Raw genomic sequence first — 72,089 nt, 5'->3', positions numbered from 1 at the left:
CAAATCCCCATTTTGTTTGTTGTCTTTTTGTATGTATTTGTCTTTGTGGTTTGTTCTCTTCAGCAGTCTGGTCTTCTTATTTGGCGTCTGGAGGCTTGGCGTGGTTCTTGGAGGCGTTATGCAGAGCGTCACGGTCTTTGGGGAGGGCTTCTGGCCTGAGTGTAGGAAAGAAACCCTAGGGTTTCTGTTCTAAAATTCCTGGGCCATTAGGGCCAATGTAATTTTGGGTCTTGGGTTAAATTGGGGATTGGGTATTGGTTTAGGGTTTTAATTTGGGTCAAAGCCTGTAAATAGACCGTTATAAGATTTAAGTTTTGGTCTTGTAATTAGTTTGGGCTTTGATTGGTTATTAGCCCGTGGACTATTGTAATTATTTGGACTTTGGACTGTTAATATTTATATTTAATTTTTATTTATTTATTTTTGGGTTTCAAGGGGGGCCGGGCAAATTGGCCTATTTACATTACTTATATATTATTTCACAATTATCACGATTAATGACATTCATATACCGTAATATACTATGACATGTATGAAATTTACCTACCAAAATATTGAATTTAGCCATATGAACTTACCTAGGCTAATTTGCAAAAAGTCGTAAAAATTTAGGGACTATTCTTGCAATTTCTCCTTTCCACGATTCACTTTATTTTCTTAATCTATAATTATAAAATCATTTCTTTATTAGCATCTATTTCAATTCTATTCTACTTCACAATTTATGCCCTTTAATTTTTAAATTACACTATTACCCTAAACTTTTCAATTTTTACAATTTAGTCTTTACTCAATTTATTCATAAATTAAGTTAGTTCTTCTCAAATAACATTTTATCAAGATATTATAAACTACTTCAAAGAATTTAACATTCAAAATTTCAACACAAAACCCTAATTCCAACAACTTTCACAATTAGATCCTAAAAATCAATTCTTATAAAATCTCTTCATAAAATCATCATATAATAAACTTAGAACCCCAATTACATACTAAATCATCATAAAATTTCAGCTCTTACTCATGGAAACTTTCTAAATCATTCATAAAAGCAAAAACTAATGAATTAGATAATAAGACCTAGTTGTAAAAGTCTCAAAATCACAAAAATTGTAAGAAATAATCAAGAATTGAGCTTACATGTAGTAAAATATGAGAAACTAACGTTAAGAATTCTTTAATGGCTGTTTTTGGCTGGAGAAGATGAAGAAAAATATTTAGATTTTTCAATTACATCATTTTTAACTACTAACCTTTATGCAATTTCCAATTTTGCCCCTTGTTCACATTGTTTTCTTGTTTATTTCATGCCCAAACCATCCAGCCATTATCCTTCGAGTCTAATTGCTCTTTAAGCCCCTCTTATTTATTATTTAAGCTATTTAATCACTTCCATCAGTTTTACATCTTATTCAATTTAGTCCTTTTTATTCAATTGACTACTGAAATGTTAAAATTTCTTAACAAAACTTTAATAGTAACTTAATAACATTCCATAAATATTTATAAAAATATTTATGACTCGGTTTTGGAATTAGAGGTCTCGATACCTCGTTTTTATCTTATTTTATCTAAAAATTTCCTTTAATTCACAATTTCACTAATTCAAAAACATTTCTAAAATCACACTTAACTTTTACTTACTAATATCTAAACTCACATGTTGGATTTAGTGATCTCACATCAGTATTTCGACACCACTGAAATTTGGGCCTTTACATAGGAAGTGTTAAATGTTCAATGAACTATTTGTTTATATGTGAGTACATTGATATGGATGAAATGTTCTCTATGGAATTGATAAGTTATTTTATAATAGAATTATCACGGTATATTTTGATATGTGAATAAGAACTAATGTGTTTTGTGAATGTGTTTGATTATCAGGAATTGTAAATTATCTATTTATATTTTGATGTCAAGTAAGGTAAGTTAGTTTGATGTTTCAAACTATGAACAAAGCTTTATTAGCTTAATTGTTTCATTTTTAGTTCTTTTGTAGTTACCAAATTTGTCGACTGATCGAATGGATCGGTAGGAAGCTCACACTATCCAACCATTTTGGTAGCTTTTGTTTTTTGTTTTGGAATGTGGCATGTATATAGGTGTTTTGTTGTGAATATGTAAATGTTATGTTATAATGGCATATTTAGTGAAATGGTTGATTTAAATGTGTATGGCTGATGTGTTTTGGTATGGTATTCTTAATGTTAAGAATAAGGTTACAATGCTTGGATCGGTATTTGGATGTGTGTGTTCATATTTGGTCATTTTGGTTGAAGATTGAGTATGAATTGTTGAACAATGATATGTACCTTTATAGTTGAATAGTTGGTTTGAATAATTATTAAATGTGGTGCCTTTGAATGGCATATTGGTTAGGTCTTATAGGTGGATTGAAATGGTATGTTTTGACCAGGATGTTATGTGGTTTTGGTATGTTAATACTTATGGAAGTAAGATGTCTTGGTATCACTACAGCAAAACAGGTTTTTAGCGGCGTTTTTAGCAGCGTTTGAATGAAAAAAGCCACTAAAGAATGAGCATTAGTGGCGCTTTTTAAAAACGCCGCTATATGTACACCTTTGGCGGCGTTTTTCAAAAAACGCTGCAAAAAAATTAACACAGCGCTGCAGTTTTGTATTGAGCCTTTGGTGGCTTTAGTGGCGCTTTTTTAAAAACGCCACTATATGTACACCTTTAGCGACGCTTTTTAGAAAACGCCGCTAATGCTTGATCTTTAGTGGCGTTTTTTTAAAACGCCGCAAAATAATTTTGTAAAACACCATCATTTTGTACTGAGATTTTAGTGGCTTTAGCGGCGCTTTTTTAAGAAACACTGCTATAAGTACACCTTTAGCGGTGCTTTTTAAAAAAACGTCGCTAATGCTCGATCTTTAGCGACGTTTTTTAAAAAATGCCACAAAAAATGAAAAAAATTATATGACTAATTGTTTTTTAATTTATATGTTGAATATTTTCTTATATAATTGTAAAAGAGATAGTATTAATTTTAAAATATTGAATTAATTATCATTATAGTTTAGAGTTTACAGTACATGGTTAAGGGTTTAATGTTTATGAGTTACTATTGTAAGGTTTATGGATTATGGGTTTAGGGATTATGGTTTATGGTTTATGGGTTAAGGGTTAGGGTTTAAGTTTTAAGGGGTTGGGGTTTAAGTTTTAAGGGATTAAGGGTTAAGGGTTTATGTTTTATAGTTTAAGGTTTAGGGGTTAGAGGTTAGAGGTTAGGGATTTAGGGTTTAGATTAATTAGTGTTTTTAATTTATATATTAAATAATTTCTTATATACTTGTAAAAAGATAATATTAATTTTAATATATTTAAATTAGGATTATAGTTTAAATTATTTAAGAGATAATAGATAAACTTTATATATATTAAAATGGTTTAGAATTTAAGGTTTACTTAAGATTTGTTAAATGATGAATTTTTTACAATCAATTAATACTTTTATATTTAAAATATTTAATCTAAACCATTTGATATATTTAAATATTAGATTTAAAAAACATTGATAAATAAATAAATAAATAAGTAATGATCATTGATATGGATAGGTAACTATCTATTTTGGATAGGACGATTATAACAAATAAAAATAAAATACAAAAACTAAAATCATTCCACATCGAATTCTAGCAAAATAGTTATATTTTAGTTAGGAAGAAATATCTCTAATGAAATGGAGATTAGATCGGAAAAGAATAATATAAAATCATGATTAACGTCTCAATCTTTGATAGAAATTTGATATGTGAGAGATTGATTGCTTACATTAGATAATTTTAACTTTATAATTAATTACAACCATTTAATTATTTGTTTTCTTATTAAAATACACGATATTTATTTTCAAAGTACTTGATTTTTATTTATAAAACCAATATATAAAAATAGTAATAATAAATATTTTATAAAATTATTTAACTAATATTTTTAGTAGATAAAATAAAAAACTTTTAGCAGAGTAAAACAGTGTCGTTTTATTTAAAATGAAATGATTTTTTGCAGCGTTTTTTATAAAAACGCCACAAAAAATCATCTAAAAAAGGCATGGTTTTATCCCCAAATTTTCCCCCTCTAAAACCCCTAACTTCTCCCCCTAAAATCAATATCCTCAAAACACCCCCAATCTCACCCCTCCTTTGCTCTTTTCAATCAAGAAACTCTCCAGCAACAGTCTTGATTTGGTTTCCAGTTAGACTCTGAGATAGAAGAGATGGCAGTGAACCAGACGGCGGCGTTGAAGGTGAGGTTGTGTCTATTGGCATTTCATGGAAGGATTAGTAGCCTTCAACCACACTTCCAACACTTGCCCACTTGCCTTTGCGATTGCTCTTCTCAGCCTCTTCTCACAATCCCTGAAGGTATTCCCAGATCTGGCTCGATCTCATCTCCTCCTTTCTTGTTTCCGTTTCATATATATTGGATTTGATCAGTTTCACAAAGCTCAAAATCATGTTGTAGTAGTAAACTATAATCTGAAATGAGTGCTTTATGCGCTTCCTGCCCAATTTATTTACACTTGGAGAATGGCGATCCTCATAGAAAAAAGTTACCAGAGCTTGTATTCTTATAAATTTCCCAGGCCACTGGAATGATGTTACATTATATCAATGGAAAACCAGAAAAAAAAGATGCATCATTTGGCTCAAATGTTATACATGTTCACAGCTCGTGTATTGAATGGTATTTTATTGGAAACTTTGAATTGTATAATGTTTAAGTGAAAGGGAAATTATGGGTTTTTGTTGGGAAAGATGGTACTTTCAGTGTAACTTGTTTATATATTATGGTAATGTTTTATTTTGACACGGTTAGCCTTTTCTTTTTGTTGTAGCTTTCTTGCTGCTAGAAATATACTTATATTGTCTTCAAATGCAGGGCACCTCAAGTGTATTTTGTTGGTGACAATGTTAAGAACCTTAAACCGAATCGGCAAGGGTACAAAGTGAAGTCAGCGCAGATGTGGACTAAAGGGTCTTTGCACTTGGTCATTATGTGAAGTCTTGCCGCAGAAGCTATCATTTCCCTTGTGCAAAAGAGATTCTAAAATGTCGATGGGACTATGTAATTCTGCTGTACCATATTTTATATGAGATATGCTTTGATTCTTTGATGTTCGCTTTTCCTTTTGTATGCTTTGCAATTTCAATTTTTGCTTACAAATTTTTCCTCTCTTATAGGAGGACTTTCTTGTGCTTTGTCCCGCCCATTCTTCATCAAGTTTCCAAGTGAGAAGTCTAGAAAGGCCCATTCTGCAGCCAAGTTCCCAAATGAGAAGCACGAAACTGTCTATCTGGCGATGATAAAGTGCCAACTGAAAGGTAATTGATCAATTAAGATATCTTAGGCGTCTTACGCAGTGTATAACTCCATTGCATGCTTTTGAGGATTTAATAATTATATTTTTACTTGCATATGTGTTTTATTGTGCTAAAAGGTAAACTCAGATATCTTGATGATATTTTTGCAAGTCTTGAAATTTCTCTTTAATTGATTCTTTTTGGTGTTAAAAGTTTCATGATTGATGAAATGGATACGCAAAATTTAATTTGGAAATTCTTCGATTGATAGAATACCCTTAATGGGCTTTTCTTTTCATAGCAATTTACTCTCATGTGGTATTTATTTAGTTATTTATTGTTTTATTTTATTACAGTTTCTTCTGGTCAAGTTTGCAAAAATGATTAGTGTAACTGTATCCAAGTTTTGGAGGCCGGATGTCACTCATGTGATTGCCTCTATAGATGAGAATGGTGCATACACTAGGACACTTAAAGTTCTTATGGCCATTTCAAACGGGAAGTGGGTTCTTAAATTAAATTGTGAGTTCGTTGTTCTTTTCTTGTTTTAGAAGGTAGAACTTGCTCTTTCTTTGTATATCTGTATTGTAATAGTCATATGAGCTCTTTTGAGTTTGGTAGCAACTAATTGAACTTGGATAGGGCATTTTCATCATTACATGAGCAAAGTTATTTTTTGACTTGTACAATACCATTATAACAGCCATGAACTGGAATTACATGTGATATTAGTAACTTGTACCAGCCCTTAAGGCTTCGACTTTACTTAAAATAGGAATTACATGTGATCTTTGGCAATTTTGCCTATCAGAATTAAGCTAATTTTATGGTTTTATCTTTAATTAATGTAGGACTGGGCAATGCTTCCTTTACAGGTCAGTTTCCTGTTTCTTTGTCATGGATAGATGTATTTATTGGAATATGAGACTAAATAACTTAATACAAAGAAATTTTACATTTGTTTTTCTATGCCTTTTAGATCACCTCTAATTTTATTATACAAAGAATTAGTAACTTAATACAAAGAATTTGTGGAAGTTTTAGTCGGTGTTGGTTACGCTTTCGTATCAAGGATCCATTTAAGAGAGCCAAGGTGATAATGCTATAAGTTTCTTATATTTGATTGCTAAGGCAGACATGTAGTCATTAATTGTTGGGCATATGATAATAATTAGGGAATGGATAAAATCTTTGCAGATGGTTAGGCCACCTATAAATCGACTTCTTTGTATTTTACGTGTTATTTTTTGATGTTATAAGTCTGATTCTTTTTATTTTATTTACATATACTTGGTTGTGCTATGTACTTTGTGTAATTTGTTGAGAAATTCTTATCTTTTGCGGTAAATAAACCATCAGTTATATTCATTGATGAAATTGATGCTTTACCAACTAGGTATGATAATCTTGTTGCTACTCCTATCCCTTCTTTTTTTAATGCAAGAATTTGTTGAAACCACACCATTTGTTGACATATGAATGGGAAATGCTTTAGAGATATAGTTTGCAACTAAGCATTAATATTTTGCATCTGAATTAAATCAAGTGATTGGTAATGGAAATATAGTTGCCTTGGTTATCTTTTATGGTATTTTATAAGACACTGAGAATGGGCTACATTCGGTACCTTTTACAAGCCAATTACCATTGCAATTATGAGTAGGAAGATAACTATAGATGAATTTAGTGGAGAGGAGAAAAACATAGTTGTCTTTAAGATCATATGTAAATGATTTTCTCTCTTTCTTTCTATCGATCGACGTCGAGGATTTTCAAGGAAACAACAGGCCACCAGATAATGCGACCACTCGGAGCGGAAACTACTTTGAATCAGCTACTAATAGAGCTTGATGGGTTTGATACTGGCAAAAGTGTTATATTTTCGGCTGCTACAAATCATAGAGATTTGTTAGATCCTGCACTTCTCAGGCAAGGTCGATTTGATCGCGAGGTTAATTTCCACCACTTGAATAGTAGATCTAATTAGTTAATATATCTCATCAATACAAAAATATATTCAAATCACTTTATCACCCATCACTTGATCTAATTAGTTAATAGCAGATCTAATTAGTTAATTTCCATCACTTGAATAGCAAATTTTATTGTATTACATTTTTAGTATTAAATTTTTCATAAAATTATAATAATTTAATAAAATCATTTTTACCCATCGATTATCATAATGTATTTAGTTAAACAATCAATAAATATTAAAATGATAACAAGTGGGAGTCGACATATTATCTTTTAGTGTAAAATATGCATATGTACAATTAATAAACACTTCTCTATTTAATTAAAAAATAAAAATAGTGGCCAAATAAAATACTATAAGGTAATACTCATGACTCTTAAAATATGTGAAAATAGAAGAAATTATCTTAAAAAGGCTATAGCCATCGCACAAATAATTTATTGATTCAATATATTGAATATGATTGATAATTTTGAATTAAGAAATCGGTAGATTATACAAATTTTAAACACTCAAAATTATAATTACTAATTTGAAACTTTTCTTTGTAGAGAAAATGAACATATTAAACTTGGCAATCTATTTAATCACAACTTTAAACTTTTAATCCATTAATATAAAAAGCTGTACTAATTATAGTTAAAATACCAATACGGCATTTGTCATGTAATTTCATTATTTGATTTCGAGGGACAAAAGATATTCTAGATTCCTATTTTACCTTTTTGGCCTTTGTGCTAAATTTGTACCACCAGCCTTAATGGTCTCTCCCTTTCTTTACCATTTCTATTCTTACTACTTAATTATCAAAAATGGGTGCACCAACAGACTCAGCCCTCGATCTCGATGAATAAATCTCGCAATGATGCAATGTAAGCCACTTTGAGCAAAGCGGTACTTTTTTTTCCATGATCTGTTTGTTTCTCAAGAAAGTATGGAAATTTTGAGACTTAATTTAATTGTATAATTATTTTAATAGATTAGGCTATATTTGGCTGCGAAATGAATACCAAAACGATTTTGAATTGAATTTGTTTTAAGATATTATTCCAATAGCATTAGTTTCTATCACTGTGTGAACTTTTAGTTGTAATTAATGAAAAAAAATCAGCTTTTTTTCTCTCTTTCATTTAAAACATTTATATATTCTTTTGATTTATTTGATGTAGTTGATTTCGAAAGAACTTGGTGTATTTGCACGAGAACTTTTGTGTGTTCGTTGCAAGACTTTTCTACGTTTTACTGGTATTGTTTTGTTCTCAGGTTGATCAATAAAAGTCTTCGTTTTTCTTCCCTGTTTCATCTGGATTATAATTGGTTGTAACTCTGTTTTTGTGTTATCTTGTTTAGGTCAGAGCATTATGCGACAAGGCATAAAATATGCATCTCAAAGACTAGATACATTTGCATTTGTTAGGTATAGAAAAAGGTGTTTCCATTTTGGTGTTAAGATTTTATGCGATGTAGTTGCTTCTTGTCTTACACTATGTTGTCCTTTAGGCAAAATGGTTGAACAAGCAATTGAGCAAATTATGGCCTTTTGTTGCGAGGTAAGATACTTGTTCTTATATATATTTTACTATAAGATTCATAGTAGTTCTTGGTTATTTATTTCAAAAAAGTGAGAGAAGCTTTTGTGTCTTGAGGTTTTCCACCTTAACAGATGAAATTTAGGCAGGTTGTTCAACTCTTTTGGTGCTTTCAAGTAGAAATAATTGAAATTGTTCTCTATGTTACTTACAATTTAGTATTTTTTTTTCATAGTAGATAAACTAGTATTAGATTATTGTGTTGGTTGTCCGCAATATTAAGCATTCGAGCATCAATATATTTAGATATTTTGAGGTTTAAAATTGAACTCGGGGAAGAAATAAAGATAAAACAACTAACATAGTGGACCGGAAAATGCTTTGCCATGAGTCGCTTTCATTTGACTTGTTTACATATCTAAATAATAGATTGTTTGAGGATAGGCCATGGATTTGGTGATATTTTTATTTAAACTATGTAGGTTTTAGATGCAATGCCTGTACATGCAAAGGCACATGATTAATAACATGATCAATGACTTTTGTCGAAACAAATTCTAATTCTTGCATTATGGTGGTATTATTAAAAATTTATCTTTTCATATCATAATTCAAAGAGATCAAATAATGTGCTTTAACATATGTGGCTTTGAGGGTCGTATAAGTGATTTCCTTATTGGCCTGACTTTGGCTTACAAGTGCATACTTTGGCTTTCTGTTTCGGTGTTTTGGATTCTCTGGCGGTTGAATTGAAAGTATCAAAGGACTTATCTAAGTTATATGCAGGCATTGCAATACTTTGGCTTCACATAAGCTTGAACCAGCCCTCTATTGTATATTGTTTCTTCTTCTTTTTTGATCTTTTTCCTTTGATTAATGAGAGGTGATGATGAATTGGCATTCTTTTCTCACGAGGATGAATTTTGTTTTAGAAATTGTAACACTTTGTGTGTTTGTGTGTGTTATTTTTTATGTATTAAATTACATATTAAAGCAATGTTTATGTATTAAATTTAAATTCATTAATTTTTATATTTAGTTTTGAAGTTTAAATTTTAATGGAAAATTTAATTTAATTAATACTTTTTATTTATCCTTAAAAGTATATAGTTTAAATTTCAAATTTCAAAATTAAACATAATATAATATTTAATATAGATATAAATATTATTTAATTAAAATAAAATAAATTTTTAAAAGGTAATGATTTTTAGTGGCATTTTTGGGAAAAGCGCCGCTAAGTCATGTTTTTTAACGGCGTTTGTGGGAAAAGCGCCGCTAAAGGTCATGACCTTTAACGGCGTTTTTGGTAAAAACGCTGCTAAAGATCATGACTTTTAGCAGCGTTTTTTTCATAAACGCCACAAAATGTTAGCGGCGTTTTTTGCTGCGTTTGTAAAAGCGCCGCAAATAGTTTTAGCGGCACTTATAGCCCAAAAAAACGCCGCTAAAAACTTGTTTTGCTGTGTTGTATGCAAGGGTTGGATTTGTTTTAGCCTGTTTTAGTGGTAGCTATATATGCACACGGCCTGGGACACGGGCTATCACACAACCATGTGCCACATATGGTCACCGCACATATCCGTGTGTATTTATTGATTTTAGATATAGTATCCACATGGTCTAACACACAACCTGGGACATGGCCATGTGAGCTAAAATAGTTTGTCAAACGAGTTGACACACGATCGTGTGACCCAACTTCGAATACACACACGATCTGGGACATGGTCTGCGGCACGGCAGTGTGGCCCTATTTCAAATATTCAAACGAGTGGGTACACGGGCTGGTACATGGCCATGTGTCCATATTTCAAATGCCTACACGGTCTGCGCGATGTCACACGGCCATGTGACCCCTGTTTTGCAAATTTTAAAGTTCTTTTGAAATTTTTTGTTTTGATTTGATTTGACCTTGGATTGTTCCAACATTATTTTTAAGGTGTCCGTAAGCCTGATTTAAGGCCCATAAGTGTATTTATACCATGAATTGAATTTGTTTGATACATGTTTATAAATTATTTGTTCAACTGTTTTGAAATGAAGTGAAATGTCATGTTTTGCTTAATAACATTTTGTAACCCTAATTTGGTAACATAAACAGGTTAGGGGTATTACATTTAATGGTATCAAAGCTACAATTTAATCGATTCTAGGACTAACGTAGCATGTAATGAGTCTAGAATTTACATGTCACATATACCTTGTGATAGTGTGATGCTTTTGATCCATTCTAACATTGTATTTTCTTATAGATAAAAGATATCAGCCGAATCAAACCAAGCTGTAGTTAATGAAGCTGAGAGTAATGTTCAAGCTTCCAACTTGGAAGCAAGTCAAAGTGTGTCAGTTCCGCAATCATTTGGTGATGAGATGAAAAGCGTATTTTTCGGTATGATGAACTAATGGTTCAATAAGTTTAAACGAGCCAATCCTATGAGTCCACAACCTCCACCCCTATTGTGCCTTTTTCGGCACCTCCATGTCCTTAAAATCCTATGACTACCACTGTTATTCTCCCTTAGTGGATAAGATTCGAAAATTTAGAGTTGAGGAATTCAGAAGTAAGGTTTACAATGATCCTACAAAAGCAGAGTACTGGTTAGTGAATACGAAGAGAGTCTTTATAGAATTGATGTATACACCTAAAGATTGTCTAAGATGTGCAATTTCATTGTTGAAAGACAAAGTATATACTTGGGGTGGGATACTTTAACTACAATTACATCCAATGATCGTATTAACTGGGACTTCTTTCAGACAGAATTTAGGAAGAAATATGTTAGCTAGTAGTATCTCGACAAGAAAAAGAAAGAGTTTCTTGAATTGAAACAGAGAAATAGATCAATAGCTAAGTATGAACAGGAATTCTTACAGTTGAGCAAGTATGCCTGTAATATCGTATCAAATAAAGAATAGATGTGCATTAGATTCGAAAATGGTTTGAATGATGAAATTTAAATGTCTCTTGTAGCATTAAAATTACGTGAATTTATTAAACTCTCAGAATGAGCTCAAAAAGTTGAAGAAATCTACAAGATTAAACGGTAATCTGATTTGAGATCTCGAGATTTCAACAAAAGAGGATCATCTAAACCAGCTCAGACTTTTCCATCAAAAAAGCTCAAAAATGATACAAATTGATCGGCTGCTCCTTTAGAGTTTACTGGCAGAGATAAACCGAGGCAAAGTAACTTAAAGTCTATTAATTATTCGGCGGCTAGTGTTGGTAGTGTGAGAAATGTTGAGAATACTATTTTGTGATGAATGTGGAAAAAGGCATTTCGACGAATGTCGGTCTAAGTTAGGAATTTGGTTTCAATGTAGATCTCTTGACCATTTTCTCCGAGATTGTCCAAAATGACATAGTGATTTGGAAAAATTGTTTGCAAATGATGTACGAAATATTTGGATGACATCATCAGGAGATTAGCTAAATAAAATGGAAAATTGAAGGAAATGTCTAGTGAGATAGGCTATGTGAGTTAGGAGAGGTAGATAGGGTCAAAAGGGGCACTTGATGAATAAACTGCAAGGTTTGTTGGATAAGGATAGAGATGACGATAATTAGGCTAAAATTATTGATACTAAGTTATAGTTGAATCTTGAGATTGAAAAGGATGAACGGCACGGGAACAGAGGGCTCATGTGAATTGGTTGAAGTTGGGAGATAGAAATATTACTTTTTTTCCCAGTCAAGCATCTCAACCTAAAGAGGCAACTTTATAAGTAGGTTGAAGTATGAGGATGGAAGGGAAACGAGTGTGAGGGCAAAATGGAGGAAATATCTCAATCTTATTTTCAGAAACTGTTTTCATCAGAAAGTATGGGAAATTATGAGCATCTCCTGTTGGGCATTAAAAGGTGTGGTTCAAACGAAGACAATCAAAGGTTAACAAAGAGATATATGAAAGAATAGGTGAGAGTGGCGCTTAATGAGATGAGGCCTACTATGGCTCCCGGTGATAATAGATTTTCGACTCTGTTTTTCCAAAAATGTTGGCCCATAGTTGGATGAGATGTCACATCTTTTTTTTTAGTATTTTAAACGAATGTATGAATTTTGATTAGCTAAATATTACCAATATTGTGCTAATTCCGAAGATTGCCCATCTTTCGATTATAGGAAATTTCAAGCCTATTAGCTTATGCAATGTGCTTTATAAATTGATAGCTAAAGTGATAGCAAATCATTTTAGAGAAGTTTTAGAAGTTTGTATTGATAGTGCGCAAAGCGCTTTTGTTCCTGGAAGGTTGATTTCGAATAATGTGCTAATGGCTTATGAAATAATGCATACATTTAGACAAAAAAGGGTGGGGGAAAAAAGGTTTTATGGTGATGAAACTTGACATGAGTAAAGCTTACAATAGGGTCAAATAGAATTTTTTTAAAGGAAATGATGTTACAGATGGGATTTGATTTGGGCCGGGTTTCATTTATAATGAAGTGTGTTACTACTGTCAGATATTCGGTGATCATAAATGGAAAGGCTGGTGAAGTTTTTCAACCATCTAGAGGATTTAGACAAGGTGACCCTTTAAGCCTATTTTTATTTTTGATTTGCAGTGAGGGACTTTCTGCTCTTATGATACTAGCAATGAAGGATGGTTTATTAAGAGAGGCTAAAACAAGCAGAAATAGCCCACAAGTTTCTCATTTATTATTGGTTGATAATTGTGTCCTTTTTATAGAGGTTACTGCTAGACTACCAGAGGGGCCCACACTTTGGGAACGATTCTAAGGAAGTATGAGAATTGTTCAGGTCAGTGTGTTAATTATGATAAATTAATCATCTATTTTAGCTCTAATACATTAAAGGGGCTCTAATACATTAAAGGGGGAGAGACAGGTTGTTTCTGATATTCCAGGTGTACAAAGCTCTAGTGATCCCAAAAGGTACTTTGGTCTTCCAAACATGGTGGGGAGAAATAAAAGAGCATCTTTTCATGTTTTGAAGGATAGATTTAAGAGGCACATCGACAATTGGAGTGTTAGGCTTTTATCTTAATGAGGAAATGAAATTTTTATTAAGGTTATTCTTTAAGCCATCTCGATTTACACAATGGCATGTTTTTTACTCCTTAAGTCTTTTTGCGATGAATTAGAAAGCAAAATTGCTAATTCTTGGTGGCAAAAGGGATATGGTAAAAGGGGCATTCATTGGTGCATGTGGAAGCATTTGTGTGACCTTAAAGAGAATAGGGATTTGGGTTTTAGGAGCCTTGATAAATTTAATGTTGCTTTGTTAGCCAAACAAGGGTGGCGACCCATTAATTATCCAGATTCTTTATTAGCTTGTGTGTTGAAAGCAAAGTATTATTTGAATTCAGATTTTTTAAATGCAGAGTTAGGAAATATACCTTCGTATACCTAGAAGAGTGTGTGGGTAGCAAAGGGTCTCTTGAAAATGGATTGTGTTAGAAAGTGGGGTCGGGAGAAAGGATCTCTAGTTGGGGAGACTTGTGGATTTCGGGGGTCTGTGGAAGATAGGTTGAGTAACACCAAAAATAATGATAACACTTGATTAGTCTCATATTTAATTGATGCAACAAATAGAACATGGAAGGCAGATTTAATTAACAATACCTTTAGTGTGGATGTCGCAAGGAAAATTTTACAGATTCCCTTGGCGATGGCCAGTCACGAAAATATCCAAATCTAGAGAGGTGAGTCTTCCAGAGAATTTACAATTAGAAGCACCTATAAACTATTACAATAGGGTAATTTTGCTTCTAATAATAACTTTATACAAATCGGGCTAAAGGAATTTTACAGGAAATTATGGAATCTAAAAATTCCCCCGAAAATTAAAATTATAGTGTGGAAGATTTCCTAGAATTACATTCCTACATTAACTAATCTCAGATACAGGAGAATCGCAGTGGCAGTATCTTACCCTAGATGTCACGGGCCAGAGGAGAATAAGAACCATATTTTTCGAAACTGTCTTACAATAAAAGAGGTGGGGAACTTTTTAAATCTATCTTGGATCTTAAATAATATGGACCAGGGTGTTTAGGATTGGCTTACCTGGGTTTTTAAATCGGGGACTAGTGAGCAGTGTAGGCTGTTCTGCTGTGGATTATGGGTGCTCTGGACATCAAGATACCAGTTAGTGCATGAAAGCAGAAACACGTCTGGAAATGAGATTTTGAAATGGATTCTTAGTTATGTAAAAGAATTTGATGGTTTGGAGGCGAGAAAACTTACCAATATAGTTGTAGAAGAGCACTGGAAACCCCTACCTAGTACGAATTTGAAAATAAACTTCGATACATCTTTCGACAGTCATTGGTCCAGATCTGGTTCTAGGTTGGTAGTACAGGATGTGGGGGTGGGACTTTGGCTTCGAAAACTGTACTTCATCAAGCAGTGCCCTCTCCGTTCGCAACAGAAGCACATGCATGTTTACAAGCCATTCAGTTAGGAACTTTCATGGGTTTCACTTCAATAATAATTGAAGGTGACGCTAAGACAATAATCAAGAAGTGCAACTCAACAAATCCAGACAAATGAGCAATGGGGGCGTTAATTAGAGATATTCATGCATAAAAAGAACATTTCCAAGGGATATTTTATCAGTACATACCCAGATCGGCGAATCTACTTGCCCACACCCTAGCCCAAGAAGCTCTGAAAAAGGAGGATGAACAACACATGGTGGGAGGTGTGGCTGACTATGTTCATCGCGAAATGGTGAGAAGAAGAGCTCGACATCCGAATTGACAAAGCTTCAGGAGGGTTTTGCACAAAGGATAATAGTAACAGAAAAGTTTTGAGAATTTTGGAAACTGCTACTTTTTCAATAGCCGGAACATTAACCGAATTAATCGATCTTTCAAAATTTTTAACTGTTAATCGAATCGAAAATTTTTCGATTAATTCGGTCGATTAACCGAATTAACCAAAAATTATATGCTTTTTAATTTTTAGTTAAAATAAGTATAAAATTAACCGAATTAACCGAATTAATCGAATTACCCGAATTACTTAAATTAATCGAATTAACCGAATTATTTGTATAAAATTATATGTTTTTTATTTTTAGTTTTATTTTTAGTTTTAGATTTTTATTTTTATTTATTAAATTATTTGTAATTTTTATGATTGGGTTGGGTAATTGGGTTGAGTTGGGTACTTGGGTTAATATATATTAGATTGGATATTTGGGTTTATGTTGGATTGAGTTTGAGTGAATAGTGAGCTATTTATATATTATAATTTTATTTATTAATTTTTTCGGTTAACCGACCGGTTTCGAACCGAATTAACCGTTAACAGAAAACTCAAAAAATTATTAACAGACCCCGACCAAATTAATCCAGTTAACCAACCGATTAACCGAATTCAATCGATTAACCGAATTTTTTCTGTTTTACCTAAATTTTGCAGACCTGCAAATGAATGTTGTCGTGATTGACTGGATATTTGTGTTAAGAGTTTCTTTAATCTGTTTTGTTTTTAAGGACCTTAGGCTGAGTCTGTTTTGTTTGTTTGGGCCAACTTTTGTTTTTAGTTTTTGACTGTGATTTACTTAGGATTTTGGGTTGCGCCTGGTTACTTATAAGGCCAGTCTTTTAGTTTTTTCGTTTTCTTTTATAATAATATATCCAGTCCACTATTTATCAAAAGAAAATATAAGTTACATAAAATAATTATATACCCTAAACTTTAAACTTTCATTTCAATAATATTATAAATTAATATATATAATTTATCTAAAATTATTATCATTAAAAAATTTAACACTTACTTAAATATTATTATAAATTAGAAACATTTATAGAAACAATAAAAGCATTAAATATATAATATTTATAATACTTATTTCCAAAAATCTATCATATAAATTAAAATGAAATGAAAAACAAAAATATAAAGAACCCTAATTACATATATAAAGGATTGGAATTGGACCCATCAAAGGTGGAAGAGACGTTGATAGAATTAAAACCAAGCTTTGATGATTGGATCTGCTAGAGTTTTGGGTTGATCAAATGAAGTTTTTGGGCCGAGAGTTTTCCTTAATTTTTGGACAATTTTTTTTGTTTGACAATGATACCCTATTAATTCCTAATGTCTCATGTATTGTGGAGTTGATTTTATATATTATATCAATTTACTTTTGAAATGAGGAACATCAACAAAAAGTTATGTACAGAAAACCAACTTAGATTTACTTTGTTTATCGTCCACTGAAAGTATGAATGGATTATACAGTGAAAAGTTGTACAATGAGATTTTAGGCTTTTTTATATTTTTTATTAGAAATTTATGAATATTTTATATTTTTTCTGCATATTATAATTTGAAAATGTAATTTTCATAATATAAAAAATAAATTATGAATTTTAAATTTTCTTTCAAAAATTCCGATAATTTAAAGATTCTAAAATTGCCAAATTGATATTTTAATTACAATTTAGGGAGTAAATTAATTATTAAACTTGAGTTAATGCACTGTGTGTTCAACTCGTTAGTAAATAATTTGTAATTTTCATCATTAAACGATAGGAAAAAGAAAACCCTTACTAATCATTTGGTAATTATTGGTATACAAATCTATCCATGAGTCATGTCCACTTTAAAAGAAACTAGTCTTAAGCTTGAGCTAGCTTGGTCCTCCCATAAAACTCATTTATAATTTAAAAATAATAAAAACATATAACTTTATGCTAATGTTTATATATTTTTATAATTAAATTTAAATAAAAAATATTACTTAATTTAAATTTGTAGTTCTATCGACTCAAAGATAAAAAAGTTGTTGTCCAAACCCAGACCAAAGTCAAGTCAAGTGGAAGGAGCCAATTGGGGACAAAACTATTGGTATAGAGCTTATCTAAATATATTTTAGGAATACTAATTTAATGGTTCATGTGAATGTCTATTTAGGTAAAAGTATTAGGGAAGTCTATGTATTTAGGGGAGGATTGTATTTCAGCTCTTTTATTGAAAAAATAAGTAAATTAGCCTTTATACAATTTAAAGGGTGCAAATTAACCCCTTCGTTAATTTTTTTTTGTTAAACGATAATGTGGAATGTTAATTTAAATGGTTAATTACTAATTTGGTCCATGAACTTTAGTTAAAATATTATTTTGAAACTTTTTTAATTCTTAACAATAATTTTAAAAATTAAAAAATCTTAAAATAAAAATAAATTATTAAAATATTAAATATAACACATTTTAGATTACAGGCGCCTTTCATGGTGGTTCTACAACATTTTTAAGGGAATCTATTGGAAATGCAGTATTTTTTAGTGTGTATGAATATGTTCGTTATTATATGCACTTACAGCTAAATATGTGGTTCATCTGACCATAACAATTTGGAAGATATGGGAATTGGAATTCTGGGTGATGTAGCTGTAAACATTCTAACATTCTTGTACATTGATTTTTCAATTTTAAGTTACAATATGGTCTATCTGTATTTAGTTTTATTCTTAATTTTTTTTTTTTTTAGTTTTGATAAACTATTTTAACTTCAAACGTAACAAAAATTATTATCGAGACCACTTTAAAGAAAAACTCTTCCACAAATTCTTTCAAGTTTTAAATTGAATAAGATGTTATAAATTAGCACAAAAAGATAGATAGCAACACGGCGGAGGTTTTATAACAATCAAAATACTATTGAAACTAGATTACGATATTCAAATTGTTTCCTCTACCGGATGTCTGGACTTAGAGGATGCTACACACGCCTGGGTCCTACTATAGTAAAGAGCTTTTCTTGCTAATGCAGTTGTGATTCTCACTTGAGAGCTTTTCCTACTATACTAAGGAAGCTAATAATTAATTCATCCATCTAGTCACAACAAACTTTTTAACTTTTTTGAAGTTATATAATTAGTCACCACATAATTTTGATAATTTTAGTTATTTTAAGTTTTTAATTGTTTAGAATTATTATTAAGAAAATTTTAAAAAATTAAAATTATATTTTAGTTATAATTTAGGTACCAAATTAATAACTATTAAAATTAACGTTCCCTCATCATTGAGAAAATTTTAATGAAATGGTTAGTTTGCACGTTTTAAATGTATAAAAATTAATTTATTTATTTTTTAATAAATAGATCAAAATATAATTTATTTCTAAATATAGGGTTTTCTCTATACTTTTAACTGTGTATTTAAAACTTAAGAGATATGTGACTCAAATGGTTAATTTTGAATAGTTACATGATTAAATTGTAACTTTTTAGAATTGAACGATGAATGTGTAAAGTTATAAAGGAATGAGCATGGGTGTCTAAAAGTCTAATTCCAACAACAGCGACCGCTAACGTGCGCCTCTCAGTCTCCTCGACAAATTCCATTATCGCCAACATTTCACTGCTATTCGTCCCTCAGGTCTGGTTTATTCTCCAATCTCTGTATCTTTACATATTTCTTCAGGCCATATTAGTTATTTTGAAAACCCTAGATTTTCCTTTTCTTTTATTCTTTTTGAAATCTTATTTCCTCATTGGGTTACGTGCACTAGAGGGAGAGTAGGACCTAGGCATTGAGGATACTTTGTGGAAAACTCATTAATCGGAGGAAACTCTATCCATATTTAGTGTAAATAGAACATTTTGGTGAATATTTGTAAGGATTTGCTGAGGCTTGGAACTTTTTGGTTTTGGCTTCGGGACTTTTGGCTTATGGCTTTAGTTGCTTGAATGAAGGAATTTTTATTCGAAATTATGAGCTTCGGGCTTTTGGTTATTGAGACATGGAAAGTGATGACGGTTCAAACTCCAAGGCAGGTCCACAATTGCAATTTGATTTGGGGAATAATGTTGAGCTAGGGCTAGAAAAGGTTACATTACAGAATTCTTTGAAACTTAGGAACAAGAAAATGGATGGTGGTGGGGGCTCTAAGAAAAGACTAAAAGTAACAGCGGTGGAGGTTGATGTTGATTCAGATGATGATGAGCCCATTTTGTCCTTGTTGAAGTTAAGAAAACCCAAGAATCCTAAAAAGGATAAGGCTGGTTTGGAAGGCAGCGCTGGGAAGTGCAAGAAGGTTGAAGTTAAAGCAGTTAAAACTGAGGGCAAGAATGAGGAGGATTTGGGGGGAATGAATGATACGTTGGCCAGCTTTAGAAAGAAGTTAAAGGATCCCAAGAAAGATGTTGATCCAGGAGCAAAGAGGGAAAGGGATTATTCTTTGAATAAGTCTGTGGAGGGTGGTGTAGTTTTGGATGGGAAATCTGTGTCGAACACTGGTGTGAAAGGTCAGGATATTGGTGAAGACAGGTCTGATGCGGTTACTGATACAGTTTTCGAAAGAAAGCATACAGGGAAAGTAAGGAGAGCCAAGTTTGATTCAAAATCCAAGCCCATCGAGGTTGATGCTGAATCCAGAGCTAAGCTAGAGGAAGATCAGAATGAGGGAGGTTTGTCGCCTGAGGGTGGTTTGAATCAACATTCTCACGAGGCACAATCTGATTCAGTGAGGAAATCTTGCCCAATTACGAGTTTGAAACATAATTGCAAGGGTTCCCATCATGCTTCTGCTTCAAAGAATCCTAGCAGAAATTATGGTGATAGGTCTCATTCAGATTCTAGTTCAAGCTTCTCACATTCATTCTCCAAAAAATGCAACACAGCTGAGAATCAAGGATTTGGCCATAGTGTGTGTCAACAAGAAAGCATTTTGGAACCAGGTGACTTAAATGTTCAAAAGGGTCCTTCAGGGGATCCATGTAGGTCACCTAAAGTTTGTGACAAAGAAAAATATGGGCATTCCAACATTGAGCTCAGGGACAATTGCTCAGCAGTTGACCAGAGGAATAAGCCAGAAAGTGGAGGTTCACGACAAACTAAACATAACCTGTTACCGTCTGTTGTTGATTCACTGAAGATGGAAGAGACTTGCACTGATGTTCCAAATGCTTGCGCTGAGGAAAACTCTTTAGAAGACTCTGTTCATCCCAATGAATTTGTTGCCTCCATTCAGAGGTGCAACTCTGCTCTCCGTCAACCTTCTGAAGATGCATGCCATGGTGCTTGTGGTCCCAGCCATGATACTCTTTTCATCAGCAAAGAGGCCAATGTTGATTCTCCCACATCAACACCTGATGAAAATGAAAGTTTTCATGAAGATGCAATCTCTCTCCCCAGTTCTGAAATCAAAGACAGTATGTCATCAGCTGTACAGCGAGGTGGGCGCAGTATTAAAAAGCGTAGACATGGAGATATGGCTTATGAAGGGGATGCTGATTGGGAGAATTTGCTAAATGAGCAAGGGTTTTTTGGAAATCAACAGTTTGCAGACAGTGATCGTTCCTTTAGAGCAAAAGAGAAGTTTGATGAGGCAGCAGTATCATCTGGACTGAAAGCTCGTGCTGTGGGACCAGTTGAGAAGATCAAATTTAAGGAGGTCTTGAAGGGTAGAGGTGGGCTACAGGAATACTTGGAATGCAGGTTTGTGAATATTTATATAATTTTGTTTGCTGTTTGTAATTGTTATGAATGTTTATGAGTATGGATTCCTTTTTTATGCTCTCATTCTGTTTTTGTTTTAAACTATAACTATTAATTACATTGAGACCTTGGGTGCCAGGTAGCATCTTTTTGTAGTAATTTTATTTTTTGTGATCTGTGGTTTGGCATCTATAGTATTCATAAACTTTAAGGATTTGTACTGGTCACTTTCTTTGATAGGAGCTGATATGATCGCTAGTTTCCATTGTGCTGCATTCAGATTTTCTGTTTTAAAAAATTATGTTTTCTTCAATGGAATTTAATTTCTTGGTGCTGCAGGAATCATATCTTAGGTCTTTGGAGTAAAGATGTTAACCGCATTTTGCCTCTTGCTGAGTGTGGTGTTACTGACACTCCTTCAGAGGGTGAACCACCCCGAGCTTCCCTAATCAGGGAGATATATGCATTTCTTGATCAGGGTGTAAGTGTTTGCTCTTGAATGAGTGAAAATTTATCCATATGTTTGTTGATGGATACTGTTTTTTTTTTTTTGAATTTCTCTAATTTTAGTACCCTTGTAAAGTATGTTGATCTTGAAGTTTGGATAACCTCTCTTTGCAGGGTTACATAAACTTTGGAATTGCTTCAAAGAAAGAAAAAGCTGAGCTTAGGGTTAAGGATAACCGCAAGCTTCTAAAGGAAAGAAAAAATTATGGCAATTCTGTGGCCTCTGTTGCTGATTCAGAGGATGGAGTTGCCTTCATCCTTGGCCAAGTCAAGAATTCTGAAGCCTCAATGGATGCAAAGATCAGTGTTAGAGTTGATGATGAAAACCAGGCATCTGAAGCCACAATACCTGAAGTGTTGGTTGATTCGATCACATCAGAATTACCTTGCAGAAAAGAACAAAAGGAACACCCAAGTGATAATTGCCAGCAAAATGGCAGCATCAGTGCAAAACTAAACCCTTTATTGATTAGTTCGCAGGTTCCAAGTGCAGATCTATCTTGTGATGCTATTGACATGGGAATAGCCCCTGTAGTAACTCCAGAAGAAAGAAATGACTCACATTATGTTCAGTCTGCAACCTATGATAAACCTGATGGGAATCATCAACTGCAGGGTGATTCAGAGGTCAGAAAGAACATCATAATTGTTGGAGCTGGTCCTGCTGGATTGACTGCTGCACGCCACTTGAAACGTCAGGGATTTTCTGTAGTTGTACTTGAGGCTAGGGATAGGATAGGAGGTCGTGTTTATACTGATTGCTCCTCTCTTTCAGTACCTGTGGATCTTGGGGCTAGCATTATTACTGGAGTTGAGGCTGATGTGTCAACTAATAGAAGACCAGATCCATCCTCATTGATTTGTGCACAGTTGGGGCTAGAGTTGACTGTGTTGAATAGTTCCTGTCCTCTTTATGACATTGTATCTGGTCAAAAGGTTCCTGCTGATCTGGATGATGCTCTGGAAGCTGAATACAATAGTCTTCTTGATGATATGGTGTTTCTTGTTGCTCAAAAAGGTCAAAAAGCAATGACAATTTCTCTTGAGGATGGTTTAGAATATGCCCTAAAAAGGCATCGGATGGAAGAAATAGGAGCTGATATTGAAGAAATAGAATCACATTCTTCAGTGGATGCTGTCTATGACTTGAAAGCAAGCAATGGAAAAAAATGTTCTGAAGGGGAGATTTTGAGTCCTCTTGAGAGAAGGGTTATGAATTGGCACTATGCCCACTTGGAGTATGGCTGTGCTGCTCCGCTTAAGGAAGTGTCTCTTCCCAATTGGAATCAAGATGATGTTTATGGCGGCTTTGGAGGAGCCCATTGTATGATTAAAGGAGGTTACAGTAAGGTGGTTGAGTCTCTTGGAGAAGGACTTCTGATCCACTTGAGCCATGTAGTCACAAATATTTCATACGGCCCGAAGGACCCTGGGATTGATAATAGTCATCATAGGCAGGTCAAAGTTTCAACGTCAAATGGCAGTGAATTTTCAGGAGATGCTGTGCTGATCACTGTGCCACTTGGTTGCTTGAAAGCAGGAGCCATAAAGTTTTCTCCTCCATTGCCCCAATGGAAACATTCTTCCATACAGCAACTTGGTTTTGGAGTACTTAATAAAGTTGTTTTGGAATTTCCAGAAGTTTTTTGGGATGATACTGTGGATTACTTTGGAGTGACTGCTGAGGAAACAGATAGTAGAGGCCATTGCTTTATGTTTTGGAATGTCCGAAAAACTGTTGGGGCTCCTGTTCTTATAGCCTTAGTGGCTGGTAAGGCAGCTATTGATGGTCAAACTATGAGCTCATCAGATCATGTAAACCATGCTGTACTTATTCTCCGAAAACTTTTTGGTGAGGCTTCAGTTCCTGATCCTGTTGCCTCAGTTGTAACTGATTGGGGAAGGGATCCTTTCAGTTACGGTGCTTACTCCTATGTTGCCATTGGAGCATCTGGAGAAGACTATGATATGCTGGGCAGGCCTGTTGAGAACTGCTTGTTTTTTGCTGGAGAAGCTACCTGCAAGGAGCATCCTGACACAGTTGGTGGTGCAATGTTGAGTGGACTTCGGGAGGCTGTGCGATTAATTGACATATTTACCACTGGAAATGATTATACAGCTGAAGTAGAGGCAATGGAGGGTGCACAGAGACGATCAGAATCAGGAAGGGATGAAGTTAGGGACATAATTAAGAGACTTGAAGCAGTTGAACTTTCTAATGTCTTGTACAAAAACTCTTTGGATCGTGCTTGGGTTTTGAGCAGGGAAGCTTTACTACAGGACATGTTCTTTAATGTGAAAACCACTTCAGGACGACTGCATCTAGCCAAAACATTGTTGGGTCTCCCAGTTGAATCCTTGAAATCCTTTGCTGGGACAAAGGAAGGGCTTAGCACACTCAACTCATGGATGCTGGTATTATTGCTTTTCATGATTTATTATCCATCCTTGGGTCCTAAAATGAATTTGTTCTACTAATGCATATATTTAGTGGCACTAAATAATGGCTTTGATGTTTATTGTGTTCATATTGAAATTTATAGGATTCGATGGGGAAAGATGGGACTCAGTTGTTGCGCCATTGTGTTCGTCTTCTTGTGCTTGTTTCAACTGATCTACTTGCAGTTCGTTCATCAGGTACTTGTTTATTGTGCTACCGTATATATTTTTCCATAATGTACTTGCACAGTATGTGTGAAGTTTTTCTTTGTATGTTAAAATAAAAGTGGCTACAATGACTTTTTTATTAATAATTTTTTTAGGCATAGGGAAAACAGTGAAGGAAAAAATTTGTGTGCATACAAGTCGTGATATACGTGCTATAGCAAGCCAGCTGGTTAGTGTTTGGCTTGAAGTCTTCCGTAAGGCAAAAGCTTCTTCAAAGAGAAAACCCCTTAAAGATACTGCTTCAGGAAAGCCGCCTCTACACTCACAACATGGTGCTTTTGAGAGTAAACCAAGCTTGCAGGATCCATTTCCTGCTGGAAAGCAGTATCCTTTCTATGCAAAAGAGAATGGCAAATCGGTTGATATGGAGGTGGAATCTGTCAACCAAGGAATGTCAGAGGAAGAGCAGGCTGCCTTTGCTGCTGAAGCAGCTGCCCGAGCTGCAGCAAAAGCAGCTGCAGAGGTAGGTCTTTCTTGTACCCTTTCTACAGTGGCATATTGATATTGATGCATGGTCCTTAAACAACTGTTCCTTGAATACCACCTTGTAGAAGGCTTATCTGTGTTTTCGGATGTTTGGTTTTATCTTGTTTCTCTTCAACACCAAAAGATTTATAGAGCTTATACCTGTTTTGGTGTTAGCTTTTTCAGCATCAGCCTTCTCATATAACCTTTTAAGAGTATGTCATGAAGGCTTTTCTACTGTTAAAGAATTGAATGAATGCGTTGTTTTCACTTTTGATCAAGTTGATATCAAAAGTTGATAGGCTGATAAAATATGGGATAACTTTGTGATAGTATTTGACATCAATTTGAAAATGCAAAGAGTTGCCCAGCGGTGTAGTATAATCATATTATTCATGTAAATTTTGATTTTCATCTTCAATAAAAAAAATTCCTTCTTTCTTTCCTACTTTGTTGATGGACTTGTGCTCATAAAGAGATTAACTATTGTACTTCACAGGCACTTGCATCCACAGAAGCCAACTGCAACAAATTGCTGCAGCTTCCTAAAATTCCTTCTTTTCACAAATTTGCCAGAAGGGAGCAATATGCACAAATGGATGAAGGGAAATGGCCTGGTGGTGTTTTAGGAAGACAAGATTGTATATCAGAAATAGATTCTAGGAACTGCAGAGTCAGAGACTGGTCTGTTGATTTCTCTGCTGCTTGTGTTAACCTTGACAGTTCCAGAATGTCAGTAGATAACCTGTCTCAGAGGAGCCACTTGAAGCTTAGAGAATACTCTGGAGAAAGTTTGGCTGTGGACAGTAGTATCTTCACAAAAGCATGGGTTGAGAATGCTGGTAGTGAGGGGATTAAGGATTGTCATGCCATTGAGAGATGGCAGTCTCAAGCAGCTGCTGCTGATCCAGATTTCTTCCATCCTACAAATTTCAAGGATGAGGAAGATTCAAATGCTAGTTCAAGGCAAACAACCTGGAAGCATGATGGACGAGCAAATGAGAGCTCCATCTCCCAAGTTTCTGTAAACAAGGAGCGATTTGAAAATCATCCCCATGGTACTGATCGTATTAAGCAGGCTGTCGTTGATTATGTTGCATCATTGCTAATGCCCCTTTATAAGGCAAGAAAAATTGATAAGGAGGGATACAAATCGATAATGAAGAAAACTGCGACAAAGGTTTTTCTTCTCTTTTATTTTCACTCATTAGTTCTCAACTTTTTTTGCCTCTTTCCAGTCTGGTCATAGGCTTTTGTTCTTGTACCAGGTAATGGAGCAGGCAACAGATGCAGAGAAAAACATGGCTGTTTCTGAATTTCTTGATTTCAAGCGCAAAAATAAGGTATGCATATGCATTTCAAATGTTCTGTTTTAGGTTTATTATTTACCCAGTCTGCCTATAGACCTGTTGGTTCATCTTTTCTTTTTTGTTTTCCTCCCCAATTTTAAAGATTCTCTGAGGCACGCTACTGGCTTTATAATTGCTATTGAGATGATACAACCAGGGATTTATTGCTTTTGTTAGGCTTCATTTGTACATTAAATTTGATTTATGATTCTTATTATTCTGATTTTCTTTTTCACAATCACTTTAACAGACTTCCTAACAAAGTTGCTAAACTAAATAGTTCTTGCTTCCCCTCTTTTAGATAGCTAACCTTGATGCATCATTCTTAAATAAACTTAATTTTGCATGCTTTTGAATGCAGATTCGCCCCTTTGTAGACAAATTGATTGAGAGGCACATGGCAATGAAGCCAATCATGAAACCATGATGGTGTTAAGGATTGACTGACTGGTTATGCTTTATTGGTTGCTTCTCTGCAAGACCTATAAAAGCCTCTCTCTGCTTAAGTTCACTGCCTTAAATTATGGTGATGCTGGAAAAGAGTTATACAATCCACAGTTCATGATTCAGGTGTCCCTGGAACGAAAAAACATGATTCAGTGTTTTACAATCTGGATTGACCCTCAAAGGAAAGAAAAAGTCGCCCAAATTGAAGCCTTGCTGCAAACTAGGTCAGAAGCGGTACCAGAATATGGTAGAAGCATTTTGGATGCTGAATTGGTTTCTTTATTGTAAATGAGATCAATGAAAGTATTATGGTCATCATCTCTTCTGGATTGTGGGAAAACTTATTGGCGTCGAAGATGACATCAAGATCCTTGTATTATTGGCACAAAGACATAACTTCAAAGGGTGGTAGTCAAGATTCGAAATTTAATTCTTGGATTCCCACAGATTAGATATTACTTGTCTTACTTGTCTCTTTTTTATTTTGATGTGTACAGCTTAGAATGATGACAAGGATACAGAGATCGTCTATCTGGGAAATACTTCAACATTATCCTGATTTTTTAATTGAGCATCAATTGCTAACTTCAATTTCTTTCTTCAATTCTTTGTTGAAGGAATGATGTTTACATGGATGGAATGAATCTGAGGGGCAGTTGAACTGCATGCCATCAGCACACATGAAATATATATATTTTCTTCATTCCATGATAGAAGCCTTGGAGCTATTTCCTATATGACATTTACATTGAAAATTGCTTGTATCATCAGTTTTGAAATTGTAAAGCAATTAGCATATTAATACTGAATAGCTATCGACTGCTGGGTAAGTTATTAGTTAGAGAAATGCCCAATGGAATGCTATTGCTGGCTGTTTCAATTGATATACTTTGTGTGCAGAAGGTGAATGGAACATCCTTTCCATTTCTGGGTTACTTGTTCATTGAATGCATTTCAGTTGCTCATGCAAGCCTTAGATTCTGGTTTTCGCGGCTACATCAACAACAAATACTGCTCTCTCACCGCAGAAAGGTTTCTTCCCAACCGGGTATGGTTGTAGCCAAGGCCAGCCTCGTTCGATCCTCATCATCATTTCGACAGAACATGCTTTATTTTCACCGCAAACTTTGGCAAAACCTGCTTAAATGTCTTCCCTGTTGCTTTTTAAAATATTTAACACAAACCCTATTGCTGAAAGCAAGTAAATCTTACTGAAAGAATCGATTTCAATAGCAGGATACAACATCAAGGGAGGTTCTCGCCTTTTATTATTTGGCTTCATTTTCTGTTTCCTTCATAGATTTTTCTTAAATTACTACCCTGAAAATTGTTTACAATTGATTTCTACTTTCAAAAAAGAATATTTATATGAGCTTCTCTTTTGCCTCATGCTTGTGAAATCCGTTTCCTTTTTTTATGTGAATCATCTGTCTTTTATGAACCCATTGTTTTATTTTCAAACTCTGTAGTAGAAGAACAAGTGTTATTTCTTTTAGGGTCTGGGTCTATTCTTTCAATATGCATTTTTTAAAGTAACATTCTTCTATTAGTTTTATTTTAATAATCGGCCAAATTCATAATCAAGTTTAATCCAACTTTAAATTAAAATAAATTCTCTTAACATTATTTTCTTCATCCACAAAACTTGTTAAAGTCTTAAGAGCACTGAATTTCTTACCATTTGACACAACAAGAATCCACAATCCTCCTTAATTATGATTTGCTTGCATACCCAACATTATTGACAAACCATTAATTTTAGTCTATAATTTGAAGTATTAAATTTCAGTGGATTTTTAATTCTATAATCTTATCTAAAATAATAATATATGTAAATAAGAATCGAGTTTAATGGATAATCCATAAATTAATTTACATATTTAAATGGTGATGATGATTGTATTAAATATAAATAGATGAAAAGGTGACGAAGTAAAACTTAACTCATAACAATCATGGTGTTTTCCTCGACTTATTTCTGAAGTTATATTAAAAAATAATCCTTAAATAAATTAAATTATAAAATAAATTAACAGGAGATACAATTCTAGTATATATATTATAAAATAAGCAACTGCTAAATTGTAAGAAGAAAAGGAAATGATATAGTAAAAAATAATAATAATAACGCTGCACTAGAGTATCTGGTAAGGAGGCTATTCGTTCTATGAAGCTGCTTTTTCCAACACTGACACTCACTTTCATCATTTTCCTCTTCTTCAACACCACCCTGACCCTCCATGCATTCCTTCTTCCTCCAACAAACTTTGATGCTTTTGAGTTGCTCACAAGCAAATGCAAGCCTCAACGCCTCCCCTACTGATTCAGGTTTTGGAGGAATTATCCACTCCTGAAATTCCTCCTCAGTCCATCAACAATTATGTCTTTCATCAAAATTTCTGAGATCCCATGGTCTGGCCATCTCTGTAAAAGCCATTGCAGTCTCAGGAAATACGAGCGAACACACTCCTCACTGCCTTGATTCATCATGCCAAGTTCATTCCTCAGCTGCTCTTCACTTGGGTTTTACGATACGCCTGCAGAAAAGATGCCTTGATTTCTGCCCAACCCAGTGAAGGGTATGGTTCTATGTGTAGATCATACCAAAGACCAGCCTCATTGTGTAGGGTGACTGGGAAGACCCTCATCATCATTTCAACAGATGATGCATTATTTGCACGGCAAACCTGCTTAAATGAGTCACTGAGCATTGCTTGGGACTGCCATGAGACCTTAAAATATGAAGTGGCGGAATTGGAGAGTGAATTCAAAGAGGGGTATTCTTATTGGCGTTGGTAACGGATTGTGATTTAAAGTCGGAAGCATGATCATCATAGTCATAGACACAGTTCTCATTCTCTGGTTGTTCCAACTCATCTCCAGTGGGAGAATTGTTGTGTGGTGGGTGCAAGTGGCCAAGAGTTGGGTTCTTGTTTTCTTGGGCAATTTGGTTTTACAGACGGAAAATAGTAATAACTACCTCTTTCAGTCGACAAAAAAGGCAACTTCTAATTGTGAGGGTCTCAAACTATTTTCTTCTATCAATTCAGTTTAACGTTTAATTTAATATATAAAAATATACTAATATTTAAGAAGAATGTTATCTTTTAAGGAAAATTTATTTGGCATTGCAGTCTTCTAAAGAAAACAAATTGCATTTTGCATCATGTGCAAAAGATTGTAGATTCTTATAAGATATCAAAGTAGAATTGTGAGGAGTTCCTTCTTTTCTTTTACAACAACAATACATGTTCAAATAAAACCCAAACTAAAATTTTAAAATAGAAACCTCACATGATATTTAAACACATTTGGATACTCAAGTGCAGGGCCGCCAGCCATTGAAATCATACAAGGATCAGAAACTGAACCCACATTATGCCCAGTAGGATTACTTTCAAGAGTCGCCGCAAAGCATAGCATGTACCCAAACAAACAAAAACTAATTATAAGAAGAAAGGCAAAGATTCATAGCTGGTCTGGATTTCATCTTTGTATACTGCCAACCCTCTCTACCAGCAGGAGAAGATGTAAATTACAAAGTTTTTGACTTTCCTCTTCCATTTTTTTTTTTTTGCTAGTCACGTACCACACCACATGAGAATGAAAAACTCTAAAAGAAAATCTTGTTTTTAGAATGACCGGGAAAATTATAGAAAGAACAAAAAGAAAAAGTATAATACAACCCGAAAAGCCGACAACACTGTTAACACCTCTACCAGGTTTTCTATACAAACAGAATGGTAATGGTATCAGCAGAGAGAGTACTCGCAATCAAGCAAGCGCGATAGTATTTCCCCACAACTCGGCCGCTCTTCCGGTTCTGCCCAACAATCTGTGTACCCAACAAATTCAACCACCCCCCAAATGTGGTCCATGAGATCAATAAGTAAAAAAAATCCAGTAAAAATGTATGAAAACATTGTCTTGTGTACCTGAAATTAGCCTGCCCAGTGGACCTTCGGGAATCTCCAACCTTGATCCTTCGTTTGCAACAGCATAAACTACCTGAACCAGTATAGCAAAATGAATATGTATATATCTTCCAATATTGGAAATATATCTATAAGGTAAACTCATGTTTTGAGAATGACCAAGTAACAAGCATACAGCATCATACCCTTTCTGGTGGTACACCTTCCCATGGCCTATTTAAAGTACAAAGTTCCCACATTATCACTCCAAGGCTAAAAATATCACATTTTTCAGTGAAAGGTTCATTTCGAATGAGCTCAGGAGCCATCCATTCAGGCGTTCCAGCAGATGCGGAGTCTCTCATAGGTCGGCTGGTCATTATTCTGGACAGACCAAAATCACATATCTTAACAGTCCAGTGCTTATTCACAAGGCAATTTGCACTTTTCAGATCACGATGAACAATTTTCATCCGATGCATACACATCAACCCCCTATATGAACAAAGAGAAAAATCTAGTCAGCATCACATTTTTTGTTTTACTTAAAAAAATGTATTCATGCACAAACCATCAGTTCATTCATCCCAACATGATCAATTAACCTAATTATACAGGTCCAAATATATTTGAAAATAAATTGTTTTTCTACAAACTCAACAAGCTTGAGTACAAGAATGTTCAGACTCTAGGTGTAAATATAAAACTTCTGAAAAAATCTTCTTAATTGTACTATATTCCTTTCAAATATGAAGGCAAAGAAAGATATGCACTTTGTAATTGATGCACAGGCCTAACAAACCTGCAGATATCACGCAACATTTTCAGTCTCCTCCGCCAGCTCAATCGTTTTTTCTGACCACTCAGATGGATCAAAAAGTACAACGATCCTATCTCCATGTATTCAGTAATCATCGACAACTGTGGTGGCTTTGTGCATGCCCCCAGAAACAAGATAACTGCAAAAAGCAGAACTCCTTGATTTACTTGATGATGAAACAAAGCAAACTTGCCAATGTTTCTTATGGTTCAATAGGAATCTTGTATATATGAGATAACTTACTAAAGACACACCGCCAGTGTTTATTTATTTATTTTACTTCATTTTCTGTTTGTTTTATTTCCGGTTGGACTACAAGACAATCCCAGACAAACCTAAAAATTAAAATTCTAGAGAAGGCCATAGAAATGTACCATTGGGATGTCGAAGTCGGCTGGAATCACAAACATGTAGAAACACAGTTGAATCAAGCATTATCAGAAAGATATTTAAACAGGAAAACATTAATAACTTTGGAACATATGGACAAAAGGATACCTAAGAATGGATATCTCATTGCAGAAATCTTCCATGTTTTCTGCAGTAAGATCTTGCTCCAAAAACACCTTGATTGCAACATCTGTTCCATTCCATACACCCCGAAAGACTTCTCCAAAAAACCCTGGACAATAAACACAACAAAATGTTGATAGAAATACAACCTGCTCAGTGAGAGTTTTCTAGAAAGATGGTATTTCTATCCATAATTAAGCACAAAATATTAATGCTTTGTCAGGCAAATCAATAAAAGCAGTGTCCAATGGCTTTTCATATGGTTTTCTGATATAGTTTGCAGAGGCTATTAAAGCATATGATTAAAATTTGCTGTTTATATGGTCTCATTTTATAACCTTCACAACTGACACCTAAAAAAAGGGGGTAAACAAAATGAACAGAAAAAATTAGATGACACTTCCTCTATTTTGTCCAAAAGCATACAAAAATTAGAAATATATACATGCATAAATATACAAAGAAAAAAACCCAATTTGAAAATTAATGATGTACAAAATAGCCTCTCTTATGCATTCAACTGGAGAAAACAATTGACAATAGATGAGAAGGCCCAACTTGAATAAAAAAAGCACCAGAAACTCTGAAAAGAAGAGGTTCAGGACTCAGGAGACCACCGCATAAGATTCAAGTACAAGTGCAATACCAATTGTACAACTAACCTAACTAGTGAAAAAACAAAACAGGTCACATATTAAACAATTGAGAGGTTAACAAAGACCATGTACTTCAATATCATACTAAGCATCCAACCTAAAATGAAGAGTGGAGATTCCCTATATAAATATAAGGCAAAAAAGATTAAACTTCACTAAAGTGAGGTAACAGCATTTAGCCTATAACTTGAAACATGATAAAACCATCAGTCTAGTGGTTTCTCTAATATTCATCTGATTCAAGTGCCTGATATTTATAAGTTTTATTCCTGACCATTCTCGTGAAATTGATTTTGACAATCAGTATCTTGTCAATCTAATTTTCTGTAAGCATCATATCAATGTCACCATTCATTTCAAAGTTAGACTAAAGAAACCTTTAATTGGCATTATCGTCTTATTCAAATGCTGCTGCATTTAAAGTAGCATTTAGGACAGCCAGTGCTTTAGCATTTTGTTCTATACCAGTTCCCCCAAAAAAAAAAAAAAAAAACAACCCAACAGAAAGAAAGAAAAAAGAGGCAACTGTTCTGCGAAATATGAGAAAGAAAATGTAATGCATTAATCTAAATGAAGCAGGCGCAGGTAAGTTCATAGCAATTATACCATAGAAAGTTGAGAAGAGTGCTTACCTATCCCAACACGAGTTCCGACAGTTAATTCGGAGAAATCAATATTCCATTCAGTGTAAGGTAATAAAGGGTTATTGTTGAACATTGGAGATTCAAGAATTTTATTCCATGTTGCTACCATTTCATCATTTGCTACATAGCCTGAAACTCCAATTCTCTCTGAAGTTCGACTCCTATAGCCATGTGGAGATGATGGCAGTGATATAGCTCTTTGAGAATCTATTTCGTCCCTAGAAAGGTTATACAATGCAGAGCTCCCGCCAGCAATATTATTGTGGCCATCAAGATGGAAGTTTGATGCCTAAGAGAACAAGAAGAAAACTTCAATGACCTATTAATTGTATTCAACCACATCCTCTCAAAAGGAAAGCATGTTCCAGTTTTCTGTTTTAAAGCCTTGCCACTAAACAAAGATTTTGTGGAATTAAGACAACAAAAAGAAAATAACAAAAGTTAATGTAACTATTTTATGGCAATTTGCATATAATCTGTGCATAGATTAGTTCTATTGCAATCAATTCTTTTATGGAATATTCGCACTGTGCAAATGGTAACAAAACAGAGTACAACTTTCTTATTTTAAAACCAGTAGCACAAATTTATGATATTAGGGAAATAAACAAGAGCAAGAGGAAAAAGTTTCCTGTGTTGATGTAATAACTTTACAAACATTAGAAACAGATAAGAAACAAGCATAAATCAGGTAAGGCATCAGAGCAACAATCATCAAAATGTGACTCTTAACAGAGAAGATAAAAAGCACTTCTTGTCCCTCTCCACATTTTAAGGAAATATAATTCATGTCGAAAGGAATTTTCCAACATCTATAGCAGCAAAAGTAACTGCACAAATCTGAAAGCTTCCCTATAACTAGGAGTCCCAAACTGATTAGAGGTCTAAGCAAATACAGTCAATTTCTTTTGTGTGTGTGTGTGTGTCTATATATATACAGAGAGAGAGAGAAAAGAGATCCATTTACACTAATATGAAACTGTATTAGTTTTACACACCTTCATAACTTTTATATGATTAATATTTTAACAAATCAACTACTGGATTTAGCAGTATAATCATATTTATCATGCATGTAAATTTCAAATCAATTAGATAACTCCATAATATTGATTGAGAAAACTACATTTTTTTTTCATATATACTTAATGGTAGGAATCTATTACATCGAACACAGACATTTTATTTACTCAAAACTCGACATGCATAATCAATGTTAATAAAACATGAATCATATAACCTGTTATGAGAATGTGTAAAAACTACTTCAATTTTACACTAATGTCAAAGGATCCCACCCAGTCATATATAAAATTCTAAACCCGAAATGATTATATCAGAAAATAGAAACAAATACCATATAACAATAGATACAATCCCCTAAAAAATGCAATTAATTTAAAACAAAACCAAAACTGTAATTATCAAGTGAGACTCATATTATGTCCATTAAACAACATCTCCTGAAATGATCGACAGTGGTGCAAAAAAAATGTAACTGTATAGGCATAAATGGTGAAAGGCATGTTTGCCTTCTTGAAGGGATAGGGAAAAAGACTTGTTCAAGTGCAGAACATCCCACCATGATAAAGTAAATTTTTTGTAAAAGAGACGTACATTTTCCTGAAGATCTGGACTCCTATCAGTTGAAGAATGGGAAAAAGATCTATCTTCCTTGCGCTCTTGCAAAAGACGATTTTGCTTCAATGTTTCATTCATAGCTCTTACAGCCCTGAAACAATACAGACATAATTCAAGTTAAACAACTACATAACAGAATGCATGCCCTGCCAAAAAAAATATCCCAAAAGTTTCAGAAAATATGCAGCAAAATGCACGTTCAGGTAACACCAAGGAGCAAACAAATAAATATAGGCATCACTTGGTATGCTTTATCAAAATATATTAGTGGATTGAAAACTAAAAGTCTACTGAGGTAAACAACTAGACAAGGTCATTTTAAACATTAATTGTGCAGTTCAATATCTAAAATTAATATGAACAAAAGCAAGAAGCCACCTTCATATGAAGCCTATAAGAGACTAGTTTTTTGTTTCATTTGATAATAGGATTAGGGATGCTAGGGTTTGAACCCAAGCTGTCATGCCACACAAGCCTCTTGCTACTAGAACAAAAGGTTGTTGACAAGGATAATTATGATTAATTCCAAAGCTATTACCCATGAATAACTTTTTAAAAGAAAAAGATAAACTAGATTTTTCTATCCATTACATAGGGTCCAAACAATAAAAATACTTGATGCAATTGACAAATTAATATCTTCTATATAAAGGAAGAGAATAAAGGAGAAAAAAAAAAAAAGAGGAAGATTAGATGTTTAGAAAATGTTTCCCTTTGACATCTCCAGTTTTACCCAGGAAAAAAAATCAAATAAGGGTATAATAACCAAATCTTTGTTTACCAATTTTCAGCAAAAGAGGAGATTTACATAAATTTGCTCCAACTATTTGGCCATGTTGGAAAACCAATGTTCCAATTTGCCAAATGTAGTTATTTACATTATCTTGTTGACCAATGATCATACTTAGCGTAACAGGAAACAGAAAGTACAAAACAATTTCTAAAGCTAAAGGAACCCTAAGGTAAGAAGGTTTATGACAAGAGCGAACTGGAAAACATGAAGAGATAAATTCAAGTTCATATTCAAGGGCTCAAAAGTTGGAGAATAACTTGTTTAAGTGGCATAATTTAAAACAATTCTAGCTGTAGAAAGTAAAAATTATGCAAACCGAAGGGTCAATCTGAAGAGATTGGTAGCACTAGATTTAATACTTAGTAGACACCTTGCATAAAAAGAAACTGTGTAACTTGCATGATAATTACGTAGGCCATAACAGCAAGACCCATGTGCCTCATTATACTACTAATTTTGTTTGTAACATAAGCCTGAGCAAATATGTTCCCAATACACTGGTTTAAGACTGCAAGAAATCAGCAATCAATTAGATTTTTATTTGATCAAATGGATACATACTATTTTTCTTTTTCTACATTTTGGAGAAAAAAGAAAGAAGGGTCAAAGGCAGGATGGCTTAAATTTTAAGATTTATCACTGAACCATCTCTCACAATTGTAGACAAGCAAACCAGACTTAAGGAAATTTGTGCTCCCTCCCCACTAACAAAAGAATTGTATATCCACATTTTTTGTGCTGTCCCCACCTTTTTTTGAATGTAAGAAAAATGTCCAAGAGATTTCCAGTTTGAACAAACTATATAACGAAACTCTAGGGTACATGTTAGAACCTGACAACCTTAAATCACATCTAATTACTCACAGCAAGTATCCTGAGTACATCAATTTATGCACTTCAGATAAAGTTCATTTAAAAGATTTTCAACATATTAGCACCTTTAAGGAAGTTATTGATATTCAAGGCTCCAAAGAAACTTCTATCTGTTGGCCCTTCTTTTTAGTGAATTGTAAATTAAAAATCCATTTTAATTAAGGCCCAGAATGGTTGAGCTAAACCAAAAAGAAAATCTGGGAAGGCACCTTGGAAGTAGAAATGAGTTATCTTAATACTAGAACCAGAAGAAAAACAGAAATGCTAGGAAAATGAGTGAGAGAAAGAAAGCTAGATCAGTCAAGCATAAGAAGAAGTAACTCTTAACAAGAAATATAATCAACCTTACGATATCATCACTGATCTCTGGAGTCATGCTAATGCTTCTTCTCCTTATTCTACGAGCTTCAGATGTTGATGCACCATCTGATCTATAGCTAGATCTACAGTTCAAAGATAGCACTAAAATTTGTCAACAATTTGACTTTTAATTCTAAAGTTAATTTACAGAACACAGGAAAGGGAATGAAATGAGATTAACATTAGACCAGAACATTCTTTTCATTAAAGCCAAGGTAAGCATATTAAACTAAAAACAGACATCTGAATTCAGAACATCACCGGCTTGCAAAGCAAGATAACACTACCAGATTACCTGAACAAATGCTTATACACAGAACACAAGTATTTATCTTGAAATACTGGTATGATGAATAAAAATACAGTTATGGAAAGAAATCTGTTTGAAGGAAACTCCAAACTCAGCTCCACATCCTCTCTACATCCAACTCTAATACCCAAATGAAAGAAGTTTTGCAGCAACAGAAGAGTTTGGGGGAGGGAGGATGGAGATTTGCATGTTTTGAAATCAAAGACACAAGCATATACTGCAGCCTTATCATCACTACTCATGGCAAATATATGTTTTTCAGGAAACATGAGAACCAATTTCTGAATGAAAAAAGTAGATTAGATTTAATGAAAAAGAATCCAATCAAAAGGAACCTTGATGCAGTAATATCATCACCAAAATCTCTATGTGAATTCCTATCACCACTTAGCTTGGACCTTGCACGTGCTCGAAAAGATGGATGCTCTGGACTGCAAAGCCATTAAAAATTTAAAAGAGCAAGAATTACTTAACACATACTCTAATACAACTTACTGCCAACATGATGCAGGAGAAAAGAAATGAATTAGCCTCAAATTCTGTAACGTTCAGTTCTATTGTCCTCCTTGTATAGATTTAGGTTACCTTGTCTATTTATATAGTTATTAGTTTTAATTATTTTCCAAGTATCAGGATTTTAGGGTGATATTGGTATTCTGCTTTGTAATAGGGTCAATTAGGTTTACCATGACCAATGTTGAGATATTCTCCTATTGAGTTTCTTCCCTATTCTCTAATTCTTCTATTCCTCTCCAATTCCATTCATTTCACCTGAATTGTTGCCACATACCTCCGATTTTCCCTATACATTACTATTGTATTCTCATTCTCCAACCTGTTCTACATCACTGCATTGCTATGGCATCCCATCTATAACTATTTAATAAAAAGTGCAGGGACCAACAAGAATATCCGGTCATAATAAAACACAAACCATATAATAATAAGATCACACCATTCACTTTTAGCACATATCAAATCCAAAACACAAAAGGGCATGAGAGCAACCTGGAACTGGCGGTCCGCTGTTCAGCAATAACCTTTCTTCGGCTTCGACGCCAGAAAGTCGTAGCAATATTCGGTTCACTATGTGACAGACTAAGGAAGCAAAATAAGTAAATATATAAAATTAGAAATTATCAGAAATGCTATGGCATATTAAATATTCAATCAAGCAGGTATTTTATCTTGTGAGCTTGGAAGCACAGGCACACAGATAAAACGGGTATGACATGACACAACATAGAAACAGTAATATTGCAATTTCTAAAAATTTTAAGACACAGTTATGACAAGACTCAGAAATAAATTTTTTTATATAATACTATACAATAAAATAGTAAAATTGATATTTTTCAATAAAACATTAATATGCAAATAGCTTTTCAAAATTTTTAAATTAAATTCCTTCAGAAAAAATTGCTCATTGTAGTTCCAAATTTGGGAAAATTGAAAAAAGAAAAAGATTTTCATCACATTTCTAGGCATGTCAAGCCAAGTCCAAACAAGTCCAATCATATCCTGACATGTTTCTGCCATTTATTTTATTTTTATTTTTTGATGTGTCCTCGCATCTGATATGTATTCTATCATGCTGTTGACAATGTGTCCGATACTTGGATGCTCACTTGACAGAAGTGTCTGTGCTTCATAGATTGTGAGATGTCACAAGACCTGATCTAATTTTGAATGGAACTGAAGGTTCTCAATTTTTCAGCACTGCAGCAACCCAAACTAGAATTATAATATTTTACTTATCAAAATATATTATCTTTCTAAACATCTCACAAACACTTCTGACCTAGTACATTATGTCAAACACGCTCAAAAGGATAGTATGTGCAATATTGGAATGTGTCAAATGTCATCTGCTGACCTGTCAGGCTCAACTTTCTCAGAAAGTCCATAGAGAGGACTATTTGGCTCCAATGGTGAATCACAGGAATCATTTTCAGCAGAATCACTCTCCCCTGCTGCTGAAATATGGGTCATAAAAATAGCCTTTGTTGATCTAGGTATCAACTGACCCGGAAACCGCATAAGATCAACTAATAGCTCCACAGAATTTAACACAACTATCACAGACATGTGTTTATAAGAATCTGCGCACTCAATAACCCCATCATTTGGCAAACCCTGAAAGAATGACACAAGAAATTGGCACAGCCTTTCAGTCAAAGATCTGACAACCAACAATAAAGAATGCCTTGGAAAATCTTCTATATTATCAACCTAATTTCACACAGTCTGAAACTTGAAACTGAGATATGGTATATATGGAAGAGGAAATAAATCATTTAATCTAACCAGACAATTGAGAGGGAGGAAAGAGAAGAGCTTACCATCATGAGCTTACTTTCAAGCCCTACAGTATCTGCTAAAACTTTAAACAAAATGGCTCGTGGGCGACACAAACCATGTTTTATTTGCCCCAGCAACTGGACACCTTGATTTTCAAGCATGTGGGAGGTTTCATCTAGTACAGCTTTTGCTGGACTCTCCACAGTGGTACGTTTATAAAAATCAGAAACCTAGGTAAATAGCAGGAATCATTATAAACAACCAAATTAGAACTGAAAAGATGAAATAAATGCTTACAAAGGACCTCCAATAGGAATGCGCTATGTTGCTCTAACTCTTCATTTTTCCCAACATATATACACATCCAACATCCATATCTGACACATATCTGGACATGGGTATGGGTATGATTCTCCAACTATGTGGAGAAACTTAGAAAAAAAAAAAAGCATTTTTGTATCGGATGCATACCCATATCCAACATTCACCTCCAAGTAGGAGTAACATAGGGAATATGAGTACAAAAGACAGATTAACAAAGATCATGACATTATTGCCTTGTCCCATTGTTCAAGGGCAAAACTAGCCAGCATTGACCATAGGTTTTATCCTATTTATTTCTCATGTTAATGCAGAGAACTGAAATTAAACTATATAAAGACCTACGAAGGTACTTTATCAACATCTGGAATTACTGAAATTTCAAATTTAGAAATTTTATTCCATGGGCAAGCACAAACAGAAACAGGCATTTTGTTATGTACCTTCTAGCCTACAAAATTCCCTTACAAAATCTTTTCATGTATGTTACAGGCCATATTTATTTCAGACTACTTAACATTTAGCAAATATCAGTAGAAAATTGCCTGCAGTGAAAGGGATATAACACTTCTTTTTGTTACCAATATCACTAGAAGAAGCTGAAATATGTTAAAAGTGGTACAGTAGGAAACTTTTGTACATAATATGTCAAATAGCATGCACCTTAAAAGCTCACAAGATAAAGGTCATTCATGAATGACTGACATAGTGTGCTTCCATAAAGAAACTTTATTTTCAAAAGCAAAGAAAAGAAAATTTATCTGATAACAAGAACAGCATTAAATAGATGCATCTAGCCATATATTGCTATTGACAAGGCAACAAAACAATCTGAAATACAGTCAATGAGAACACTAGGTGTCGTGGGCCAGAGGAAGATCGGCTAAAGAAGAAATGAAATAATAAAAACTATTCTCACCAGTCCGGCAATCTTTTTAATCATTGCAGCTGGATTGGAATTTAATCCTTTAACCAGTGCCACAATCAACTGCTTCAGCATAGATAGCTTTTTATCTTTCTCAGTATCCACAAGAATAATATCAGCTCTATAACCTTCTCCACCCAATGCCTGAAGCTCTTCCAATGTAGGAATAGTGTCAAAATGCTCCTTAAGTCTTTTATCCTGCGAGTAGTAATACTACTTTAAAGAACAATCATATGAAACAAGACCAAATGAAAATCTAAGTGCAGAAATCGTGCATTTGTTATTGTCAGTACACCAGCACATATATGAACCATATATCATCCAAGTAACAGCATTAAACAGGCATAAAATATATTCTGATTTTACATTTCAAGGAATTTACAGAATCCTTTGTGGAGATTCCTTGCCGGATTTCTTTGCCAGGATAAAAAGCATTTCCTGAATAGTGTAAAGAAAATATCTGCTAACAGAACAATAAAGGACAAGGAGGTAGCTACCCTTTTTTCCTTCAATAACAAGTTTTTATCCAATAAACCAATTGCAATTAATTTCTATCTTTATGCCATTACTTTTTCCTCGGCAGAGTACAGTTCAAGTAAATAACCATCAAATCCACAAAAAGAAATAATTTCCTTTCTTCAAAATTCCATCACATTTCTCGGCATAGAAGCATTGAAGTGCTCTGATTCATTATTTGATGATGTAAATGCGCTCTTTCATTCTTAAGAAAAATGAAATCTATTATCATCACACACTAACAAGATTTTGATATTAACATGTGCTCTGAAAATGCTTACAGCCCTCCATATTCTAGTCTATCCAATGTTGGACATACAAGGACCTGAAAAATTATCTTTACCTTCTGTGTATCTCAAGGTGTATGATTCATGTTTGATTTTTTTCACTAGAGTGATCGAGATTCAGTTGATCTAGGCCAAAAGCTGACCTACATCACAAGACTCCTTCTTTGAAACACTTCGGAAGTGGCCCAGTAACAATAATGAACCAGAAAACACAAAACCATCTTATTTACTCGAGAAAAAATGGTAATCCAACCACATCCATCCTGTTCCTCATAAATAAAGTTTAAATCCTTATAGATGAAAACACTTGAGATCAAGGTACCATAATAATTTTGAAAAAGCTGTTATACTTTTCTTCATTATCTGAAATTCTTTAGAGATTAATTATCAGATATAGATGGCTCTTCATAAACTTTGAAGCAAATGTCACATCAGCCCCCCCTATTTCCTTCTGTGTATCTCAAGGTGTATGATTCATGTTTGATTTTTTTCATTAGAGTGATGGAGACTCAGTTGATCTAGGCCAGAAGCTGACTTACATCACAAAACTCCTTCTTTGAAACACTTCGGAAGTGGCCCAGTATCAATAATGAATCAGAAAACACAAAACCATCTTATTTTACTCGAGAAAAAATGGTAATCCAATCACATCGATCCTGTTCCTCATAAATAAAGTTTAAATCCTCATAAACAAAATTTAAATCCTTATAGATGAAAACAATTGAGATCAAAGGTACCATAATAATTTTGAATAAGCTGTTATACTTTTCTTCATTATCTGAAATTCTTTAGATATCAGATATGGATGGCTCTTCATAAACTTTGAAGCAAATGTCACATCAGCCCCCCCTTACCTCAATTGATCCTCACAACATAAAAACCAGAGTGGGGAAACTTGCAGCAAAAGCCTTCTTCGTTAACAAATGAATTTTAACCACCTCAGTTAAAAGTCAAAAGCCTTACTTGAGTCAACCTCTCTTTTACATCTCACCTAACCCAAAATCTTTATATCATTGCTCTGTCATTTTAACACAGCATATTCCTATTCCAAAACATCAGCAAACAACATCACTAAATCAACTTGTGGCAACTAGACAAACAAGTGGTTAATACCTGAGTAAATGTATCTATAGTGATAATCACTAAGCATTCCCACAAATAAGAGGTAATACCTTAATGAACCTATCAATCAAAAAAATCCATTCATTTCAAATTATATCATTGACTCATCATGATATGCTTGAGGAAATTTGTTGAATCCAACAATAGATATCCTAAATAAGCCCATCAAATGTCATCATAATATCCTAAATAAGACACAAAATGAAGATGAACATCTATCTTTGAACAAGGAGGGTGGAGAGCAATAGAAAGCGCTTTGAAACTAACAAATAGATTAAAGTGAAAATATCTACAAAAGAAACAACTATTAAAAATCAAAATAGATAAGAAGCAAATAATGAGGGGGAAGAAAGCAAGAGGCCATTATCATATGAAAATATCAACAAAAAAAAAAAAACTATCAAACATCAGTATAAATAAGAAGAAAATAAACATGGGGAAGAAAGCAAGAAGCCATTATCATATGAAACTCAATTTCAATCAAAGAACAAGAAGAGTTGAGCAGCTAGTACAGTACAATTAATCACAAAGTAACATATCCTCACCGGAATGACAGAATAGAAGCCGTTTGGAATTGGTTCAGAAAGCACTCCAGAGCTCCACAAAATCTGTGATGCTGTCTGAGATGACAATCCATCTTGCTCAAAAGTTCTAGGCGATTCCCTATTACTTGAACTCTCTTCATGAGAACCTAAAGAAACAGAACCAAATTTTTCAATAAAATCTGAAGACCACCATGTTGCATTAGAATGCCCTTGCTCTTCGGGACCAGCATCATCTCGTGTCTCTTCCATGTCCTTAAGTATTTAAAATGCAAAACCATATTCGCCCCTACTTCTCAACCCATAAAAGATATTTTAAATCTAGGAATAGTTCGCAGGAAACAAATCATATGATGACAAGCTTCTTTTCTACTGACTTGCTCAAGCTGGAGGCCATCAGACCTGAAGAGAAAAGATCATTAGACGAAATGGGCAAAATTTTTTGCTTCTGAATTCAATAAACATGCAAGATGTAGCACCTATTATTAAAGGGGAAACACCTACAAGCAAATGAAGCCAAGACAAAGCAGAGTACAATGATAATGTCTTCAAACTTCCCTTAAAAAGCCTTTGGTCTTATTAAAATCCAAAAAATTATTATTTCACAAGCATATCAGCCAGCCTATCCAATAAATCATTTTATACCAATATAAAGATCACCAACCAACAAATATTCAGAATAAAATAGTCGATCCCCACTTAATAAATTAGTGAAATTAACTCGTTTCTATCTAATTCCTACCCACTAAAAAAAAATATCCATTCCAACTTGGGAAAGCAATTGGAGTTCTCAAATGATTAATAATCTGATAGACAAACATACAAATAAAGCTGATTAACGAAGAAAAATTATAAATCAAATTAGAAGATCTACTAACAGAAAAACCCAATTAGACATATACTTGAAACGAATCAAAATAAGCATCGCATTTTCAAAAAAAAAAAATTACACTTGAATCCGACTCTCTTTTATCACCGATAATCGATAATACCAAACGGTTGGTCTTTCCCTAATCGACAACAAAATCTAATCCAGCTCCAGCCCAAACACGGGAAAAATAGATTATTCAATCGCAAATAGCTCGTCTCTAAATCTGTAAAACTAAGAAAATAAAAACAGAAACTGAAAGGATGTGAAATGAAAGGAAGGAAGAAATTGAAATGACGAAGTTACCACCAGCAGATCCCTGCATTTGAATCGGACACCGACGGCATTTGAATCTCAAGCCATCCGTTTGTGAATTAGCCCCATCTTTTTCGAATCACGCATTCTTCTACACAAACTCAGCACCAGCCAGAAAGATACTGATAATTTATTGGTTGAGAATAAGAATGCAAACCTAAAGGAGAAGGGAACGAGGAAATGAAAGAGAGAGAAATGAAAGAGCGATGGATGGGATTTTTTGGATTTTAATATTAAATAAGCGATGTGTAGTCGTTTATTAATTATTTCTTCTTCTTTGCTTTTGTTTGATCTATTGAAGAAACCAATGGCTTTTTTACTTCTGAGTTTTTAGGGTAGGAGGAGAGAGGGTGGGGGAGGTGGTGAGTCACGTGCTGGGAATCTGGTGACCCCTCCCCGACAGCCAGCTGGCAATGGGGTTGGCTCTCATCTTCCTCCGCGTGAATCACCCCCTCCTTTTTACCTTTTCTTTATTTATTTCTGCTCAAATTTCAAACATAGTCCCTTTACTTATCAATTTCTTCCAATTTAATCTCCTTCTTTTATTTGCTTAAATTTATTACTTCAAAAGTCATAACCTTAATATTTTAAGGAGGTGGTCTCTCATTTGGTTGTTAGTGTAATAATATTAGAAAAAATTTATTGCATATTATTATAACAGTTAGATATAAAATAAAGAATAATTCGTATAAATTTAAATTTGAAATTAAAAATATTAGTAAAAACTCTTATAAAAATAAAATCTCTTCAATGTAGAATTTTTCTCTCTTTGTTAAAAATAAGTTATGAGAGTAGTTAAATGTTACCAATTGCATTAGTTTATTGCAAACTCGTATATTAAAACATACTTAAAAAATAATACTCCTACCAAACCCAAAATAAATGTTGTAAGTAGTTTAAGAATTATATAAAGAAATTACTTCTAGAAATTGAAACCCTGTTAAAATCCTTGAATCAGCTCGTCCATCGAAACTTCCATATCAACCCATCCATTGAACCTCCTACAAAGTTATTAAATTTCTCTCAACATTGTAACGTTTACCTCATTTATAATTTTGTAAAAGGTTAAATATAAGATTAGTACTTAAACTTGTCCACTTCTCTTAGATATATTTGGTTTATCACTTCTCCTTTATGGCATCTTGCTTAACATGTTTGTTGGTGGATTCTGGATTTAAGATTAGAATTTGAATGTTAAAGAAACCCGAACATTTTTTTTAAGCTCGATTTCATGGAGTAAACCAGGGATTTGGAAAAAAAAAATTTAAGGGTGGGGGTTGACAGAAGAAAGATGTAGAAGAAGACCTAGAAAAAAAAAAGAAAAGAAAATGAGAGAATGAAAAATAAAAGAAAAAGAAAAATGAGGTATAATAGGACGCCACATGGCAGCGACAATTGGCCAGCGCTACCATGTTATCAAAAAATTAACGGTGTTAGTGTCAAGTACCAATATAGTGGACGGAAAGAAAGTTCGGGTACCAATCTAGGAAAAAAAAAGTCATAAGTACCAATCTGGGAGAAGTGGACAAGTTCAAATACTAATCTTATATTTAACCCTTTTGTAAAATACTAAATTTTTTTTACAAAATTGCTAAATTTCTTATAAAATTGTTGAATCCTTATATAATTAATGAATTTCTTAAAAAACAAGGTGCTACATCATCATCGATAAGAGTTGTAACTTATGGAACAACATAGAGTTTTCCAAGTATCCTTGATGGAGTATTCATGAATGTTGAAATTTTTTATTATGATTTATACATGTTATAACCTTATAGTTCACTCGAGCATCAATCTTTTGTTGGTCTTCATAACTGATATGTAATTGATCTTTTCTTACCCATACTTTCTTATAAGTGGTTCTACTTTGTTTTTTTGTTCTACTTTCTTATAGAGTTTGCCTTATGCAACATTTAAATTTTGCTTCCATTTCAAATCAATGAAGAGCTTATAACATATAGGTCTAGTGTGTTCTATAACACCACTATAATGACATACAAGTTTACCATTCTTCTTGCTCCATACTTATTGTTGTCAAGATATTATTCTTTAAGATGTGGCAACATGAGATGGGACATCCATGGTATTTCTCCCTCTTCGATCATTATTCAACCTATAGTAATGTGGTCTAATATGCTCAGCCTTTCCATAACAGTGACATATAGGCTTTCAAGATTTCTTTAACCTTAATGAAAAATAGTTGCGGAAGATATTTTCTCACCATTATCAATATATCCTAAACCTCTATCTCTATTTCCCATCTTACAATAACCAAGATCTCATCAAGTTTCTCATTCTTATAACTCATTTTCTTTATGATGGTTTAAGCTTCTACAAAATCCTTCTAAACAACATTCAATTTTGTCTTTGTGTTTCAAGTTGACTTCATAATCAATAATAATGACACAATCTCTTTGAAAGCCTCGTCAAGCTTTACATTTGTCTTTTCAAAATTACCAATCACAACATCTTTTTCTTTAACAAGTTTCATGTAACACCCATTGCCTGGTCCCGTTGCCAAACCAAAGCTATAAGGAGTTATACAATTAATGGAACAATTACTTGCAAATTTTAAATCCAAAATTTAAAATTAGAGTATCAAATGAACTTACACAACCTTTTAATAAAACAAAGACTTTACATATAATTGGACGATTTAACCTCATACATTCAAAACACTAGTTTAACTAAGATTATAAGAGTTCTTCTCAAGTACAATATGAGAATTTAAACCCAAAAGCTGCCCTGTCATCTATACATGTTGCAACAAAAGGTTTTAGGCTCATACTAGGCTTGAAGACTCTGGCTAGTCTCTCTCAACATCGCACAACGATGTTGATTTCCTGAAACTAAAGAAGAGAATCATGGTAAGTTCGTAAGGAACTTAATGAGTTCAAAATAAGTTATTTTTTTATGGCTAGCTTTAAGAGTCTGCCATGGTTTATACTCAGATAAAACTTGCGCATACATATGGCGTTCATGGAAATATAACATATAAAACAATTATCGCAATTAAAACTTAGACTTTATTTTATAACTACATAGTACACGACGCATGAGTGTTTCTCCCACTTATGATTATAGCGCTTATAGTCTCTACGTACAAACTTGTTGCGAATAACCTTGACAGATAACCCACTATGTGGATGGATACATTTTGGATTCACTTGGCGAATAGTCTTACGGATTCTTACATGTATATTCGTAAATGTAAATTCATATATGTGCATTCGTACACATGAGTTACCTCCAAATTTTCATATGGCGGAGTCCCACGTAAAGCTTTAATATGAAAACTTGAAGACAAGCCCACTGGACTGTCCTGACTTGTGTATGCCCATGCATTTACATCTCTACTCTGCCATAACTCCTTTGTTTTTATCATTATTCTTCTAAACAACTTTTTTAAAGTTCCTTGTAAGAAGAGACAATTGTTCTTACAACCCATCAATACAGACCATGGAGTCATCAGATGTGTTGATATCGACTTTCACATTAAAGGCTATATTATTATTTGGCTTGATTTTGGCTTTTTGAACTTCCTTTAGATTCTTTTAAAAAGTTTGTAATGAACCTTATCAACACACATAGTGTTGGTGTCCTTAGCCTCTTCAATGGTTGTCAACTTGACTACAAACTTCTCAGGTAACAAACGTAGTATTTTTTGAACTCAGTTTTCCTTAGAATATTCCTCACCAAAAGTAGAAGCTTCATTAGTTATGTTACAAGTCTAGCAGAAAACTCAAAAAATGGATTCATTTTCACATATTCTTACAATTTTAAACTTGGTAGCATTTGAAGTCTTAACTCTAGAGGTTCCTTTGCGAGTAGTTTCCAAAATGTTCTAGACTTCTTGTGTTGAGACACATCTAGAAATTCTTCTAAACTCTTGTGAATATACACCATTAAAGATAGCATGCAAAACTTTAGAGTTGTAGTTTGCATTGCAACTTTATCTTTTTTAGTTGTTCAACTTGCTTCAGGTTTTAGAATTTTTTCAGTAGTTTGGGGATGATTCCATCCATTCAAAACGACTTTCCATGCTTTTTCATCAATTGATTTTATTAAAGTTCTCTTTTGAGCTTTTTAATGAACATAATTAAATCCATTTAATAGTGGTGAATGTATAGTTGTTTCGCATTATTTCATAAACTCTATTGTCGATTACTAGACACAAGATCTTAGTAGTTATATTAGGTGGGAGACTTTGTTACCAATTGAGAAAATGTCTAGCTAGATTGTGATATGAGATACAACCAAAAGCTTTGGTATAAGTATTGGCACAACTATACAAAAACAAAGCAAAAAATACTAGAATGAACACAAGCAAATTGGTAACTTAGTTTCGCACAAGTTTTGTGATTTAAATTTTTTATTTTATAGTGAGAGCAAATGAATTAAATAAAAAAAGATTTTGAGAAATTTTGAAAAGAAACACAAATTTAGTTGTTTTTCTTTTGACATTTCATATAATTTTAAAATTTTGTTTTATTTTTACACAAAAAGTAAATTCATTTTGGAACTTTGAAAATTTTAATAGAAATGAAATTCCTCTTTCAAATCACTTTTGGACATAACAATAAGAAATTTAAAATTAAGGGTTTCTTTTAAATACTAGTATTTCTATTTATGTTGTTTGAACAAATAATTTTAAAAGAAAATTTAAGTTATTGAAATTTAATGAAATAAAAACAATAATAAAAGAAGCATAATAATATATAAAAATATAAATATAAAAAACAATAAGTGGGTACATTAGATTTAAAAATATATCAATATTTTTTAATGATAATATGGAAATAAATGTTAAATTTAATAAAATATTATTATGTATACTGGAATCATGCAAATTAATGACTTTTTATTTAATTAATTATTTTCCCAAAATATGAAACAACACCATAATTATTTATCGAAATGTGTTTTTAACGATCTTAACTTTCATTAATGTCAAGTTTACTTTAAAATTTAATGAAAATAAATTCCAAACCCTTACCATATAAAATCAAGTAAAGAGCGTCAAGATTTGATTAAATTCAAGATTTTTTAACTGTTAGAATCAATATATATGTATTCACATCAACATTTAGGGTATAAATGAGGCAATTTATACTTGCAAGCTATTTAAATTTTTCTAAAAATTATTCATTGAATTCGTTAATTATCAAGTTAATCTCTATCTCAAGCAAATCAAATACCATACTACATGATTCAAACGACTCATAAAATTAATAAACTTTTCAATTTTATTATATTTGAAATATTTTTATATTATTAGATTATATATTACCCTTATTACTCGAAAATTTTTTCTTCTTTTCTCAAACTTCATCCTTACCCATTCAATTCAGTCTATGCCTTATCGTTTTTCCCTTTCAAGTTTAAGGGTTTTTAATATTGTTTTCACAACAAATTTAGTTTTTTTTTTTTTTCCAAAATCTCTTTAGTTACAATTTTCATACCTTTTGATTTGTTGATTTGGGTTTTCTTACTAGTTTTTGAGTAAATTTATTTAATGCCTAACTCGAAAGTATACCTGAAAAGGGAAAATGTATAAATAAAAATATAAGCTTGAAAATTAGACTTAAATAAAAAATAGACTTATTTTTTAAATGAGCCGGACCTCTGATAGTTTTTTTTGGTCCCTAACTTGGCCTGAATTGTATAGCTAATTTCATAGTATTTTACTATTATAGAACTTTTGTTTTATTTTGTTATTAATTTAGTTGCAACTATCTTAGTATAAAATTATATTTTTAATTTGTTGAAAAATACTTATTTTAATATTTTTAGTATATTTAATATATCATATTTTTAAATTTTGTTTTATTTAATAAAATAATTTTTTAATTTAATATAAGCTAAATTGAATTTAGGCTTATACAAAAATTTAAGCTCATTTTTCGGGTGAAGCCTGAGCCTATCAATCAAATCTAAAATTCTGTTAGATTCTTGCCATCTCTATTTTTTAGGAAATTTTAACCTTGGACCGGTTTGAGGTATTTTTTTCTTATCTGGCTGTTTCTCTTTTAAGTTTGAAGGAACCCAAGGTGGTTTGGCTTCCTTGCTCGAGGACGAACACTAGAAGCAGTAGCTATAGTGCATCAGATGCACATATTATTACAAGTTTTTGGTTTCTAATTTTTTTTTACAGCATTATTGGTGAATTCTTCTATTGTAGCTGTGAAAATTTTAGCTTTTTGATAACAATATCAATGAAAGTAGTGAAGGAAAGGGAGGGAGTTTCAGTGGAGTAAAGAAGAAAAATATAATAAAAATGGAGTATTTGGAGTGCCCTCCTCTTTAAAAGGAGTCTTTAAAAAATATATATAGGGGTTATCTGGTCGAATTCCAAATTGAATTTCAGGTCAGACTTCGGGTTAAATTATAATATATTTTATTTTATTACAATTGTATAACAATTTGTCTCCTACTTTGTCTAAGAAGAGTTATATATTGACTCTTCTAAGACAAATTTACACGCCTGGAATGTGTAATTGAGAGCTCACTGTTAAGTTTTAATTTGAAACTTTATTGAGCAAATTTTGTTATTCAATAGTGTAATTCAGGAATTAAAAATTGTATTGTAGAATATCGTGAACTGTACTTCTCGTAAGTAAAAATTTGCCCCCTCACTTTATAGAAGAAATTAGCCAGCTTTAAAAATGACAGTCGCGATATTAAATCAAGTTAACTCTTAGAAAATTGAAGGTTGCAATCTTAAATAAAGTGAACAGTAAAAATGACAGTCGCGATATTAAATCAAGTGAATTGTTAAAATATCGAATGTCGCAAAGGTCATGATCGTTTCTTCTCTACATAGTTATGATATGCTGCAGGCAATTGATGGGATAAGAACAGTCTGGCTTAAGCATCAATGATCTACAGAACAAAAATCACCGAAGTTGGGGTGATTGTTCCATTCATTGCAATTTTCAAAGTTTTTTTATGGCTATGTTGGCCAGAAAATTTCGACCGCGGCTTCTTAACAGAGCCATCTGAATCCCAACCTTCTGTCCTATCAAATTTCCATATTGGATCTTCATCCTATCATTAGCCATTTCTGAAAGCCTGCGACCTCACTCTTTCGATGGCCTAACTAAAACCATAGACTTCTTCTATAATGAGAGCTTGAAATGAAATAGTTGAGGTATCGCTATCGAAGAGAAGGTTTCTCAAAGCTCTTTTTGGTTTCAGCTTGCTTTTGATGCATTGGACATCTTACGTAACTCCTTAATCATAAGCTCGTGGAAGTTTAAAGTAGCTTATTCCAAACATAGCAGCAACTAGCTGTTATCGACTTAAAAGGATATGCCAAAAAGCTGCAATTATACACATTACTTCAGTGTCCAAGCAACATCATGACTGCCCTTTGAAGCTCATCTATCATACATCAAACTACCTAATCATCAGCTTTCAAGATCAGAACAGAATGAACTTCTAAAGAGCTCATCGTTGAGCTTAGACCGGAAAGATGAACACTAAGCTAAGGTAGCAATAGCTCACCTTTTACAGGAGGCAGAGAATAAGGTAAAGATCTCTGTTTCTCCTCACAGGTCATGGCAACAAATTCCATTTCCTACATATATACAAGACACGCAAGATACACCTCGATAATGATAAAAGTAGTCTGTCAATCAGAAGTAAGAAATCAATGCAAACAATTGTATAGCTTTTGAGTTCAAAACTATAAATATGAACATGTAAAGGTACTCCAAAAGTCGAGGACAGATAGTGAGGAAAAGACACTTCAGCATTCCTATATAATCTAAAACTGTTCATCCAAAATCATAATGCTTAGATGATAGTAAAAGAAAAACTTATGTCAATTATAGCATGTTTTCACACGGCAGCTAAATGATAGGATGACAGTTTTGTAGCATGACATGGGAAAACAATATGTACCTTAAGAGAGCAAAATGCAGGTCAAGATATCATAAAGCAAATACACAGTCCTTATACTCCACATGATAGTATCGAGGGAAAACATTGATGAAAAGTGTGCTGGGAAATTATATTGCTTGGTTCATAACGACAGTTATTTATATGGAGCAATGATAACAAATATATCACCTGGTAGTAGCTCAGTTGCTCAGGAATCCAGATATGCATCCTGCAGCCATTCATGCCTCTCTTACTAGCGATAGATATGAAACCAAAAAAGCTTCAACTATAGTTCACATCATCTTATACTCGAACGCTTCTAAAGTGTTCCTACTACATCATTAAACAGGGAAGAATATAGAAGTGGTAAATGAAATAAACCAAAATGAAACAACATCCAAAAACAGTTTTCTTTCCCCATGTATAAAAACATCTGTAATAATCTGGTTCAAGCAAAACAATCTCTATCCAAAATTAGGCAAAAATTCCAAGCCTAGGGCCAAATTCTAAAGGCTAATGCAAAACAAAGATAAAAAACCAGACTAGCTGATGTAATAACCACCCACACAAATATGATCCACCAAGCCATAAACAAGGATGCTTCTTTAATAAAAGCAGAACAAGCATAAACCTAGAACTCCAATGACTATAGCTCAGCTATTAGACTTGGACTTGCATTTAGTCTACTAAAAGTTACCATAAAATTGCTTTATCTTCCTTTTTATTATTTTATTTTGGTTAAGGGAGATTCGAAAACTGCTTTAGCACACCGACATCATGCACCGACTGAGCCCAGCCAAGAACAATATCAATACTAAGACACACCTATCTTAATATCTTATACAACAGGATCAAGAAAATTAAGAGACACATGCACAAACAATTCCACAAGTATTAAGGCTCCAAAGCTGCATACCTTAGTTGGTTGTCGAGTGCTTCTTTCATCCAAGCCAGCAAATCAGTCGATTTGAAGCTGAACCACATCCTTTCCTCCTCACCGTTCTTCACCTCAGCTTTCCCGAAAATTCCGCCAATAAATGGCGAACCCCATAACACAGATGATAGGAACCAAAATCACAAATGTATCCATAAATAGCTATGAAGCACTAAAGAGGCAGAAGTATGTGTTGGATATAGTATTGCCGGAGCCCTTCCCCTTGCTTGGCGCGGCTTTTGGCGGTACATGTCTCTTTCCTCTCGATATCCACCGTTGCCATTGAATAGTACTGCTTCTCAGCTATTGCTTTTGAACCAGAGCTGGAAAACCCAAAGAATTTGTCAGTATTGGAGAAGATGATGACAAGAACCTTAGCATCACAGAGAATGGCAAACTCTTTTGACGAGTTCAATCAACGCTCACTGCACCATTGTTGATGGAGTTCCGGAAGAGAAGAGAAAGATACTATTAATGTTTATGTTTTTTCATTAGAACTGATACATGATGATACCAATTTATTTCAGTGCTTCATTTCAAAATTTATCAATATATTTTTAAAATATTTAATATATAATATTTACGAATATCAAATTAATTTAGATTAGATAAACTTTAGTGATGAATTCTATCATATTTTGTATAATCCATTTAGGTAAGGCAATAAATATATTACCATTATCTTTTCCCAGGTTTTATTTTTATTGATGAATGATAATTTTAGAAATCCTAAAATGTAGATTTGCAGCTCACTTTTTAAATTGTTTAAACATATTTACTTACTAGTTTTATACATTTCATTACAACTCATTTGTTTATTTGTTTATTTCTCTTCTATTGTCAAAAATATTTTCATATTTCATTTTTTCACAAATTCCTAATCAAAGGCTGAGTTAATTTCCTACAAATTTATTGTAATTAAGATGAAATTTTATTCTCTGAAATAAGATTATTTTCCCCACCTATTAACTTTATTGTTAAAATTAAAACTATCAAATTAATCTTTTTAAAATTCTATGATTTATAATTGTTATATATCAGTAATCACCAACCCGAGTCCTATTAGGGATCTGGATTTTCAACTTATGACCCAGATAGGTCCCACTAGAAGATTAAGTGTAAAGTGAGACACGAGAGGACAACAAGGTAAGTTCACGGACCCTGCTTGCAGAGCGAGCTCACGGACTTAGCTCGCAAGGCAAAGCCAATGACCGAGCTTGTAAACAAGGCCATAGATTCAGCTCGCAAGGGCCCAAGGAGCTCGCAGAAAGGGGCTGCGTGCTCCGCAGGCCACCCTAACACATGTTCAGTAGGTATGGAACTCGCTCAAAATGACAGTCCCAAGAATAGAAAGGACTGCGTGTTTAGTAGACACGTGCCCATCAAACTTGGAGTTCGCAGAGAATGTTAGTATTAGGGACAGAGAATGTCAGTATTAGAGACAGCAAACCTAAGACAAAATAGTAGGGCCTTATCATGAGCTATAATAGCATCTGTAACATCATGAATAAATACCCGAACACACCTATTACTGATATACGAGAAAATATTACTCAACAAGAATAGTTGTTGATATGATATGTTAAGTGCTTTTAATTTTAATTTATAATTTTATATTACATGCACAAACTATTTTTAGTGTTATTTACATAATTTATAAATAATAAAATATTTATAATTCAATTTTGTTTTTATTATTATTTTGAGTATAAATATGATTATTTTAAAATAATATTATGTATCATCAAATTTATCATTGATTAACATATCTCATATCTTAAAATTAATTTGATTTTATTCTCAATGCCATATGACTTATTTCACCATCTCTCCAAAAAAAAAAAAAAAAAACCTAGGAATAAATGCCTTGAGAAGTGGGACAAAATTTGCCTTTGATGCTTTGCTCACAAATTCGAATTTGAGGATCAACACAATCATATTGATTCTGCTTCTTCACCTGCTTGAAGACATGAATAAGTTAGTACACATTTAACCAAAATAAATTTAGGGTAGGACTTAGTTTAGGATGTACTTGAATTAGACATAATAATTACGTAATTATAATTTCAAAACTTGATCGATAAAAGTGTAATTACATCTTAATTGTTCATACTAATAATATAATTGTAATTAAATGTATAATTCTCCTAATTTTAAATTGAAATAAATAATTGAAATACTCAAACTGCATATATAAAAAAATATTACAAAAATATTTGAATAAAGATGAATGAGTATAACATGAGTAAAAGACATATTTTCTACATCTAATGATCACCTATAACATATAAGCAAATTGAGCATCTAAAAACATAACAATCATTTATCAACAATACTACCAAATTGAGGATAGAGTATTTGAGTTAATCATTTCCCATGTTTGGAATTTGAAGCTGGGCAAACAATCAAACGATAATTATTTTTACAAAATTTCCAATCAACTCAGAGTGAGATATTATACTTAAAGGTAATATTAAGTTTGGGTGGAATCATAATAAAATTTCAAATCCGTTTGATAGGTCTTGGCTCGGCTTGAAAAATCGGTATAAAATTTTGTTTAAGTCCAGTTCAACCCACCCGTATAAAAAGAATTTTATTTTTAAAAAAATTTAAAAGATATAATAGTTTAAATATATTTAAAAACATTAAGGCTCCATTTGTTTGCCAATAAAATATTTTCCGGAAAATAATTTCTAGAAATGATTTACTTTTCTAGTGTTTAGATGAATCTGTGTAAAATATTTTCTGTTGTTTGACCGATTTTCTGAAAATATTTCATAAAAGCTGCTTTAAATGAAACAAATATACATATTTAAGAATTTATTATCTTTTCATTGTTTAATTGAGTTTATTATATATATATATATATTAATAAATTTATATTTTTCTTGCCTGTATTGCATGATGCAGCATGCCAATCTAGTAGAAGCCTAACAAGCTTTTTCCTTTTAAGCATGCAACAAAGCCTATATTGCAATCAACAAGCACTCACTCAAAAATGGTTAATCTCGCATCTGGAAATACCACCCACAGTTTCAATGATTCTAGTTCTCTTAGCCACATCTCAAGAGCTAATCCTTCTTTCATTTCAACAAAGGGCACCAAGCTTGCTCAGACCTCAGAGAACACTAATAAGTCCTTAACAATATACACTATTTGAACCATATCTGCCAACATCATGAGGATGCAGTGGTTAAGCCATTTGTTGGCATCACAAAAACTAGGATTCAAACCCTGTAATTGTCATCCCCTTCCCCGTTTGTAATATATGAACCATATCTGAACTCATATGTAAGAACACAACCCTATTCATCATCTGTCATCTCAGTGCATAAATTACAACTCCGAAGTTCCTAATAACTAGCAATGTTCACTTGTAGAAAATACACTTCCTCTGATAGAGAAGCATCCTTTGTTCCTATTATGCTCATACTGAAATAATAGGACCAAGAGACCTCAACAACTTCAAGGCACAGAGGCCAATTCTACAAAAAACAAATAAGTTCTAAAATTATTCAAGAGGATCCCAGCACAACTAGCAATTGAAATAAATAAAACTTTGCAGAAATAAACACAAACTATAGAAATATAATCCAAGTCAATAAGATGCAAATGATTATGATTATTATTGAAAAAGATAGAAACACTAACTGCATAATTTACACTAGACTTCAACTGGAAGAACCAGTTAAGGTTTCAGTTACAACGCAAGCAAAAGGAGAAAAGTTACAGCTAAATCAACAATACCTTTTTTTTTTTACAATGTATACAAAGAAAATTCAGGCTCAAACTCTAAGTAGTCTACATCCATCAACATTTTTTTCCAATTAGTTTCTTCTAATTAGTATTCTATCCATTCTGGACACCTAGGCCATACAATACACATGCATATTTCTCTATGGAGCCGTTGAAAAAGTTATCTCTCAACTTCCTAAAGGTGCACGAGGTGAGCAAACTATCGGAACTAGCTTGATAGCACACACCAACTCTTTCCACTTCCAGCAACTCGGTGAGCTTGTTCAAACCACCATGAAGGCTGTTGCAAAACTTCATCATGTGCTGGATAACGTATACCATGAGAAAATATATCTTGATCAAATTGAAAAACCTAGCTTGACTATCAAGCAAACTCCAGCAAGTCAAAAGCTTAAGCAAGTACCCGAAGTCGTATCCACTATGAAAGGTGACCCAATGGACATCATCATTCAACACGACCCCAGACGACATCAAAATCCCACTGAACCGCTTCACATCGATACATTTCTCGTTATTCTTCTTAAAATTAATCCCACACTGGCACAACAACACGATTGAATCACTAGCAAAGATATCTTCGCTTAAATTAAACTCATGAAAATTGAATTGCCAAATGCAAAAGCTATCAATTCCACAAGTGGGAAGGTTCCCATTCTCATCCCAAAAAAGTGAGACCCAATTGGATCAATTTCAACATATCAACATTATCTTTCAAAGTTTGGTAATTATAATCATTTATATTCTTGAAAGTTCCCACAGGGCGTAGAACCACACCCGAGAACTCAATATCCATAGCCACATAATTATAAGTATCAACAATGTCACGGATCAAAGCAAACTCTTCCCCTAGATTATCAACTACAATTAACACATGTTTCTTTTTTTCCCTTCTTCAAACCGGCTAACGACAAACCTAAGTTGAACATCAAAAAAGACAACACCCTTTCCCCATATCAAATTTTTTCGTTCTTACCTTCGAGAGAGGAAGATGAACACCAATGCAGATTTTGACAACAAAAGGCAAAGATGGGGAAAATCAAATATGAACGCTAGCGTCTGGTGTTGAGAATCATTTTTGGTTGACGGCAAGCAGAAGATCGGGGTGTCAAGGATGGGGGAAGGGGAAGGGAAGGGAAAGGGAAGATCAGTGTTGGCTTCTTTTCCTGAAAATATCTTACCGAAATAAAAAAGGGTAAGACATTTTCCTAAATTAAGGGCTGCTTATCCTGTGTTTTGTAATACATTTTACCTTAGGAAATTATTTTTAGACAAACAAACACTGGAAAAGGCTGAAAAGCTTTTCCGAAAAATGTTTTATTGGCAAACAAACGGAGCTTAAAATAAATGTTTCCCAATACAGTGGAAATAAATTAAAAATTTATACTTAAATAACGCTTAGATAGGTACAACTTAATAAGCAAATGCCTCTAAAATAGTAGCAAAATTAACAATAAAACAAGAGTTATACAACATACAAATAATAACAACAAAATAATGGCAATACACTAGTGAAATGACATCAAAACAGTGAAAAAATAGTAGCAAAACAGTGGCAAATTTTTTTTAACAAATTCAGGCCGAGCCAAAAAAAAGCTTAGCCGAGGTCTGATTGTTTTCTAAACTAGCCTTATTTTTTTTTTTGTCTAAGTTCATTTTTCGGACCTATATTTTTGTCCAAACCCTCTCACTTTTCGAGTAAACCTTCAAGCCAGACTAGATAGCCTGACCTATGGTCAGTTCTAATTACGAAAAAGTTAATCGATTAATATAAGGTAAGTGAGAAGCAACAAACAAGCTTCATCAATCCACAATTGCGCCACAGCCTTTTTTTAGATTTATTAAATTAGTTTTGACTGGCATCCAAATTATAAAAATAATAATAATAATAATAATAACTATTCAACCCAAACTTAAATTAATCAAATAAAAAACATTAAAATTCGAATGATTCCAACAAGTAAATTAAAAAAAAAAAACCAAAAAAAGTCGGAGATAATCAAACTGGGATTACCTTAACCTAAAACATAAGTCCAATAAAAATCACCCAAGAAATTAAAAATCCCAAATTAAATACATCAAATTGAAGGTTCGAGCCCTTTACCCTTTCCCTATTTATCTATTCCTCGGTTTAGAGTTGGAATGAGTAAATAATTCAAAATACGGTGAAAGAAAAACAATACCATTTTACAAACTCTTTTAAAATTTATTTTAAAAACATTACATTCAAATTAATTTTAAACTCAAATTTGAAATATATTAAATATAAAGTCTTGTATCGATATTTCTGTTTTGAATTTTAGTAATTTTATATTACTATTTTCATTAACGTAATAAATTTAACATTATAAATAATATTTATGATTTTACTAAAACTAATAAAATGTGTTACAATATACTAATAGTATTTTTAATATTTGATTTAAATGTTAAATTAGTATAACGATTGTTGATATACAATAACAACAGAGAGGGAGTTTTTAGGAGTAAAGAGGAAGAGATCTTAAAACTGGTTGTCCGACCTTTTTTATTTTTTATTTTTTTTCAAGTCATGAAGATGGATTTCTTTTTTAGTACTTGGGTCATGGGAATATTGGGTTAGATTATTTTTATTATAATTATATATAATAATTTGTTCCCCATCTTGTTGAAGAAGAGTTATAAAGTGACTCTTTTGGGTACAAGCTCACACGTGTGAAGCGTATAATTGTAAGCTTAACACATGAGTTTTAATTTGAAATTTTGTTGAACAAATTTTGCTGTCTGATAGTGTGCTACAGGAGTCAAGAATTGTATTGCAGAATACTACAAACTATATTTTCCGTAAGAAAAAAATTGTAAATCAGCGAACTCAAAGAAAATTATTTGATATCAGTTGCGATCTTAAATCAGCGAGCTATTCGGAGGTTGCAATCTTAAACCAGCGAGCTTTAGTAATATCAGCTCTGAACGCAGGTCAACAAGTTGTTAGGAATTACGATCTTAAATCAACTAACTTAAATAATCAGAAGTTGTAATCTTAAATTAGCGAGTTGTTAGGAGTTGCGTTCTTAAATCGGCGAACTCAAATAATTGGAGGTTGTGATCTTAAATCAACGAGCCTTAGTAATATCAACTCTGAATGTAGGTTAGCAAGCTATTAAAAGTTGCGATCTTAAATTAGTGAACTTAAATAATTGGAGATTGCGATCTTAATTCAGCTAACCTTAATAGAATGACTTGGGAATATAAGTCTGCGAGCTATTTCGGAATTGCGAGCTTAACTCAACTAACTTAAATAGTTTGGAGGTTGTGAGTTTTAACTCAACTAACCTTTAAACATTAGCTGGGAATGTAGGTCCACGAGCTCTTTCAAAGTTTGCGAGCTTAACTCAACTAACTCGAATAATCTAGAGGCTATGAGCTTAACTCAACTAACCTTTAAACATGAGCTGAGAATGCAAGTCTCGAACTGTTTCGAAGTTGCGAGCTTAACTAAGCTAACTCGAATAATCTGGAGACTGCGAGCTTAACTTAGCTAACCCTTAAACATCAACTGGGAACATAGGTTAGCAAGTTGTTAAGAAATGCGATCTTAGATCAACAAACTCAAATAATTAGAGATAAATCAACTAGCCTTAGTAGAATCAACTGGGAACATAAGTTTGCGAGTTGTTTCAAAGTTGCCAGCTTAACTCAGCTAACTCGAATAATTTGAAGGCTACGAGCTTAACTCAACTAACCTTTAAATATCAGCTGGAAACGTAAGTTTGCAAGTTGTTTTGGAGTTACAAGCTTAACTAAATTAACTCGAATAATTTGGAGGTTGTGAACTTAACGCAACTAACCTTTAAACATCAGCTAAGAACATAAGTCTGTGAGCTGTTTCGAAATTGCGAACTTAACTTTACTAACTAGAATAATCTAGAGATCGCGAGCTTAAGTTAACTAACATTTAAGGGAAAATAAGTCCACGAGCTATTTCAAAGTTATATTTTAAAATATTTAAAGATAAATGATTTCTTGATTGAAAATATTTATAGCAATAAAGTAATACTATAAATAAACTGAAATGCTATAATTTTATAATTCAAAATATGATAAACTATGAAAATTTTATTAATTGAAATATTAACATTAAAGAATCTTAGTATTTTAGTACTATATTTTGTTAATATTTTAATCTGTTTGTCTAAAATGAAAAAATGAACATATAGTTATCACTACCATGTTATATTTATATTTCGGAAAAACTATTATTCTAATAATACATCATACTTTCCCGGTATATAAATATTTTGGATAAATTTTTTAATAATGGTTTTGGAAGTAAACCACATGATGCTTTAAAATGCTATTTATTTTTATAATTTTAATAATCTTTTATTTGTTTATTTTTCATTAAAATGTGTCCTAATACCATCAATGTACGTCTAATTCAAACTCAACCTTCTCTAAAGAAATGATATTTGCTGAATTGCCCTGTATACATCAACACACTTTATTTTTTCTAAAAAATAAAATTGAAAGGGAAAACCCTAAAATTGTACGAATTAACTTTACTGGACAATACTATATAATTTTTTTTATAAAGTTTCAATTTTGATTTAAATGGATCGAAAACAATTTTCTCAGTTTTTTTAGGAAAAAAACTTAAGTAAAACTGAAAAAAGGTTTTATATAAAATTTCACCCGTAAGCACACCGAGCCATTTAAAAAATAAATTATATCACCATTTTCTTATCAAATATAACCAATTTAAAGCAATTAGTGGTGTTTGAAAAATAATCAGAATCAAAATTCCACACATAAAATTACACCAAATTATAGTGCGGGTGTCGAATCAAAATTCAAATTTGACCCTGCCAAAGATCAATTCCTACAAGAAAAAGAAAGAAAAATTAATATATGTACTCTGGCCATGAATTTTGGTACCTATTTTTAGTTTTTAGTATATATTTATATGTTTTATAAATTCTTATAATTTATATATTATCCATATATTTTATATATTTCAAAATATCATAGGCTCTTTACATATTCTTAATTGAGTATAATTTCAAAATCTATATTTTATACGTTTTTCAAAATAATGATAACCTAGAAAACTGATAAAAAGAAAATGGAGAACATGTAAACTAAACTATGATAAATTCGAACCAACAAATGGTTGTCCAAATCTAAATACTTCTGCTCAAGTTAGTTCTTAACGTGAAACTTTGTGAAATTTTTTTTATGAGACCGACACGTTATAATTGAATTGAATATCAATGCCACATCATCACAAATGTCATAACGACGTTAATGCATAAATACCCAACGGTGATTTTACTTGAACAAAGAGTCTGATTACGATTCAAACTCTGCTAAACCACAGTTGTTGAGTTAAACAAGGACCAAAGAGGTTGATTGAGGATCAAAACCTTCTCTTCTTTGGTCAAAGTGTCAATGAAAGTGGACATGATATTAGATAAGTTTGGTCATAGTTTTAACTGTTAAAGATCTGGTTTAATGAAGTAGAACTTGAGTCAAGCTACCCACCCAAATTCAGAAGTCCATCTAAAATTTGAGAGAATTTCAGTAAAAATATTAAACCAAAAAAATAAACTTAGACAAAAAAAAATTAAACTCAGTTAAAATATAAGCCAAACTTAAGCTTTAACATTCAATGCTCAAACCCAACCTGAACCAATCCATTTTTAAATTTATAATACTCTGTATTATATAATTTATAACACATTAAAAAATAAACTTATACTAAATGTATAATACGACTCTAATATAAACATTAAAATAACGTTAAAATGACTATATAAAAATATTAAATATTAAAAGATAATACGAATATTTTTAAAAATTTTAAAATATTATATGCAGACCTAAAATAAACTTTAGTTAGTCTTTTGTAAATAAGAGCTAGCTTGAACAAAATTTTATGTCCATATTTCAGATCAAGCCGGGCTTGAACAAATATAAAGTATATTAATATCATATTTAAACCCGGCCCATCCCATGAACACCTACCATACTTATCATTGGTAGTAAGATGTGATCTTCATATTGGGAAGGTTTGACCAAGCTTTTAGAATTAGAAGTTGAGGCAATGCTTGACAAGTATCCAAAGCCATTAAAATTATTACCTTAACCCATTTAGTGAAAAATGAGGCCGAAATTCGACATCCTTCGTCAGCAAGAAAAACTAAAATAAATAATGACTAAAAACATCCCATCGGTTACCAAGCACCTACAAGAAAACTGAATATCTAATGCACCTCTAAAATCATTTTTGCTCACTAAGTCACTATAGATTATAAGTTTATAACTAAAAGAAAGAAAAACAAAATTAAAAAGAACCACATGCTCCAAGAGTAACATAATATATATGAGACTCCAATTCCTTTTACTCAAAACGAAGGATATATATATAAAAGATTCATATCCCACTTGTGTGAACTTTTTCAGTGAATTCAGCCAAGAAAATAATCTGCTATTCAGTTTCAATCTACTAGCAAATATGGAGTCATAACCATACAAAAATACAATATTTGAAAGGTTGTGAAAGTATGAAATAGCACCATACAATGAAATTGTAGTATGATAAACAAACAATACTGGGACCAAAGAAATAACTTACAAAAAATGCTAGCTTTACCCATTCTGACTAACAACTCTACAGCCTATCTTGTTTGAATAACTACAACAGTCCAATTTTAAGTGCATCATTTAAGAATTTTACCCTCATGTAGCTGTCATAATAAATATCAGTAAAAGGGATATGAAATTGGGTCACTTGTGTCATAGCGACGTGACCTAGGGCGACTAATGCTATCCCATGTTGCCCCAAAAACCCTTCGACTGTATTCATAATCAATATCATTGATATGTGATCCATACCCATTAAAGTGGTGAGAAACACCAGGAGGAGGTGGCGCTGGATCAAAACAAACTTTTCAGCACTCAGGGAACTAAACAGTTCAATCAAGTGACATATCTAAAAAACATACTGAGATAATAAAAGAAAGAAACAATCACCTTGGCTGTAACGCGCAGGATAATCCGGAATCCTAGAAGGGGTTGAAGACTTCTTTGGCTGCTGAGAGGTTTCCATGTGGTTAACTACTCCATGGTAATGCCTTGATTTGTAGGATGAATTTGTAGCAGGCATGACTGCATTAGCAGGGTTTTGAGAAGACTTGTCTTGCCCGGAGATCTGTTGGGATTACAGTCAATATTCGATTCTTATACAAACGAACTCAGAAGTTGGACATTATGAATCACAGAGGAAGGCAAATATTTCCATTTACACAGCTTAATTGCTAATATGTAGTATATTTGGTACGTGCTTGTTCAGAATAAGAAAACAAGTGAAACTTTACCCCCCGATTATAGAAGAATAACAATAATAAAACAGGGAAAAGAGCTTACCGCAAATTTCAAGGTTCGGTTATAAAGAGTAACAAGGCCAGAAAAGAGCCTGACAGCATAATCAGCAACGTCCTCGGTTTCGTATTCAACAAAGGCAAATCCTTTAGGCTTATCGGTTTCCTTATCTCGAGGGATGTACAGGTCTACTACTCTTCCTGCTTGGATAAGAATATCGTACAGAACTCTGTCGCTTACCCTCTCATCCAAATTACCTTTTATTTCAATAATTAAGAAAAAATCAGATCAGAACACAATTTAAACTAAACAATTCCAATCATATATAAATAAAAAAGAACAGAGATATTGATTGTTAAAGCACAACCAACCTATGTAGACACTGCAACTAGAATTCCCTGACATAGTTGCTGTTAATACCTACAGAATCAACGGCAAGCAATTTCCAACAACAACAAAAAAAAAATTAAACTTCAGCCAGTAATTTTCAATCCCAACCTCGATCAAAGAAAATCCCAAACCAGAAAATCCAAGAAGGTTTAGCAGCTAGGAGATGATTTCCAAAAGGAAACGTAGACTTGAGGAGGTGGCAGTACCAATTTTTCAATCTAGATCGATGGCTTCTTAGGGTTTTTGTTTGGGGAAAATTTATCTAGGTAATGTGAAAAGAGAAGGAAACAGGATCCCCTTGATGGATTGGGATAAAAATTTCTGCTAGGGGCGCCCCAAGACGGAGAACAGCGGTAGACGGCGGTTCCGGTGGCCGGTCTAGGGGATTTTTGGCTGGTTTTAGCTAGGACGGGACTAGAACGAGTGAGATAAATAGAAATAGAAAAACGAAACCGTCGTGTTTTAATGTTTCTAGAGATATCTGTGTATATATAATTTCCTTATTTTATTATTTTGTTACTAAATTTAAAATTAATTGTTGGGCCTAACAAAATAACTAAAAATATATTTTTAATAAATCTATAAATTTTATAAACTTTTTTTTGAATAATATGACTGGGCTCATAATAAAATAATAAAACAATACTCAAGTAAACATTTGGGCTCAAGTCCGTCTGCCCATAAGAGCAAAACAAAACAAAGAAAAGAAAGCACCAATTACCTAACCCAAAACTAAAAACAAAGAATGACAGACAGTAAAGAAATAAAATAAATAGATGGAAAACAAAATGAAATCAAAGAAAATCTCCCAGTCATATCAGCCAGCCTGGCCATTTATTATTTTGCTCGTCCTTTCATTTCCCAACAGCCACGCATTAATGGATAGCCATTCCAAAAGATATCCAAATCTTGTTATCCTGAACTGCTCCCTACTTTGCGTCATTTCATCTTTAATCCGGAGGTTCTCTCCATCTCCCCTCTGGTTTTGTTACACTGTGGATCATCGTTTCCCCTCCCAAGTATGTGTCTTCCCTTCCCACTAACGCTGCTTTTGCTAGATTGTGGGCTTGAATGTTCTTCGTTCTATGGATAAACTTGAAAATAACTTCTTCTACCCTGAATCTCCTGCTCTGTATGTCATAAATAATCGCACCAAGAACCGATTTATCCATTTTCGTCCTCTGGCATTTTTGTATGACTGTTTTCGAATCCCCTTCTATCATTACTTTTGTTAACTCCATTTCTATTACTAACTTCATGGCGTCTAATCCTGCGAGGGCTTCTGCTACGAATGGGGTGGGAATATCCTCATGTATAACTATCTTTGAGGCTTTTAAATCTCCCATCTGGTCTCGAACGACTATACCTGAGGCAAATCTAGCATTTCTTCTGCCAAAGGCTGCGTCAAACTGAGCTATGATGCCTTCTGTCGCCCCGGTATAACTGATTTCCCTTTTGGTAGAAAAGGTAGGTGTTTTCATTCGGATCCCATCCATTTCGGTTATGTAACTACTTACTTTCCTTGCTAACTCCCTAACTAGAATAATCTTCTTTTCATGTACTAACTGATTTCGGTAACTCCATATGCACCATAACGCACAGCAAAAGAACCGGTATTGCTCTATTGTACCCCTTTCAAGAACCCAGGTTAGCCATTCCCAAAAACTTTGATTACTATGAATTCTGGTCCAAGACCTCCATATTTCACTGATTGCAGGACAAAGACAAAAGATATGGCTACTGTCTTCCTCTTCAAGTCTGCACCGAGGACACCAAGCGTACTCTGTTACTTTCTTAGATCTTAGATTAACTAGTGAAGGAATATAGTTCCAGGAAATTCGCCAGATCAGTATCTTTATTTTACTTGTTATCTGTAAATTCCATAATTTCTTCTAGAAATTTCTTGTTTCGGGCTATAAAAGATAAACATTAGGATTCAAGCTAGCATTATGTAATAGTTTATAGGCGCTTCTGACTGAGAACTCTCTTGAAGGCTCCTCTCTCCACACCTGAAAGTCAGCATGTTCTGTATCTGATAAGGGAATCTTCAGAATTTTCTGCGCTATGTCCGGCTGAAAGGTATTATTGATTAGCTCTCGCTTCCAAGTCCTACTGGTACTATTGATTAAATCTGAAACTGATGAAACTTCACTGCTTGTCTCTCTACCTGGCTCACTAATGACTCTACATTCAGGAATCCAACAGTCATTCCATACATCAATCTCAGTCCCTCGTCTGACTCTTCAACACAGCCCGTCCTGAATGAGCCCTCGAGCTGCCCAGATGCTCTTTCAGGTATATGATGGTAACCAACCCAGCTATGCGTTCAAAAAATTTGATTGCGGATAATATTTGGCTTTTAAAACTTTAGCTAATAAGGAACTCGGATTATTAATGAGACGCCAACCCTGCTTAGCTAAAAGTGCAATATTAAATTGGCTAAAATTTCGAAAACCTATACCTCCAACTTCTTTTAAAAAACACATAGTTCTTCAAGGGCACCAATGAATTCCTCTCCTCTGTCCCTTTTGCCACCAAAATTTGGCGATTATACCTTCCATTTCATCACATAATGTCTTTGGTAGTAGAAAACAAGCCATGGAGTAAGTCGGTATCGCTTGTAAAATGGCTTTAATAAATATCTCTTTTCCTCCCTGAGACAGTAATATTGTACTCCAATTATCAATCCGTTGTTTTATTTTGTCCTTTAATGCTTGCAAAGATTCTTTTTTCTTTCTCCCAACTAAATTTGGCAGCCCTAAATACTTTTCAAATTCATTGGAGCTACGAATTCCCAATTGGATGACCACCATCTGCCTGACTTCCTCAGCTAAATTACTACTAAAAAAGACTGTTGATTTGTCAAAATTTACGCACCTGAGCTATTTCTATACTCTCACAAGATCTGCTTAAGTGCGCTTACACCTATGCTTGATGCTTCTTCAAATAGTAAGCAGTCATCAGCAAATAATAGATGAGACACCTTAGGGCCACTTCTGCTGGCTTTGACACCTTTTATAACCCCTTCCCCAGTAGCAGTTCGCATTAGACTCGATAGGCCCTATCCACATATCAAGAATAAAAAAGGGCTTAAAGGGTCTTCCTGCCTAAGCCCCCTTGTTGGATAGAAATTGTCTCCTTTAATGCTATTAAACACTATTGAATAGGAGACACTAGAGATGCATTTTATAATTGAATCAATCCATTTTTGAGCGAAACCCATTTTATTAATGATTTCTTGGAGAAAGTTCCATTATACTCTGTCATAGGCCTTACTCATGTCTAACTTGACTGTCATAAATCCCTTCTTCCTCACTCTTTTCTGTTTCATCGAATGTAATATTTCATAGGCCATTAATGCATTATCTGTTATGAGTCTTCCTGGCACAAATGCACTTTGTGCTTCGTCAATACATTTGTCAATGACTCCTCTAAATCTATTTGCAATCACCTTCGCCACGATTTTGTAAAGAACATTGCATAGACTAATTGGCCGAAAATGAGTCAAATGAGAAGGATTAGATATCTTTGGGATCAGCACAATCTGTGAGTATTAATAGAACTAACCTCTATTTCACCATTTAGAAGATTTAGGCAAAAAGAAACATCACTCCCAACGATATCCCAACATCTTTGGTAAAAAAGGGCTGGAAATCCATCCTCTCTTGGTGCCTTGGTGGACCCCATCTCAAATAAAGCTCTTCGAATTTCCTCATCCTCGTAAGGCGTTAAGAGTTTCCTGTTGTCTTCATCAAAGATACAACGTTTAATACCTGCAAAAACTTGATCATTAAAAATAGTCCTCCCTGTTGTAAATAAATTCTCAAAATATACCTGTGCAACGTCCTCCATTTCCTGAGGGTCTTCCGTAAACTCTCCATTGTCATGTTGCAACTTCTTAATCCAATTCTTCTTCCTCCTTTACGTTGCATGGCTGTGGAAAAAAAGCTGTGTTCTTATCGCCAAGATGCAGCCAATTCAACCGAGCCCTCTGTTCCCAGTAATATTCTTCCTTTTTGTAACAGCCTTTTTCTTAAGGTTGATCGGAACAGTGTTTCGGGGCCACTAAATCCGAACGAGTAGGTTGGTAAATATTATATTTAATATTTACGAGTTAATTGTGATTTTAAAAATGTTTTTGATATTGTGATTTTTGTTTTATAAGCGATTTATAAGTTCAAGTGGTATGACCCTAAGGTCAAGTGGGTTTAGAAAATGAGGTATCGGGATCTTGTTTCTATAAATTGAGTCGTAAATATTTTTATAAATATTTACGTAGTGGTAATAAGATGGTATTAAAGTTTCGTTGAACAATTTTATCGTTTTGATAGTTAATTAAACAAAAAGGACTAAATTGTGTAAAGTGAAAAAGTTGTGTTCTATAACCTAAAGGTATTAAATAGATATAGAACTTAAAAGTAGAAGTCCTTATTTGGTAATTAGTCCATTAAAGAGACAGTGGGATATGATAGCTTGGCATTTGGTATAATAAATAAAGTGTATAAAGGTTAATATTGTAAATTGGTTAAAAATAATAATAAAATGAATATAATAAAAGCATCAAGGTGTCATCTTTTTCATTCTCTTTTTACCAGCTGAATATGAAGGCTTGAGAAGCCATGGAAGAAGCTTCCAACTTTCAGCTAATGCATGGTAGGCATTTCTAATCCTGTTTTTAATTATTTTTATATTTTTGGGATCGTTATTGCTTAATCTATCTAATGAGGGGATTATTTTGCAAAACTATTGAATAGTTTGATATTTTCCATTGATGAGTATAATAGGGCTTTGAAGTTTAATGGAAGGACATGAGTCCTTGTTGATAGTTAAACACTTTTTGTTAAGTGATTTTTTGTGAAATTAACAATTAAGGGTTAAATTGATAAATGTGAAAATTTTGTGGTTAAAATGTCAAATAAATGAAATGTGTGGGCTGCTAGAGACACTAATGATATTTGTCTATAGTAGAATTTTACTCAATTTTATGAATTTGTATTTTTATGATATAGGGATTAAATTGTAAAGAAGTTGAAATATTAGGGGCAAAATTATAATTTTGCCATAAAATGAATTATGGACTGTTTTGATACCATGAACATTTGGCTAAACTTAATTATGGTTAAAAATGGTTAATTTGCATGTTTTGAGCTCAGGGATTAAAATGAATAAAAGTAAAATTTTAGGGGTAATTTTGTAAAAATAAAGAAATGACCAAATTGTATGAGATGAGTTGTTTTAATGTCTAAATTAATATACTGAATGAAATTATTAATTTAGATCAAGATCGGGTGGAAAATCGAGAAAAATGAGAAAATTACCAAAATGCTCCTAAATTTTGGTATCTCTACAATATAGCCAGGTAAGTTCGTATGTAATAAGCATTGTTAAATTGATGTTTCTAATGTTTTAATATTGTATAAATTGTATATACGTGAATATTTTAATGTCTGACGACATATCGACAAAATGTGGCATTTAGTGTGCGGGGCAATCAAATATGGTACTCAGTGTACGAAATATTGAGAAGGACACTTAATGTGCGAGATATTGAGAATGACACTTAGTGTGCAAAATATCGAATGATTCAAAGAAAAATTATAAATTGTGATTGAATGATTAAATAAAGCAAAGTGAACAGGTATACATGCTATATTATATGAATTGTTTATGAGACGACTTTATAATGGTGATATTTGGGCTTTGAGCCTAGCAAGCTTTAAGCAGGTGAATAATATTATCGGATTTAAAACCTAGCAGGTTAAATGCAGGTGATTTGATAAAAGTCTAAGACTATGAGATCTTGTGTTCAATCGACAATTGAATTTGTTCAATGCATTAAGTTGGCCGTGATATATTCTTATGCATGTTAGATCGATTGAAATTGAATCATGAATGTGAAATGAGAAGCATAGGTGAAAATGCCTATGTCATATATGTGAGTAAGGGCAAAATCATCGTAAATTATCGATAAGGGTGGACTATGTGCGGAATCATCTTATAATTGCTAATTTGAACGGTTGTGTGCGAATCATTGAGCATGATGTATTGTATTGAGATTATGTTTGAGTGAAATTATAGATATATGATGAAATTGATTGGTGATATACATGTTTAAATAATGTGAATGCAAAGAATGTGTGAAAGGCTAAATTTGTAATAAACCTGCTTGGGACAGCAGCAGTAATGTGATTTTGGAAAATCACTATAAATTTTTGGAGTTGAGTTAGAAGCTGAATAAATTATGTAATTAAAGCTTAATGAGTCTAGTTTCTTATAAAAGAAACCGTGTAAGCAAAATAATTTTTGATAATGATATATTTGAAGTGGCGTGGGATAGAGTCAAATGACTTCGGGGTCCCTTGTTCTGTTTTTAAAAAGTCATTATAATTTGTACAAAAATGGTTATAAGATAAAATTTATATGCTTAGGCTCCTTAATGAGTGTAGTTTCAAATGAAATCAAATATAACATATTTTGAATTTTGTACAATGAGAAATTTGATTCGTAGTGAAGAGTGGTTAGATTAGTCAAACAGTGAAACAGGGGAAACTTTAAGAAAAATTTGGTATTTATTGGCCAAACTTAAAATTCTGAAAATTTTATGGATGGAAGATATATGAGTCTATTTTCAGGAAAAATTAACGGCAATTGATTTGGAGTTTTTTAGTTCCAGTTATAAATAATTTAGTGACTATTGCTCAGGAAGACAACTTGTAGTGAATTTGTGATTATGTTGTAAACATTGATAAAACTTGTTAATGAGTTGCTTATTGTTTTCTTATGAACTTACTAAGCGTAAAGCTTACTAGCCTTTTCTTTTCCATATTCTCCAGGGTTGCCAGGATAGCTCGGGTTGGAGGCCGTCAGAGATATTATCACATTGTCAAGTCTACGCTATCGGCGTAAGTAAATCTTAGTGTTTCGAGTCTATGGCATGTATAGGGTTGTAAAGTTGAGTAAGTAAATGATACAAGACTAAGATATTGGTAAATATTTAATAATGCCTCATGAATATTTTGGGCATTGTAAGCCCGATTAAAGGATAATATACGTGTGTATGAAAATTTTAAATCTGGTAGCACCTCAAACCCTGTTCTGGCGAAGGATACGGGCGAAGGGTGTTACATTTTTAATTTCAAAGTTTAGCTGAATTTTTGTGTCAATCATGTCAGCTAAATTTTCTTCATCCCTTTCAGCATTGACTAGTTCTGATAATTTCTTTGTTAACATCTCCTTTTTTCACTTTCTGCTCATTCGTATCGTCCTTACCCACCTTTTCAGCCCTATTCTCAAAACCTCAAGCTTTTGCCGAAGATCACCTGCTGCCCTCTCCTAAAGGTTTTTAAC

The 72,089-nt window shown here is 33.2% G+C and overlaps 3 protein-coding genes, 1 long non-coding RNA gene and 1 pseudogene across 15 annotated transcripts; 1 reads left to right on the top strand and 4 right to left on the bottom strand.

The window, feature by feature from the left end:
• Nucleotides 1–14,412: 14,412 nt before the first annotated feature.
• Nucleotides 14,413–15,654, bottom strand: LOC108459669 (uncharacterized). The gene is made up of 3 exons (XR_001867398.2): nucleotides 15,431–15,654; nucleotides 15,052–15,220; nucleotides 14,413–14,934 (listed from the first exon to the last, which is right to left on the bottom strand). It is a non-coding gene; the product is annotated as an uncharacterized LOC108459669 (long non-coding RNA).
• Nucleotides 15,655–18,987: 3,333 nt separating this feature from the next.
• Nucleotides 18,988–27,548, top strand: LOC108460415 (lysine-specific histone demethylase 1 homolog 3-like). Of its 3 annotated transcripts, XR_008281576.1 has the most exons (10): nucleotides 18,993–19,205; nucleotides 19,339–21,266; nucleotides 21,606–21,747; nucleotides 21,888–24,188; nucleotides 24,317–24,410; nucleotides 24,536–24,903; nucleotides 25,405–26,085; nucleotides 26,174–26,248; nucleotides 26,616–27,106; nucleotides 27,199–27,548. XR_008281576.1 is itself a non-coding variant. In XM_053026964.1 (9 exons), exons 2-9 carry the CDS (start codon nucleotides 19,570–19,572, stop codon nucleotides 26,679–26,681), a joined length of 5,424 nt encoding a protein of 1,807 aa, XP_052882924.1. In that variant the 5' UTR covers nucleotides 18,988–19,205; nucleotides 19,523–19,569; the 3' UTR covers nucleotides 26,682–27,548. The 3 variants fall into 3 exon arrangements, 2 of the variants coding, with proteins under 2 accessions (XP_052882924.1, XP_017615388.2); XM_053026964.1 differs by having other exon boundaries at nucleotides 18,988–19,205; nucleotides 19,523–21,266; nucleotides 26,616–27,548; XM_017759899.2 differs by having other exon boundaries at nucleotides 26,616–27,548.
• A 2,599-nt stretch (nucleotides 27,549–30,147) lies between these two features.
• On the bottom strand, nucleotides 30,148–44,947 carry LOC108460248 (serine/threonine-protein kinase EDR1). Of its 8 annotated transcripts, none has more exons than XM_053026959.1 (17): nucleotides 44,414–44,899; nucleotides 44,190–44,333; nucleotides 43,243–43,641; nucleotides 40,767–40,970; nucleotides 39,568–39,756; nucleotides 39,102–39,361; nucleotides 38,234–38,323; nucleotides 37,561–37,656; nucleotides 36,900–36,998; nucleotides 34,866–34,980; nucleotides 33,237–33,537; nucleotides 31,934–32,057; nucleotides 31,810–31,829; nucleotides 31,418–31,574; nucleotides 30,822–31,110; nucleotides 30,637–30,709; nucleotides 30,148–30,536 (listed from the first exon to the last, which is right to left on the bottom strand). In XM_053026959.1, the coding sequence occupies exons 3-17, from the start codon at nucleotides 43,489–43,491 to the stop codon at nucleotides 30,454–30,456; spliced, it is 2,349 nt and encodes a 782-aa protein (XP_052882919.1). In that variant the 5' UTR covers nucleotides 43,492–43,641; nucleotides 44,190–44,333; nucleotides 44,414–44,899; the 3' UTR covers nucleotides 30,148–30,453. The 8 variants fall into 8 exon arrangements, with proteins under 8 accessions (XP_052882919.1, XP_052882920.1, XP_017615164.1 ...); XM_053026960.1 differs by having other exon boundaries at nucleotides 44,417–44,899; XM_017759675.2 differs by lacking the exon at nucleotides 44,190–44,333 and having other exon boundaries at nucleotides 44,414–44,947.
• Nucleotides 44,948–56,844: 11,897 nt separating this feature from the next.
• Nucleotides 56,845–60,315, bottom strand: LOC108458818 (probable CCR4-associated factor 1 homolog 6; annotated as a pseudogene).
• A 1,368-nt stretch (nucleotides 60,316–61,683) lies between these two features.
• Nucleotides 61,684–65,232, bottom strand: LOC108457777 (uncharacterized). 3 transcript variants are annotated; one of them, XR_008281575.1, is made up of 6 exons: nucleotides 64,724–65,232; nucleotides 64,398–64,609; nucleotides 64,005–64,182; nucleotides 63,867–63,903; nucleotides 63,113–63,227; nucleotides 61,684–61,851 (listed from the first exon to the last, which is right to left on the bottom strand). XR_008281575.1 is itself a non-coding variant. In XM_053026958.1 (5 exons), exons 1-5 carry the CDS (start codon nucleotides 64,755–64,757, stop codon nucleotides 61,845–61,847), a joined length of 468 nt encoding a protein of 155 aa, XP_052882918.1. In that variant the 5' UTR covers nucleotides 64,758–65,232; the 3' UTR covers nucleotides 61,684–61,844. The 3 variants fall into 3 exon arrangements, 2 of the variants coding, with proteins under 2 accessions (XP_052882918.1, XP_017612401.1); XM_053026958.1 differs by lacking the exon at nucleotides 63,113–63,227; XM_017756912.2 differs by lacking the exons at nucleotides 61,684–61,851; nucleotides 63,113–63,227 and having other exon boundaries at nucleotides 63,427–63,903; nucleotides 64,724–65,229.
• Nucleotides 65,233–72,089: the final 6,857 nt, after the last annotated feature.

This window comes from Gossypium arboreum, chromosome 4, assembly GCF_025698485.1.
Source record: "Gossypium arboreum isolate Shixiya-1 chromosome 4, ASM2569848v2, whole genome shotgun sequence".
Taxonomy (NCBI): Eukaryota; Viridiplantae; Streptophyta; class Magnoliopsida; order Malvales; family Malvaceae; genus Gossypium; species Gossypium arboreum.
The sequence above is the reverse complement of the archived record's forward strand: the minus strand, read 5'-3'. Positions and strand labels throughout refer to the sequence as shown.

Coding starts and splice junctions, on each gene's coding strand:
- LOC108460415 (XM_053026964.1), top strand. CDS start 19,570: ATGGAAAGTGATGACGGTTCAAACTCCAAGGCAGGTCCACAATTGCAA. Junction 24,189..24,316: donor CACTCAACTCATGGATGCTG/GTATTATTGCTT, acceptor TGAAATTTATAG/GATTCGATGGGGAAAGATGG. Junction 26,249..26,615: donor ATTTCAAGCGCAAAAATAAG/GTATGCATATGC, acceptor TTTTGAATGCAG/ATTCGCCCCTTTGTAGACAA.
- LOC108460248 (XM_017759675.2), bottom strand. CDS start 43,491: ATGGAAGAGACACGAGATGATGCTGGTCCCGAAGAGCAAGGGCATTCT. Junction 40,971..43,242: donor GCTTCTATTCTGTCATTCCG/GTGAGGATATGT, acceptor TACTACTCGCAG/GATAAAAGACTTAAGGAGCA. Junction 38,324..39,101: donor GAGAAAGTTGAGCCTGACAG/GTCAGCAGATGA, acceptor TTGCTTCCTTAG/TCTGTCACATAGTGAACCGA.
- LOC108457777 (XM_017756912.2), bottom strand. CDS start 64,757: ATGTCAGGGAATTCTAGTTGCAGTGTCTACATAG. Junction 64,183..64,397: donor ACCGAACCTTGAAATTTGCG/GTAAGCTCTTTT, acceptor TAATCCCAACAG/ATCTCCGGGCAAGACAAGTC. Junction 63,904..64,004: donor TCCTGCGCGTTACAGCCAAG/GTGATTGTTTCT, acceptor GTTTTGATCCAG/CGCCACCTCCTCCTGGTGTT.